Source organism: Arvicola amphibius, chromosome 2 (genome assembly GCF_903992535.2).
Source record: "Arvicola amphibius chromosome 2, mArvAmp1.2, whole genome shotgun sequence".
In the NCBI taxonomy this organism is placed as follows: domain Eukaryota; kingdom Metazoa; phylum Chordata; class Mammalia; order Rodentia; family Cricetidae; genus Arvicola; species Arvicola amphibius.
In genome coordinates this window covers 80,280,245-80,352,333 of record NC_052048.2, presented here as the reverse complement: position 1 = coordinate 80,352,333, position 72,089 = coordinate 80,280,245, and the positions used below count along the sequence as shown (strand labels likewise).

At 39.2% G+C, this 72,089-nt stretch overlaps 2 protein-coding genes across 2 annotated transcripts; one reads left to right on the top strand and one right to left on the bottom strand.

Annotated features, from left to right (window-relative positions):
• The first annotated feature begins 33,675 nt into the window (after positions 1-33,675).
• Mad2l1 (mitotic arrest deficient 2 like 1) lies at positions 33,676-39,545 on the top strand. The gene is made up of 7 exons (XM_038319754.1): positions 33,676-33,739; positions 34,024-34,104; positions 34,477-34,623; positions 36,724-36,844; positions 37,686-37,789; positions 38,485-38,664; positions 38,750-39,545. Exons 2-6 carry the CDS (start codon positions 34,032-34,034, stop codon positions 38,655-38,657), a joined length of 618 nt encoding a protein of 205 aa, XP_038175682.1. The 5' UTR covers positions 33,676-33,739; positions 34,024-34,031; the 3' UTR covers positions 38,658-38,664; positions 38,750-39,545.
• A 12,082-nt stretch (positions 39,546-51,627) lies between these two features.
• Positions 51,628-52,554, bottom strand: LOC119807041 (putative vomeronasal receptor-like protein 4). Its single transcript, XM_038319185.1, has one exon. It carries the CDS (start codon positions 52,552-52,554, stop codon positions 51,628-51,630), a length of 927 nt encoding a protein of 308 aa, XP_038175113.1.
• Between the last annotated feature and the right edge of the window lie 19,535 nt (positions 52,555-72,089).

Below are 72,089 nucleotides of genomic sequence, written 5' to 3'. Positions count from 1 at the left end.
ACAACTGAGCTCAGATTACTGGCACCCACATAAAAAGCAAGGTACGGTGATGCTTGTTTATGATCCCAGTACTGGAAAGGCAGAGACAGAAGGATCCCTGTGGCATACTGACCAGTCACATAGCCAATCAATTAACTCCGGGTTCTGAGAAAGACTCTGTCTCAAAAAATAAGGTGAAGAGAGATTGGCAAAGATACTTGATGCAGACTTTTGCCTTCACATAAATGCAAATAGACATGCAGGCTCATCAGTATATATATATATATATGCACACAAACACACATATAAAAATGAACATGTACATGTATAAATGCACTTCAAAAGTGGCTGCAACAAGGTTTCCAATGATGTTCATTATGTAACTAACACACATCAACAAAATATAGCTGCTAAACTGACTCCAGAAATTCTACCAGGGAACTCCTACAGCTGATAAACACCTTCAGTAATATGGCTGGAAAGAATATTAGCTCAAAAAATTAGTAGATGTCCTACATACAAATTATAAATGAACTGAGAAAGAAATCATAGAAATAATACCCTTTACAATCGCCACAAATAATATAAAATATCTTGGGGGTAACTCTAACAAAACAAATAAAAGACCTATATGACAAGAATTTTAAGTCTTTGAAAAAAGAAATTTGGGAAGAGATCAGAAAATGAAAAGATCTCCCATGTACGTGGACAGGTGCAATTAACATAGAAAAAATAAACAATCTACAAATTCAGGGTAATCCCCATCAAAATCCTAACACAGTTCTTCACAAACCTTGAAAGAACAATACTCAACTTCATATGGAAAAACAAAAAACCCAGATAGTTAAAATGATCTTGTACACAAAAAGGAACTTCTGGAGGTATCACTATCCCTGCCTTCAAGTTCTACTAGAAAGCTATAGTAATAAAAATGTTTGGTATTAGCACAAAAACAGACATGTGGATCAATGGAATCAAATTGAAGACCTTGACATAAATCTACACACTTATGAACACCTGATTTTTGACAAAGAAGCCACAAATATACAATGGAAAAAGGAAAGCATTTTTAATAAATGGTACTGACATAACCTGATGTTGGCATGTAGAAGAATGCAAATAGATCCATACATACATCCATACAAATAGATCCTGCACAAAACTCAAGTCCAAGTTGATCAAACACCTTAAAATAAATCCAGTTACATTGATGCTGATAGAAGATAAAGTGGGAAGTAGCCTTGAATACATTGGTACAGGAGACCACTTCCTGAACATAAAACCAGGACTGGTTTAAACATACAAGGAACTGGTGGACCTGAGTAATCTGAGGCTTTCCTGAGACTGCCTTAACCATGGACAAAATCTATCTGCTTCACGTATACCACATACTTCTCCAACTGAGTTGCAGAGCAGGGACAAACAAGAAATACCCTTTCATTGTGTTTCCTTAGGGCTTACATCTAGGGGAGAGAGATCTCATGCCAAGCATGATGACACGCTTCCCTACAGCAGCCACATGCTTCTGCTTCACATTGACAGTTTGAACATGGTTGAGTCTCCAGTGAAATCAGATCAGAATTTTTATCTCACCCATATTGATTTCACTTTGGTGGCCATGGAAACCATTCAGTACATAGGTGAGAAGATATACACACAGACTGATTACCAAACTTCATATTGAGAGCCTGAGCACCTCTTTTCTCCCCTAACACTGATAAAAAGCCTTCGTCCAAGGGCAGAGGTAAGAAGAGACTGCAAAGCCACAGGACTGAGTCCTTCATCCCAGGGCAGAGATGAGGGGAGACTGCAAAGCTACAGCATTTACTGGGTCATTTATAGAGTCAATATAACCGAGCCCTTCAGCAGGATCCTCACATGCTTCCATTTTCTTAGGCATTTGCAGAATATAGGAAGTGTTTATCTTGGCAGTTTAAATATTTACTTCCATATTCAGAAAAAAGATAGCCTAGACATTTACACAGGCTGACTCATGCTATAAGATTCTAAATCTGGTTCATACTCTGTTCCATGGATCTATTTCTTTCTCTTTTGGAAATTATCCCTAATTGTATCAGTCTATTTTCTTTCTTGATTCCTTCACATAATATTTGAACAAAAACTGTCTTTAGCTCTATAACTGATTATTTCATGAAGCTGCTTAGATAGCAGAGACCACCTAAAAATAAATATTTCACATACTGTAAAAGATGCACATATGGTTGAAAAGGCTTCTGTTTTACAGCTAAGGTTGGACAACTTACAGGTGCCTAGTCAATCTGCCAAATTTTAACTTTAATATTTGAAATAAAATTTCAAATAGGCTTTTCCAGTTATAAAGCAAGGTAGCAGTGAGTGGACATTTTTATAAGCATAAATATTAAACATACATTAAGTCTGAAGTGGCCTAACTTATGTTACTATGTCATAGTACATAGCTCTATTGCATAGATATAAACAAAAATATAAAAACCTGATAATTTGTTAGCTTATAATAGTCTATGGCTTTATATGTGATATTTAATGACAATGAAAACATACAGTTCAAAGGTAAAACTGCTTTGCAATTTCTCCAATACAATGTTTTAATGACTTTTTCCCTATTTTAACCTCTTATTTAAATGAGGTTTTACTTTGCAAGCTGAATGCACAAAGTAACTTCTAACTTCTATTGGTTACCATTTTTTAACCACTTGTGATGAATTTGTTTTTTAAAAGAATTCAATTCTCTCAGCATGAGATTCTACTGTGGGTACCATAGAAGACCATGTCTAATAAGTATTTTTCCAAACTTTATATATTTGAGATTCCTTAGGGAAGGATTCCATAGTCCATCAAATATGTTTTAGCTGCTTGCTTCAGACACACCTCTGTAGTCACTTGTAGTAGTTTCCTACTTGGAGGACACAAGCTAAGCTAAGTCTGTATATCAAGGACTCTTCTGACATAAAGGCTATCTTTTCTGTTCACATTTTTAGATCAAAGTCTGAATTCCCATTAACCCATTAGTACTCCTGGAAAAGAAAAACATTCTACTTCTTAAATGCCACACCTCATTCTATGCTGGAATGGTTGCTGTCCTAGCTAGAGTTTCTATTGCTGTAGTAAAACACCATGACCAAAAGCAACGGAGGGTTTATTTCCCTCGCACTCCCATTTTACAGTTCATCGGTGAAAACAGGTAAAGAAAGATCTCCAAGAGGGCAGGAACCTGAAAGCAGGAGCTAATGCAGAGGCCATGGAGGGGTGCTGCTTACTGACTTTCTCTCCATAGTTTTCTCAGCCTTATTTCTTATAGAATCCAGGACCACAAGCCCAGGGATGATACCATCCACAATGGGCTGGGCCCTCTTCCGTCAATTGCTAATTAAGGGAATGTCCTACAGGGTTGCCTAGAACTTTATCTTATGGGGACACTTTCTCAGTTGAGGTTTCCTCCTCTCAGATAACTCTAGCTTGTGTCAAGTACACATAAAACTAACTAGCCAGCATAGTTGACCAATACCAAATGTGTTCATGTGGCTACAATTTATAGCATTTTCCAAAATCTAGTTTATCCAGACTAGAAGAACCTTAACTATGGGAGGAAAAATAATTCATATTTCACGGTGACACATCCAATCCAAGTCATTTTCTTTCTAAAGTCCTATTTCTAGTATGCCATATGGAAACAAACTCTCCCTATACATCTTTGTTTATAGCAGTGGGATAGTCATATGAGACTGGGATGGCACACATGTTCTCCCAAAAGTGAATCCTTAACAGTGGCTTCAATTCTTGGGTTAATTTTAGTAGGGGAGTTTTTATAAATATTAGTGCTCAGTCTTGGAGGCCTTTGTTATAATTAGATGATTGAGATGAATGAAACAGAAACTGGCCATCCATTCACACTACAGCAGGGCCATGCTACCTCGAGTCTACCAAGCTCAACACAAACATTTCTGTGAGTCACACAGGGAAGGACTAGGCTCTGAGTGCTGCTAGTGGCTGTGGGGTGACTGTTGTGGTCCCTGGGGAAAGTAGAGAAGACAAAGAATGGAAATGCCCTCTTCTGGGTTTCGTGTTCCCTCCTGCCCTCTCCCGCCTCCTTCAGTTTTCCTCTGCACAGTAGCACTGTCATTCAGTAAAACTGCTTGAGAATTTGCAAGCATATGATCTGCTCTCAAAGCTCAAGCATTCATGGCATGAAAACAAGACAAATTTTACTTACAAAAATCACGATTGAGTAAAATACTGTTCAATCTCTCCATGTTTCACTGCTGTCAGCTCTCGGTTTTAAGTCTATGGTGAGATGAGCTTTGTAACAGCAGTGTGGCAGCTCATTCAAGAGCCTAGATCCCTCCACTGCAGCTACGTTTCTGTTTCCTGTCTTCACAGTGGACAGAGTTTGAAAAAAGAGGTTGGGTTCTTGGGGAACTATACAAACACATCTGTGTGTTTGGTGTGATGTACGGTGTTTCATTTTCCTGTTGCATGGTTCAAGAGGAGATGAAGGCAGGCTAGCAGCTCCACTGGGGACTGCATTCTATTTACTCAGTCATTTTCCTTGGTGTCAGCATTGCCTCTGAGGCTTTTGCAGCTTTGCTCTTAATATTTTTTTCATAGCCTCATGACAGGACAAAATGTAATAAAACCTATGCTTTCCTGCAAATAGACTTGTTCTTCACTTTCATTATCACCTGGAGGTTTTTGACATTTTCCTGTGGAAATTTACAGCACCACAGACTACTGAGCTCACATATCGCAACAGTATACAATGGCGCATGTAAGACTTGTATTTCACTGTGTGAATTACACCAAATACTCAGCTGTAGTCCCACACCTAGTGGAGCAAAGCACTCAGCACAGACACAAGGGTCAGAAGCACATCACTCCATAATCTGCCCCTCTATGAGACCCATAGGATTTTATGAGAATAAGCAACACCCCACTCCTATATCAAAGCAAACAGATGAAAGAGCAAACTCCAGAAATTTTATAGTGACAAAAACAGAGTTACTATGTCAAGACAAGTCAAAGAAAAAAAAAAAGCAAAATGTTCAGTATTCAATTTTTTTTTACTTTAATAAATATTTATTTATTATCTTATTTTATTTTTTTTCCTCATTTTTTATTAAAGATTTCCATCTCATTCCCTCCTCCTCCCCCTTCCCTCCCCTCCCTTCCACCCATACCCCCCCTCCACCCCTCTCCAAGACAAAGAGCCATCAGGGTTCCCTTCACTATGTTAAGTCCAAGGTCCTCCTAGCTCCCCCTAAGTCCAGGAAGGTGAGCAACCAAACTGACAAGGCTCACAGTGAGCCCGTCCATGCTGTAGAGTTCAAGTTCATTGCCGTTGTCCTTGGTTTCTCAGTCCTCCTCCACCGTCAGCCACATTCAGAGAGTCCGGTTTGGTCCCCTGTTCCATCAGTCCCATTCCAACTGGACTTGGTGGTCTCCCGTTAGATCTGTCCCACCGTCTCAATGGGTAAACGCACTCCTCACGATCCTGACTTCCTTGCTCATGATCTCCCTCCTTTTGCTCCTCATCGGGACCTTGGGAGCTCAGTCTGGTGCTCCTATGTGGGGCTCTGTCATTTTCTCCATCCAATGCCAGGTGAAGGTTCTATGGTGATATGCAAGATATTCATGAGTATGGCAATAGGATCTGGACATTTCTGGCACCCTCTCCTCAACTGCCCAAGGACCTAGCTGGGGGCGTCTTCCTGGACACCTGGGAACCCCTCTAGAGTCAAGTCTCTGCCAACCCTAGAATGGCTCCCTTAAGTAAGATATATAATTCCCTGCTCCCATATCCACCCTTCCTATATCCCAACCATCCTATTCCCCCAAGCTCTTCCCATCCTCCACTTCACACTTCAATTTTAATTTAGAAAGCAGGGAATAGCTTGTAAAAATGACTTGGATGCCTTGAAGAAGAGCCCTCTTTGAAGTGAGTATCTACAATCAACTTTTCCTTGACTTGGACTATAGACTAAGATCCCAAATGAAAGACTGAAGCTGAAATAGCATGTATACACTATATAGTTTTTTTCTTAATTCAAATATGACATTAAAAATTATAAAAATGAGGAAAAGAAGTAGCAAGACTAAAAAGGTGCTAAGAAATGAAAAGAAATATTTTATTATAATCAGCTAAAGCTTTTTGGTTTGAGATTTAGGACTTTTAATACTAATATTTTGGAGGAAATGATAATGTGCATGTATTAACACCCTCATAACTCATAGATCTATCAAGCGGCTACCTGTAAACACAGGTATGTGCCCTCAGTCATACGCATACACAGCTGTGCTCATACACAATCATGCATGCATAAAGCCATGCATCCAGACACAGCCATGCATGCACACAATGGTACCCACACATAGCAGTGCGTGCACATGCAGCTTATCCTCTGACTATCATCGCGTATAAAGTATACCAGACTTGTGCTCATTCTCTTGTCCTAATGGGTGTGCTAGACCACTGAAAGAGTATTGGAAGGGATCATGGAAGACCTTAAGGCATGAATGAACAACACGCCAGTTCCTCAGTCGTCAGAAAACCTCTAGAGACCATTGAGTGAAAAAATATCCACCATATTTCAATTGTTAAAACAGTCAGACTATTTAGTCCCTGGGCACAAGAAATGGACAGTATTTGGATGTTGAAGTACAGCATAAGGAAGTAATCAGAAATCCAACAAAGAATTATGCACCAACATGCTCACAGGAGTATTATTTAAATTTGCAGAGCATGCAAAAAATCTGGACTCAAACCAGTAACATAAAATAGGACCTGGTCAAGCAAGATGGACTATTAAACAGACATTATGTTTTCAGAATATATTTAATTAAAGGAAAGTACATACAATATACTGCAAAGCTAAAAATGTGTAGCTATATGAATGTTTTAAATCTATTTAAAATAATGCTACACCCCAAAATAGCCAAAAGTCATAAATAACCCTTTTCCGCCATAGTGGAAGGAACAAAGGAAGAAGAGGAAGGAATAACTAAAACTAGAGCATACAATTAAAATATGTAAATTCCAACCCCAGATAGAGAAAAACTAGCCTACAAGTTCCATAAAGACAAAAATCATACTGTTTTTGAAATCACTGTGTATCTAAAATCTAACATGTTTACACATGGTAGTATTTCAGTTTAAATGGTGACAAAAATAAGTATAGACTGAATACACAATAAAGACAGAGTTTTAAATGTATTTTTAGATAGATTTTTGGGGGGTTGTGAAGAATAGACAGAGGTTATCTGATGCAAACTCAATCTTATTTCTATAAAAAGCTTTTAGACAGACATCTACAGAGATCTGTGGGAAAATAATGTGTTGCTTTATGCAAAAATAATTTCACATTCTTTCATCCATGTTACTTACAAGAACTCACTGCGAAGTTATTATAAAACTCACCTTAGGCCCCACTAATGGTTTCCTTTCATTATTTAGTAAAGAATAATGAGAAAGTCAGAAGGAATCTCTAGGATTTCCTGTTGTTTGACTGTGAAGTGTGTCCCCAGGTTTATGGGTGTGGCTGAGCAGTTCAGCTTTCAGAAGACGTGGCTTTACTGAGAAAGTAGGTTAACAGTGTGGGGCTTTGACAGTTACAGTCCCACCCGTGGTGCCTGGACTTTCTTTACTTCCTGGTTCATGGTGACAGAGGGGTAACAACTCCATGTTCCCTCCACTACAGATTGAGCCACCTGTAGTGCCTTGCCACCATGATAAACGTCAATACTCTGAAACTGTAGGCCAAAGTAAACATTTGATTCCTAAGTTGTTTCTGTCAGTTTTTTTTTTTTTGCAACAGAATGATTAATATAGAATTCTGAAACAGGAAATCAAAAAAGTGACAGTCACAGCACTGTTGGGGAGAAGCACTCCATGAGCTGTATGCTGAGTGCTCTGAAAACAAAAGAGGCCAAAGGTTTAGACAGAGACAGCCAGCACAGGCAAGAAGAACCTTCTAAAGAAAAACCTGACAGAAAAGATATAAACCAGACACACAGCCCACAAGTCTCCTGGAAAGAAAGAAATGGAGAAAGCCATTTACTATGCCAAAACTTTGAAGCTGAATGACAGATGTTGGGCACAGATACATTCTGACTAAAAAGAGAAAGGTATGAAGCTGGGTGGTGAGCTGAGAACTCTCACATGATACACTAACATGCAACCACTCCTCTCTGAAGAAATAATCACCTGCTCATCCCTTGCCTAGAATAGGAATCAAAATGGTTCCCTGGCATTGCAGTCAGCTGATCTAGAAGACCAGAAGGAAGTGCTTTTCAAGAAAGGAAGGCTATTTAGTTTTGAGTGCACTTCTTTCTCAGCTGTTGCCAACAACAAACCAAACACCCATTAACAGGTAAAGCAGTTTCTCCCCTGAACTGCTCACAGAAGACTAAAGTTTAACATCTAGTTTTTTGTTTCCATCAACAAAAGGCTGTGTAATAATGATATTCCTGGGGCTGGAGAGATGGGTCCACAGCTAAGAGCACTGGCTGTTCTTCAGAGCACCCGGATTCAATTCCCAGCTTCCACATGGTAGCTCACGACTGTCTGTGACTCCAGTTCTAGAGGATCCAATGCCCTCACATGAACAGTAATATTTCTATTAGAAATAATGAAAAGAAAATTGTAGGTTTGGTCTTTAAGTATCTGCCCTTGAATTATCTGAAATTTATTGATGTTGGAGAAATAGTGTTACCACATTAATATAACAAAGTAAGTTATAGGTTTATACAGACATTGAAATGACTTACAGCTAACTTTGATTTCCTCTAGAAAGGAGAATCAGAGAAGTTCTCTAAAAACTATCAAGTAGAGAAATGGGAAACAATGCAGATGTATCGAGTGTTAGAGCCATTTATTGTGTTCATTATAGACTGGGAATCAATCAATATCACAATCTTAAACATAAACTTGTGAAGTGCTAAATACTCTTCCAAAATAAACTGTGAAGTTCTCAAAGATGCTTGTGTATAATAAAGAAGACAAAGTATTTATGTATGGCCCCAAGAGAGACTTTGAAGTTTGTTTTTATAGAACATATTTGGAGAGCAGTTCTAGAAAGAATGTTATCTATGGTATGAAAATGTAATTCCTTTTACATTCTACTTTTCAGTCCTTCTTAAAAAATGCTTAAATGTCTCCTTTGATAACTTGATACATATCAACCCTTTTAAATATATAGCAACAACAAAAATATCTTTCTATTTCTCAGTTCAGGAATTTTATAAACATACAATCTGTCTATATCAGACTCACCACAGTGGATACAAGGATGCCATTACTCTCTGCAACAGAGGGAAAGTGTTGCTAAACAAACCACAAAAAAAATGCTTTGGGTAACACAGAACTTTTTCCTAAAATTTTTTTATTATTAAAAAATAAAAAACTATCATTTTTTTATTTTACATACCAATCCCAGTTCCCATTCCCTTCCCTCCATCTTCCCCCAACACACACACACACACACACACACACACACACACATTCACTCCTCAGATAAGGCAAGCCACATTGTTTTGAGGCAGGACCAAGGCCCTCCCTCCCTACTATATCTAGGCTGAGCAAGGTATCCATCTAAATGAAATGGGTTCCAAAAAGCCAGTACAAGCAGTAGGGCTAAGTCCTGGTGCCACTACCAGTGGCCCCGCAGTCTGTCCCAGCAATACAACTGTCATCCACATTCAAAGGGCCTAGTTTGAGCCTATGCTGGTACCTTTCCTGTCTAGCCAGAGTTAATGAGCTCCCATTACCTCAGGTGGTATCCTCAGTATGGTCTTGACCTATTTGCTCATATTCTTACTCTTCATATTCTTACTTTGACTGGGCTTTGAGAATTCAGTCCAGTGTTCCAATGCAGGTCTCTGCCTCTTTTCCCATCAGTTGCTAGATGAAGGTTTTATGGTGATATTTAAGATATTCATCAATCTGACTATAGGACAGGGCCTGTTCAGGCACCCTCTCTACTATTGCTTAGGGTCTTAACTAGGGTCATCATTGTGGACTCCTGGGAATTTCTCTAGTGCCAGGTTTCTTGCTAGCTCCATAATGGCTCCCTTAATCAAAAATATCTCTTATTTGTTCTCATCGCTGTCCTTCCTCCATCTTGACTATCCCATTCCCTCAAGTTCTCCTTGCCCCTTCCTTTCTTTCTACCTCCTACCTTCTACCCTTCCTTCTCCCCTGCCCCAACCCTTGCTCCCAATTTTCTTAGGTTTTGTCTTGTTGACAGAGATTTCTGTCCTGCCCAGTCCCACAGCCATTTAATCCAAAAGACACACAGAGGCCTACATTAATTATAAACTGGTTGGCCTATTAGCTCAGGCTTTCTTATTAACACTTATAAATTACATTAACCCATAATTCTTGTCTCTGTTAGCCATGTGACCTTCTCATTTTGCTTCCTCTGTGTCTGGATGACAACTGCAGACTAACCTTTTCCTCTTTCCAGAATTTTCCTATTCTGGTGGCCCCACGATACTTCCTGCCTGGCTACTGGCCAATCAGCATTTTATTAAAACAATACAACTGACAAATCTTTGCAAAGTACAAGACCATTATCCCACAGCAATGTCTATTTCTCCTTCCCAGAGGGATTTATATATGTTTCTCTTAGGGTTATCCTTATTACTTAGCTTCTCTGGGGTCGTGGACTATATGCTCAATAACGCCTTTGCGTTATAGCTGGTATCCACTTATGAGTGAGTACATACCATGTTCATCTCTCTGCGTCTGGGTTACCTCACTCAGGATTTTTTTTCTAGTTCTATTCATTTGCATGCAGATTTCAAGATGTTATTGCTTTTTACCATTGAGTAGTACTCCATTGTGCAAATGTACTACATTTTTTTTCTCATGGTTTATTTTTTTTTATATTTAAAAATTTCCATCTCCTTCCCTCCTCCTGCCCCCTCCCTCCCCTCCTTCTCCCCCTTCCCTCCCCTCCCCTCCACCCATACCTCCCCTCCCTCCCTCTCAAGGCCAAGGAGCCATCAGGGTTCCCCACTCTATGCTAAGACCAAGGTCCTCCCAACTCCCCCCAGGTCCAGGAAGGTGATCGACCAAGCTGAGAAGGCTCCCACAGAGCCCGTCCATGAAGAACAATCAGAGCCCAGAGCCATTGTCCTTTGCTTCTCAGTCAGCCCCCGATGTTGGCCACACTTAGAGAGACGGGTTTGGTCGCATGATCCATCAGTCCCATTCCAACTGGAGTTGGTGATCTCCCATTAGTTCTGTCCCACCGTTTCCATGAGTGAACGCACCCCTCTCGTTCCTGACTTTCTCCCTCATGTTCTCGCTCCTTCTGCTCCTCATCGGGACCTTGGGAGCTCAGTCCAGTGCTCCAATGTGGGGCTCATTTTTTTATCTATTCTTCAGTTGAGGGGCATATAGGTTGTTTCCAGATACTGGCTATTACTGTAGTTGAACAAATGTCTTTGTGGTATGATTAAGCATCCTTTGCTGGGTCCTGAGGGAGGTTGATTCCCCATTTTCTGAGAAACTGTCATACTAATTTTCAAAGTGGTTACACAAGTTTGCACTCCCACCAGAAATGGAGGTGTGTTCCCCTTACTCTGCAACCTCTCCAACATATCATTGGTGTTTTTTATCTTAGCCACTCTGACAGGTGTAAGATGGTATTTCAGAGTTTTTTTTGATATGCATTTCCCTGATAACTAAGGATGTTGAACATTTCCTTAAGTGTTTTTTGGCCATTTGAGATTCTTCAGTTGAGAATTCTTTATTTAGATTTGTACCCCATTTGTATTGGATTATTTGGAATTTTGATGTCTAACTTATTGAGTTCTTTATATATTTTGGAGATCAGTCCTCTGTCTGATGTGGAGTTGGTGAAGATCTTTTCCCATTTAGTAGGCTGCCTTTTTGTCTTATTGACTATGTCCTTTGCTTTACAGAAGCTTCTCTATTTCAAAAGGTCCCATTCATTTATTGTTGTTCTCAGTGTCTGTGCTTCTGGTGTTATATTTAAGAAGTAGTCTCCTGTGCCCATGCATTGAAGGTTACTTCCCACTTCCTCTTCTATCAGGTTCAGTGTGGTTGTATTTATATTGAGGTTCTTAATCTATCTGGACTTGAGTTTTGTGCATGGGGATAGAACTGGATCTATTTTAATTCTTCTACATGTTGTCATTCAGTTATGCCAGCAACATTTGTTGAAAATACATTCTTTTTTCCATTGCATAATTTTAGTTTCTTTGTCAAAACTCAGGTGTTCATAGGTATGTGGATTAATATCCAGGTCTTCAATTTGATTCCATTGGGTAACCTGTCTGTTTTTATGTGAATACCAGGTTGTTTTTATTATTGTAGCTCTATAATAGAGCTTGATGTCAGGCATGGTGATGCCTCTGGAAGTTCCTTTATTGAACAGGATTGTTTTGGATATCCTGGGTTTTTTGTTTTTCATATGAAGTTAAGTATTATTCTTTCAAGGTCTATGAAGAATTGTGTTGGGATTTTAATGGGGATTGCCCTGAGATTACAGATTGCTTTTGGTAGGATTGCCATTTTTATTGTGTTGATTTTAATAATTCAAGAGCATGGGAGATCTTTCCATTTTCTGTTATCTTCTTCAAAGACTTGGCATTTTTGTTAAACAGGTCTTTCACTTCTTTGGTTAGTGTTACCCCCAGATATTTTGTTATTTGAGGCTTGTTGTAGGGAGAGAGCCCACTTGTTCTTCCTGGCCACCTGGCTAGTTTAGCCCCGAAATAACCACATAGAAATTGTATTAATTAAATTACTGCTTGGCCCTAGTTCTAGCCTATTATTGGCTAACTCTCATATCTTGATTTATCCCATTTTTATTAATCTGTATATCTCTATGTGGCAATGGCTTATCGGAAAAGATTCAGCATGTCTGTCTCTGGTGGCTCCATGGTGTTCCTCTTCTACTCTACCTTTCTTCCTCCCAGCATTCAGTTCTGTCTTCCCTACCTACATAAGTTCAGCCCTATCAACTAGGCCAAGGCAGTTTCTTTATTCATTAACCAATGAAAGCAACACACAAACAGAATGAACTTTTAGACCATTTCCCCTTTCGTGTTTAAACAAACAGGAAGGCTTTAACATAGTAAAATTACATATAACAAAACAGTTAACAAGCAAGAATTACAGTTACAATATTTATATCTACTTTATCTTTTATCATAACTAAGGAAAACTATAACTATAAATTTTTAACTCCACCAAAGACTTCAGAACTTTTTGGTTTGGGAGGTTTTTGGTGACTGCTTTTATTTCCTTGTAGGTTATAGTTCTATTTAGATTGTTCACCTTGTCTTGATTTAATTTTGGTATGTGACACCTCTATAGAAAATTACCCATTTCTTTCACTTTTCTAATTTTGTGGAGTTTAGGTTTTTGTAGTATGACCTTATGATTTTCTGGATTTCCTCAGTGTCTGTTGTTATGCCCCCTTTTTTATTTTTGATTTTGTTAATCTGGATGCTCTCTCTCTGCCTTTTGATTAGTTTGGATAAAGGTTTGTCTATCTTGTTGAATTTCTCAAATAACCATCTCTTTGTTTCATTGATTCTTTGTATTGTTTTCTTTGTTTCCATTTTATTGTTTTCAGTCCTCAAATTGATTATTTCTTGTCATCTACCCCTCCTTGGTGAGTCTGCTTCTTTTTGAACTAGAACTTTCTTTATGTGGGCACATATTGCTATGAACTTTCCTCTTATCACTGCTTTCATAGTGTTCCATAGGTCTGGGTATGTTGAGACTTCATTGATTTCTAGGAAGTCTTTAATTTCATTCTTTATTTCTTCCTTGACCCAGGAGTGATTCAATTGAGCACTGTTCAATTTTCATGAGTTTGTTGACTTTCTGCAATTAATGTTGTTGTTGAATTCTAACTTTAAATCATGGTGATCTGATAAGATATAGGAGGTTATTCCAATTTTATGTATCTTTTCGAGGTTTTCTTTATTAATGAATATGTGGTCAATTTTAGAGAAGGTTCCATGAGGTGCTGAGAAGAGGGTATACTCTTTTCTGTTTGGGTCGAATGTTCTATAGATGCCTCTTCAGTTCATTTGATTCATGACATCTGTTCTCTTATTTCTCTGTTAAGTTGCTGTCTGGTTGACCTGTCCATTGGTGAGAGCAGGGTATTGAAGTCTCCTACTAGTAGTGTGTGAGGTTTGATGTGTAATTTAAGTTTTAGTAATGTTTCTTTTACATATATGGATACTGTTGTAGTTTGGGGCATAGATGTTCAGGATTGAGACTTCCATCTTGATGGATTGTTCCTGTTATGAGTATAAAGTGTCCTTCTCCATCTCTTCTGATTGATTTTAGTTTGAAATCTATTTTGTCAGATATTAGGGTAGCTACACTCACTTGTTTCTTAGATCAAAGAAACAAGTAGATCCAAAACCTTTTCCTAACCCTTTACTCTGAGGTAATGTCTGTCTTGAAGTTTGAAGTATGTTTCATGTTTATAACAGAAGGATGGATCTTGCTTTTGTATCCATTCTCTTAGCCTGTGTGTTTTTATAGGTGAATTGAGTTCATTGATATTAAGAGATATTAATGCCCACTGATTCTAAATTCCTGTGATTTTTCAATGGTAATGTTGGTATGTTTCCTTTCTTTGTGATTTGCTGGTGGGAGGTTAACTGTTGGCTGTTTTTATGTGGGTGTAGTTAGCTTCATTGGGTTGGAGTTTTTCTTCTAGTTCTTCCTGTAGGGCTTGATTTGTGGATAGGTATTTTGTAAATCTGTTTTTGTCATGGAATATCTTGTTTTCTCCATTGATGGTGGTTGAAAGCTTTGCTGGGTATAGCAGTCTGTGCTTGTATCCATGATCTCCTAATGTCTGAAGCACATCTGTCCAAGACCTTCTGGATTTCATGGTTTCCATTGAGAAGTCAGGTGTAATTCTAATAGGTCTGCCTTTTTCCTTTGCAATTCTTAATATTCTTTCTTTATTCTGTATGTTTTGCATTTTGACTATTATATGGCAAGGAAACTTTTTATTTTGGTTCAGTCTATTTGGTGTTCTCTAAGCTTTTTGTATCTTCATAGGAATATCCTTCTTTAGGTTGGGAAAGGTTTTTTCTATGATTTTGTTGAATATATTTTCTGTGCCTTTGAGCCAGAGTTCTTCTTCTATCTCTATAATTCTTAAGCTTTATTTATGGTGTCCCAGATTTCTGGGATGTTTTGTGTTAAGAATTTGTTGGATTTAGCATTTTCTTTGACTGATAAATCTATTTCTTCTATAGTATATCAAATTTCTGATCCTCCTGCCTTCACATCCCAGAAGCAGGGATTACAGGTACACACTACTATACCTGTTCGATACAGTGCTGGAAATCAACCATACACATGGTAGGAGATCACTCTAACAATTGAACTATATCCCTGGTCCCAAATATTTCTAAACTAGCAATACTAATAACACAATTTATAAAATAATAAATGAATGTTTGACAATTTCAGAATTTAAAACTTCAGGCCAGAAAAAAATGGCCTTCTCCACCAAACCTGGCAATATAACTTCAATTACTAGGACTCACATGATAGGAGAGAATCAATGGTCACAAGTTGTCTTCTGACTTCTATACACATGCCATGACATAATCATTATATAAGCACATATACAAAAATAAATATATTAAATTACAAAATAAAAACTTACTCTTGAAAAAATGCTGCCAAAACATATTGTAGATCAGCTGTTTCAGAATGTTTAAGGAAGGATTTGTGTCTACAATGCGCTATGGACATTTAAACTCGACAATGAGAAAATAAACTGCAATAAAAGTACAAAAAATTGCCTGGAGATACACAGTGGTAGTGACCTAGTGTGCTTGAAGCCCTGGTTCCATCTTCAGCACTGGAAAACTGTCACTTTGACAAGGAGCCAAAAATAATATACAAAGGAAATAATTATAGTTACCTTTCTTATACAGCTCAGTTCTACCTAACAAAGGATGGCACTACCCACAGTGGATTACATGTTCCTACATCAATTAGCAATCAAGCAAACGTCCCATAGACATGCCTTTGGGTCAGTCTGATGGAAGTTTCCTCTTACCAAGTGTGCCAAGTTAACAACCAAGATTAAGTATTACAAGTCCATCCACCCTTTATCAACTTGACACATAAACATACTTCTAACACCCTTACACCGATACACATAAAAAAGCATGCCACTGTTAAACTATAACTTGTCTTTCCTTTTTGCCCCAAGACTTTTTGTTAATATCATAATATAATAAAATACACTACAATCTTAAAATCTTATAGTCTTTAAAATTTCAATACCTGAAAGTTTATATCTCTTTAAAATCCAAAGTCACCCATAAAATTAAAAAAAAGTAATATATTTTATTATCCTAAAAGGGGGAAGAACCAGAGTTACAATCAGATTAAAGCAAAATGTAAATCTAACAGTGTAAATGGCTTTGGGACAAACTCATGATCTTCTGTCTTCCAAAGGGCTTGCCCATTCCACTTCTCTGGCTGTTCTAGTCACGACACACACAACTTGTATTATAGGCTCAAACCAGCTCCATACCACACTTAGTGTTGTCTTTTATGTTCACTCCACCATCCTGGCATCTCCTAAATGCTGGGAGCTCCACTTCTGCTGAAGGTGTACCTATACCAAGGGCGTCTTGACCTCTGCAGGGACTCCAATCTTGCCACATGGTGTCAAGCCTCACTTCTCTCCATGACCCTTTCAATTCTAGGGTCTCCAATGCAAATAAGGCTCCACCTTCACCAATGGTTTCTCCTGGCATTTGATAATAGCAAGCCTTAACTTCTCTCCATTACCAATACTTCAGCTTCCATGTCACCAAATACCACATTACCACATGGGATATTCTTACACATTACCAAGTTAGGCTGCCAGACTGAGGTGCACCCATCACTCCCTCTGGACCATAGCTTTTGGGTGCTGATCATGGGGAAATATTTCCCAGATTTCACCTCAATGATGCTGGTATCTTATTAATCACAGGTGATTCTTCAGAACTAACTGATTGGCATCTATTGTTCAAGTAAGGCAAAAGTTTCATCTCCCCTGATAATTTAAGTCGGTACATCACATGAATGGGCCTGATAGGAACTCCAAAACTTCCCTCCAAACCAGAAAGAATCATATTGAATGAGGTAACCCAGACCCAGAAAAAAAAAGTCACATGTTCTCTCCCATCTGAAGCTCCTAGCTCCAAATCTTCAGATATGGCTATAAAATCTTGAGTATCTGCAGAAACCAAGAAATTAAAAAAAACCATTGCTGCAGGCAGAGTGAATAAAAAGGAGAATGGCAAGGCACAGTGATCTGAAGCAGGAAATGAGGAAAATGAAAAGCTCTAATTAGGGAGGTGGGAGGAAGATAAATACGGAAGGAGGAGGGAGGGCAAAATAACAGTAAGGATGTCTGAAAAAGTCATAAGAAATCATATTATTAACTATCTACCTAAAATACCTATAATACATGTAAGGCAGTACATAAATCCACATAAATAGTTTCAGTTAAAATTTCCAATCCAGGCTGACAGTGCTTCCTCAAATAAGCATCAACCATCAAACAAAATTCCCAATGGTATACATGAGAAGCCCCTTTTTAGTTGTTGGTCAGGATTGTTCAAGAAACTTCCTAAATATTATAGGCTGTTGCTCTTGCCCTTAGTTGCACCCCAGAGGTGGAATGTAAGATGCTATACTGAAGACTCCATGAACTTCAGACACAGAGCCCAGAGTCCCGGAGCTAGAACTAACCTGTGAGCCTCCTCTCAAAGGACTACTTTTCATGGTACCAAAAGGTGCCATACAAGCTTCCAAAAGTGGGAAACAACTAATAGTCCTACACCCAGCTATAACGCCTATGAACCACAACTTCAACTGTCATAGCACAATAATGTCAAAAGTCAATAGTGGCATTCAGACTTCTACAGTAACCAACATCCCTCTCAACAAGACCCTCTCAACAAGAGGGAAAACCTGCATGCTACACAAAACCTTGCCAAATTCCTAGAACTTCATGAATCTTGGACATTTGAAAACCTACTGTGGCAACTTTACTAAAGCAGAATAATCCCTAACTGCATTCCAAATACACCCATATAAGTGTAGTTCTTGTCCCTTATCAAGGAAACTTCTCTTTGAAACAGATGGAGACCATCACAGAAAACCATAACCAATCAAAATGCAGTTGTGGAGCTCAGTTCCAGTGCATACATGTGTTAGTATAAATGTCACCAGGTGGTACTGGTTTGAAGGCATGAAGTTGTCATGAAGAACAGCTGAGTCTTGGCACTGTGAGAAGCCATGAAAGGCCATGGGTAAAGGTGCAGCCTCAGTGGCAGTTGAAGGTCCAGGACGGAAGCAGTCACACAAAGAAGCTGAAGCTTGGCACCATAAGGAGAGCCTATGAGAGGCTATTGGTAAAAGTGCAGCCTGGTTGTAGCAGAAGTCCCCAGTGTTTTGGAGATTCCTGTACCATGACATGACCACAAAGAACAGCAGCAGCAGTGAGGTGGAGCCAGCTGGAGCCAGATCAGCTTTGTGTACTGCAGAGGGCAGAGCCAGAGAAGTGACACAAGCCCTGTGGAAGAGTCCAGAATATCGCAAGTGGATCCCAGATATTGGATGGCTGGAATTTTTTTAATTACCCAAGATGTTAGAGATGCCAGAGTCATGGGATACCTGCTGAGGAGAGTTGCTAACAGGAAGTGGAATGAGCCCAAGAGAAAGAAGTGTGTTGCAGTCAACAAAGCTGAATGAAATTGGAGATGTGGAGAACGTTTTGACATCAGACATGGAGATGCAGAGTATGGAGTTTGCCCAGCAAGTTTTCGGTCTTGCTTTGCTCAAGCATTTTCTCATTTTGCTCTCATCCCTGTGTTTTGTAACTGTAATGTAAATCCTGTGTCATTTTATGTTGAAAATATGTGATCTGGTTTTTGATTATGATTTTAAAGGGGATTGCAGTTAATAGACTGTGATTGAATGAGTCTCAGAAGAGACTTTGGACTTTGAAACAAGTTTGGGACTGTTATTGATTATGAGTGCTTCTGGAGTCAGAATAAATGTATTGTGCATTATGATATTCTTATAAACTTTTGGTGGCCAGGCAGTGGAATGTGGTAGTTTGAATGTAGTTGGCCCCAAAATCTCACAGGGAGTGGCAGTATTAACAGATGTGGCTTTGTCAGAGTGGGTATGGTCTTGTTGGAGGAAGTGTGTCACTGGGGAGTGGTATCTGAGGTTTCAGATACTCAGGATACTTTCCATTGTGTCAGTCAGCTTCCTGTTGCCTGTGAGATATAGGAAACTCAGCTCTTTTCTAACACCATGCCTTCCTGCATGCCACCATGCTCCTCACCATGATGGAGTGAACCTCTGAACAGTAAGAAAGCACTACAACTAAATGTTTCCTTTGTAAGAGTTGTTGTGGTCATGGTGTCTCTTCACACAATAGTAACCCTAAGACATTACCTATACAATTTCCAGAACCTAAGATCCAGGAAACATTTTGGATCAGAGAATGAGAAGAGTTTAAGAGTCAGAGGAACAGGGAATGGGAGTTTCTGTAAGATTATATGTCCTAGAAATGTCAGAAGCTACATACATATAGTCTCAGCAGTATGACTATCTAAACAAGTACAACACCAACAGATATTCTAACACAGAAGAGGGAACACTCACAAGGCCTCAGCCCTATATAAATAACTACAGGCAACTAAGAAAAGCTGAGAATGGGAGAAATAGTCTTCCCCAGAGAAGAGCACACCAATTGGTTATCCAGTACCAAGAAGTAAGTTAGCCCTGAAAACACACACACAAATAACATTACATAGATTGAGCAGTGTGTGTATATATGTGTGTATGTGTTTGTCTGTGTGTGTATCCCTAAAAATGTAGTTATCATCCTTAAAATGAAAAGTTTATTTTAAAATTTTCCCTCTTAAACTTCCCAAGCTAGGCCTGCACTGTTTGCAAATCTTTCAGCTTCTTTAGCTTCCAAGGTCCCACAGAAAAGCCCATCATGCTCTGAGAGCTGAAGCACCTTTGCAGCCCAAAGCTCCAAATTCCTTCTACAGTTTGCGGCCAAACCAACCTGGCCTTGGTCATCACACCCATGACCATCACACACATCTTGGTACCAACTTCTGTCCCAGCTTACCTCTCTGTTGCTGGGATAAACCCCATAATCCAGAGCAACTCGGGATGGATAAGGCTAGTGTAGCTTACATGTTCGAGTATAACTAAGGCAGGGAAGCCAAGGCAGGAACTCAAGGCAGGAGGGTGAACCAGAAACCACAGACTTGCAGTTTGTTTTTTTATACAGTCCAGGACCATCTGCCCACCGGTGGCAACACTTCCCACATAAATTGCAATCAAGAAACTGACTTTCGGACATGCCTACAAGCCCATCTGAAGGAGGCAGTTCCTCAGTAGAGCGCCCCTCTTACATGTGTGTCAAGTTGTCAACCCATATTAGCCACCTATCATTGCTATTCAATAAAGCTAGACACTGCACTACCCATAAAATATTCCTGACATTCTCTCCCCTGAGTTCCAACTGACATTTTTTCCCTTAGCTATATATAAACAATTACATTTTTCTCCTTATACTAAAACCATGTCCCTATTCTAAGACTAATTTAAATCATGGCTTCTTCACAAAGGGACTGATGACATAAGGACACCCTTATTGGCTGAAGTAGAGCAGAGTAACAGTGATAGAAGATAAAACTGAAAGTTCCACAGAAGAACAAACAGTAGAAGTCTTCAGTCTCTTAAGAGCCAGGCCATGAGGAACACACACCCTTCTTTTACTTCAAAACAATAAGAAAAAAACAAACTAAGAACTTCCAGCCAAGGCGCACTGTTTCTATTACCCTAAATTCCTTTTTTAATTAGTGAGGGAAGATCAGAAGCCTTGCAAATGAAAGGGCACAAAGCAGAGCCTATCACTTTTACAAGTGCGAATGAATGCCCTGTGGGTTGTTTTAATTGCCTGAGGACAGTGAAGGAAACATCTCCATAAACTGTGGCTTCTCAGGGAAAAGTGTTAATGTTATGTAAATTAAAATTGGAAAGTCTATTTAACTGAAATCAGCAACACCAAGCACTATGTGTGCACAACTGCACTTTTCATCAGCCCTGAGGGCAGCATTCAGCCTGCCCTTGGCCAGACCTCTCTCAGGCTAAGTCCTTCCTTAGAACACTCTCGGTTTTTTGGTTGTTAAGGTTTGAATATGAAATTCCCTCCACGGGCCTAGGTGTTGAATGTTTGTCCCCATACAGCGACACTGTTTTGTGAGGTTCTAGAAACAAGTAAGTGCACTCCTAGGAGCATGTTCTTGGGGCCTTATCTAGCCTTGCTATGTTTCTTGTCACCCACAATGTTGCCTTCTCTACCAAGCTTCTCCTACCAGGATGCAATGAGCCTTTTAAGAGGGAGAGCCCAAATAAAACCTTGCTTCTTTTAAGTTATCCTCTTAGTTATTTTGGTCACAGCTTTGAAAAAGTCTCAAATACAAAAGTATCAAATGCAATTAAACAAGGTTTGCTGCTTGGCTTCAAGAAATATTTTCCCTGGCTGGAAAACAGAAGGGATTGTGAAAAAGAAATAAATCTGATTCCTTTCATACAATGTCCAAAGTCATATGGTAAGTGATTTGTAGAAGATATTGTAACCCCAAAAGTTTAAACTCTACACCCAAAACCCATCCACATCCCCAACTCCATCTGCTTCACCCCATCTCCCATGTCATTTATAACGCCACCCTTTTCAGAAAACCATAACGGTCTGCTAGCAGCTTCCTCTCTTGCAAGTTATTAATCCATTAAATCAATTTGTTAAATAAAGCAAAGTGTGTGTGTGTGTGTGTGTGTGCGTGCGTGCGTGTGTGTGTGTGTGTGTGTGTGTGTTTATGAATCACAGCACTAACCTCAAAAGGGATAAGAAAGAGTTTGTGACCATGGTCCAAGAACATAGTTGAGTTATTCCTAATTTCATGTTCCAATGTGGAAACAGTTTGATAGTTTTATAGTAAGTACCAGAACAAAAAGAGTCATAAACCAAGGCCCTTTTCAAATTCATTGGTGGAAACCTTCAGTAAACAGTTAAAGCAAGACGAGGAAAGCTCTGAGATGGGTCTCAGTGGTTAGCTGGTAACTTTCTTAGCTTTTCAGTTGGTAGAGGCAGTAGTGTCTTAATGTAACACATGCCAAAACATTTTACCTGTTAGTCACAAGGGTGTCAGGTTAGATACAAAGATAGTCAAGGAGTGGCCATTAAGAAGGCTAAAGAAGAACAAGATCAATTAAAATTAGACCCTAGACCACTTCACACTCACTTCCTAACACTCAGCCTTACCAAAGAGTCCATAGAAGGTGGAATCTTTCCAGGAACGTTCATTCACAGTATGCATCCTATCTCCAGAGGGGAAAAACTCAAGTAGTTCTATGTCTGTAAATATATTGAATTCTCAATTTAAAAAAAGGTAAAAAAAAAAAAAAAAAAAAAAAAAAAAACTTCTCACAAAGATAACACCTGCCTGGTTCAGATACTTTTACTAGTGAAGTATATCTATCCTTTAATAAGAAACAATGTGAATTCTAAATAGTTACTACCAGAAACTAGAAGAGAATATATTTCCAAGTTCATCTTCTGAAGTCAATATTTTTTTTTTTGGTTTTACCTAAAACAAAGCTGCAAACATTAAAAGAACAAGCCACCATAGCTCATAAACACCTATGCAAGTTTTTCAAGAGCACATAATGAATCCAAGCCAGCATTACAGGAAAGGGTAACACATGCAATCAAGTGGATTGACACAAGGATCTAAGGCAGATGGCAACTACTGGAAGTCAGTGTGATCGCCATTTCCAGTGAACATCAAGTAGTGGGAACTAGACTGATTCTCTTGAAATCATTAAAGAAAAATCAAAATCTTTGAAACCACAACACCAAAATCAGTATATATGATCAAGGTCTTCTCAGGGATTAGACTAGATGTGTTTCTAGTAGGTCACAGATTTAGGGTTTTGTGGGATTGGGAGCCTGGGGCTGAAGTTACTTCTCACTCAGTAACAATTACAGGACATGCAGAAGCATTCCGCTTACCTTGAATCAGGCTTCGGTGTGGAAAAGCATCCAAGGGAGTAGCCATGCTCAACTCTGTCCTGACAACTTGAAGTTGATTTATTTGGCTCTTTAATGTGGGCTACCCTGTTAGTGGCACTATGACTTCAGACTGCTGGTGGAGGATGTTCTAAAGTCAGTTCTTTGTGATGGAGTAAGGAACTTTCCCAGAGGGAGGTTTTTCTTTGTAAGGTAAGAGGGGCTTGCTCAGTGACTGGTACACACTTATTAGGCCATAAGTCTTTTTAAAGTTAGTATTACCTTTTCAATTCAATTTTCTGGGGAATCTTGTATTCATCAATGGTCACTAGTACACACAAATTCATCTCTTCAGCACAATCCAGAATTCCTATTGTGTGTGTGTCACAGTGAGTCAGGTTCTGGACATGTGAGTGGGGCAGCAGGCTCAGACTGTCCCTTCTTGGAGCACACAGCGAAGTGAAGCAGGCAGACACTAATCAACAGCTTGTGTAAACATGCCATTAAAGCCATGGGAAATGTAACGAAGGCAGACACCAAGTTTGGGGGATGACAGAGTGCAAAAAGGAAATGATTTTCTCTGGGACAGGAACAAAAGGCAGAGGATGATTTCTCTGCAATCATGAATATATAAGATAATCACAACCTCTAGCAGGGCTGTTTGATCTGTCAATAAAGAATGGCATCATTATTTTTAATCATCCAAAGAAAAGGAAACCTTACCTTGAAAGAAAAATTTTAAGTTTTGATAAACAGTAGTTGAGACATTTTGTATAAATGTTTACAAAGAAAATGGAGACACCATCAAATGCAATGTGTGGGCACAGTTTAAATAATTATTAATAATGTCTAACATAAGTGTCATGACAGGAAATGTGTATTCTGACGTCAGTTTGGGGTACAAACATTTACGACTGAAACAAACATTTTCTTTTACAATTACTCTAGTCCCCAAACTCAAGCAAAGGTTATGTTTAGATGGCCTCTTCCCTGCCCACAGAGAGCACAGCCTTCCAGAGGAGTGGAAGGCCATGCCAAATACCACTGATGTAACATTTGTTTTCCCTGCTCTTGGTGTATCTACTTAATCCATACATATAGAGTTATCTCCAAAACAATGGATACCAAAGACTTAAAGAAAAAAGACTTGGATCAGAAAAAAGACTCAAAGAAAAAAAGGTGCATAAATAATAAACATGAAAACAAATTTACCTAAGAACTATAAAATCAAGACCAGAGATGTGGGTACATTTTGTCTATTCCCAAAGGTAACTAATGAAAATCAAACTGTAGAATATCTTTGGGCTTGTTTCATCATGATTGAAACTTTACATCTCTTAATTAAAAGTTGGATTCCTTTGGAAACAATTTTGAGAAGCAGTCTAGATTCTAAAGTTTTCAAACCTTATTTGTATAGTTTCAGATTTCCCACAAAACTAATCTTTAAAGGGCTCACTTGTTGAGATGCAGAGTACTAGTAATGAAGAATGGCCACAATAATTTGGAAACGTTAGTAAAGTACACATTTTTAAGCTGCATATTTATGTAGAGCCAAATTTTTCTTCATTGAACCAAAATACCATACTAGAATGAGTTGAATGCAAAGGCAGATAGGAGAATACAGCTGTGTTTTATTAAGCTGCACATAAAAAATATTTAGCAAAAAAAATGCAAAACAGTACTGCTCTTATCACTATGTCGTAAAGAGGCTCTTTCTTTTGTTTCAAAACAACAACAACATGCATTTTCAGGTCTGGGATTTAGTTCAGCATATGCAAAGCCCTCTATTCAATCCCCAGCACTAAAAAGCATCAACAAACATTTTCATTGTTATTTTTTAAATGAAATAGAAAAGATTTTTAAAATTTCTGTTTTAATTTCTTATATGATAAGCATCCATAGGAGTAAGTTGTATATACGAAAATTTTGATGGCCTCCAATAATGTCTAAGAGGGCAAAGGTGCTTACCACTCTGGTTCACTCTAAGATCCTGTAAGTGAGACATAACTCCCTCCAGTTTACAGTTGACACACTGTGATTCCCATCAAATGGCTCTTATCGGCATCATGTTGAAATTAGTAATGCCAGAAAAAAGCCAGCTATCTTCTGCTCTTGCAAATATATACAGGGATTCGTGGAGAAAAGTAGAAAATTAATACCAAACTTTCTAACAAAAATTCTTATTAAACAACACCACTAGTGGTGGAATTATGATTATGTTTGAGGAACAATTAACGGATGAATAAGCTCCTCTGTATGAGCTCTATAGCTAGGAAAGATTTTCATTGGCAAAACTCTCTATAAATCTCTGAAAATCACTCAGCTCTAAGTCCAAAAGTTATTGTAGAAACCTAAGTGTCAGTTCCGCCAAGTCAGCTGTGAACTCCTATTTAGTAAAGTAATTAAATTATGAATCTAAATGTAGTTGAGCAACAGATCTGGAACTAAGTTTTTTTTTTTTTTCCAGTTTAAAAAAAAGTTAAGATTTGTATATTTTGTAGTTTGTTATGTTTGTTTTGTGGTTTGTTTCTTAACTCTTTGGGGTCCACCACCCTGTTACCATATAAATACATGGAGACTTATTCTTACTTACAAATGCCCATCCTTAACTTGGCTTGTTTCTAGTCAGCTTTCCTAACTTAAATTACCCCATTTCTCTTCAACTACATTTTGCCTCTGGGCTTTTCTCCTTTCTTTTTTTTTTTTTTTTTTTTTTTTTTTTGGTTTTTTCGAGACAGGGTTTCTCTGCGGCTTTAGAGCCTGTCCTGGAACTAGCTCTTGTAGACCAGGCTGGTCTCGAACTCACAGAGATCCGCCTGCCTCTGCCTCCCGAGTGCACCACCACCGCCCGGCTCCCTTTCTTTACTCTATAAATCTTTTTCTCCTTCTTACTCCATAACTGACTGTGTAGCTGGGTGGCTGGCCCCTGGCATCCTCCTCTCCTTTACTAGGTCCTCCCTCCTCGCTATTTATTCTCTCTGCACACCGGCCCCACTGTCCTTTCTCCAGCCTGGCTAGTGACCCTTCAGCTCTTTATTAGAACAATCGGGTGTTTTAGGCAGGTAAAGTAACACAGCTTTACAAAGTTACACAAATCTAACATAAAAAAGTGCAACACTTCTTTGCATCATTAAACAAATATTCCAGAACATAAGCAAATGTAACACATCTTAAACTAATATTCCACAACAGACTTGGTAGTAAAATAAGCAGAGTAAATTGTCACAGGCTTTTGGTTAATAATTGGATCAGTAAGAATGTTCATATTTTAAAATCTTGTATAGAAATCTCTTTGGATCTCTTTTCTATCAAAAATCTCTTAAAACACAATGTCATTCTCTATTTTTCCTGATATTTGAGTTGTGTAGGGGAGATGCAATTAACAAAAAATCCTTCTTAAAGATCTGCTTTTCATTTTTTCTTCAGCCTTCTTATAAACCTTCACTGTGGGACATATCACTTTCCACAGACTGGGCTATCACTGTCTACAGACTGGGCTATAACTCTTCACAGACTAGTCTATCACTGGCCACAGACGAGGCTATCACAGGCCACAGACTAGGCTATCACTGGCCACAGACTAGGCTATCACTGGCCACAGACGAGGCTATCACAGGCCACAGACTAGGCTATCACTGGCCACAGACTAGGCTATCACTGTACACAGACTGGGCTATCACTAGGCTATCACTGGCTGGAGACTAAGCTATCACTTTCCACAGACTAGGCTATCACTGTACATAGACCTAGGCTATCACTGGTTACAGATAAGGCTATCACTGGCTACAGACTAGGCTATCACTGGTCACAGACTAGGCTATCACCGGCTACAGACTGGTCTGACTGAGACAGTTTAAGAAGGGACAGAAAGAAGTAGAGCTGCCAGCTACACAGTAAAGTAGAAATATGGAATTCAAAATCAGACAGGGTAATATTCCTCATCTACCTTACACATTTCTGCTTGATGCTTCTGATATATATCCCTGCTCTTCTACAATATAAGAAAATGCCTATGAGACCTTTTAAATTATTTTACATCTTCCTTCAGGTGTCACTGACAAACTTCAGTGATCAGATTTTGAAAAATGATTTCTAAAATAATTTATTTGGATCTTACTTACAGCTTTTTTTATTTGTTGATTGGTTGGTTGGGTTTTTGGTTGTTGTTGCTATACTCATTGAAACTTACTTTATTTGTTTCCAACATATTATTAGTAAAGTCAACTAATAGTTTGGGGCTAATACACATTACACATAAATTTTAATTTAAAATTACTTTTTGATTACAAAATTGTCTCAAATACTATTCACTCACCTGTGATGTGATATGAATTAAAAGGCATCAGATAGCCAGGTGGTGGTGGCACACGCCTTTAATCCCAGCACTCGGGAGGCAGAGGCAGGTGGATCTCTGTGAGTTCGAGGCCAGCCTGGTCTACAAGTTCCAGGACAGGCTCCAAGCCACAGAGAAACCATGTCTCAAAAAAAAAAAAAAAAAAAAAAGGCATCAGAGAGGAAGAAAAGCATTCAAACCAAAGCAAAGGAAATCCACTTAAGAAAAGCCTGTATGGTGCCTAAAGACCATGAGTATAGGAATCAAGCCAACAGGTCACAGTTCAGTTTAAAGAATGCTCACCTAATAATTAAGCTATTAATCAGCACAGTTTTTCTTTATTCTAGTTTTCTTTTAATAAAATATACATTATTGCAGATGTCAGGTTGATAAACATGTATCTCTATGTATCCCTCTTGTATTCCTTTCTGCTGTAACTACCAGGATTGACAAATTACATAGACTGGATTTCAACTAACTACTTATCCTGTAGTCAAAATATCTGTGTAAAATTATGCACAACATTTTAAATTCTATTATTTATGATATTTATTCATATTAACAGTTAATGATTATACAAACTAATGAGCTTTAGTGTGACATTTTCATATATGCATTTATAGTACACACTGAATAAATCCAATCATTCTTTCTTCTGCTTTTATCCTTCAATACCTGGTAATCACTATTCTTTCTAATTGACTGTATTTCCTTTCTACATATGATAGAGAACATGCAATAATCCTCTCTGTCTGTCTGTCTTATTTTACTTAATATAATATCTTTTAGTTCTACCCTTTTTACAGTAAATAACAGGACTTCATTTTCTTTGATACTAAATAATATTTCATGATAAATATGCATATACCACATAGAGTCATAGTTGGTGGAATAATCGGAAACAGTGCAGGTGTTAGGAGGTGGGGCCTAGTTGGAGGAAGTAGGCTGCCGTGGGGTGCCTTTAAAGGATGGACTTGTTTCATGACCTTTCCTGCCTATTGCTGTTTCCTATCCACCATGGGATGAGCTGTTCACACTGTTCTACATAACACATGCTCCTGTCCAAGGTGATCAACTGTAGAAGGAAGTGGCAGGGCTGCGTCCAGCCACCCAGCCGCGGGCTAGCTTTACACCTGAAATAATTACATGGAAACTGTATTCTTTTAAAACACTGCCTGGCCCATAGTTTCAGCCTCTTATTGGCTAATTCTCACATCTTCCTTTAACCCATATTTAGTAATCTGTGTAGCACCACGAGGTGTGGCTTACCAGGAGAGATCTTAACCTGCGTCCATCTCGGAGAGGAGAAGCATGGAGACTCACTATGGCAACTGCCTGAAGCCTCTCCCCACTCCTGCTACCCAGCATTCTGTTCTGTCTACTCCACCTACCTAATTTTCTGTTCTCTTAAAGGGCCAAGGCAGTATCTTTATTAATAATGAAAGTAACACATAGACACTCCTCCATCAATCAACCTTGTCTTACGCTCAAAGAAATAAACTGAAACCTATGACCCAGAGAACCAACGTAAATGCTTCCTGCTTTAAGAGGGTATTTTCGCACCTATTTGTCAGAACGGTGACAGTATGACTAACATAGTTAATTTTAATTTTATATTTTGTCATTAAAGGTTTTTAAAAAGACAGAAATATACAAAGACCCATTGGGGAAAAAGTTCATGGTTGATTTTATTATTATTATAATATATTACAATTATCTGAAGAGTCATTTCCAAATATATCCATATCAACTCTAATATAGAAATAGCACATGGTATGTAGCATTTGTATATTCATGACTTGTGTGGTGAATATTCTTCATTGTATTCTTCATTATTAAATCTTGGTTTAATTAATTTTTGGAGAATGATATAAAGTCTGATGGCTATTTTCCTAGTTGGCATTGTGATTTGGATATTAATGGTCTTGAAGACTCATGTGTTGCAGGCTTGCTCTCCAGCTGGTGGCACTACCAAATGTGCGTCATGAGGACTCTGACTTTATCAACACACCCACCATATTTTTGGAAATAACTTTTTCAGTTTTCCTTCATGTTGATAACAATGTGGCATAAATTAGGAAAAGTATATTTTGGCTCAATTTAAAGAATACCTTAAAACAGAGAATCACCATCTATTTGGAAGCAAAAGGATGGCATCTAAACTGACAATTATATTAGCATCAGATAATTACCATCATATTTTTAACCTACTTTATCTCCAATTTTTAACAAAACCATATAGTGAGCATTTATTTTTTTTGGTAGCTGGGGTTAAAGAAATCACTACCATACTCAATTTATATGTGAAACATTCTATCATAAATAACGGAATTCATGTACATGATTAAGAACTAGCCTGAAACGTTAAAAGGAGGGGGGGTACTTTTCTCAGTTGTGACCAAACACACAACAAACACCTTAGGTAAGAAAAGACTCCCTGCTGACCATAGCTGAGGGTACAGCCATGATGGTGGGGAATGCTCACAACTAGAACAGCTCAGCTGGCAGCAGGTACACCAAGAAGCAGAGAAGGCAGTGGCTGCACTCGGCCAGCTTCCTCCTTTGCCCCTTTTGTCAGTCCAGGACCCAGCACATTCAAGGACTATCTCTGTTTATTCTCTCCAGCAATGACTTCAAGACATGCCCAGAAGTATGTCTCCTCGGCATCTCTATCCAGCTAAGTCGAAAATGAAGGCCAACCAGCATAACCACTGTGGTATTTGAATGAACTATAATCAGAAGGAAAATTAAGAAAACTCTTCTAGAAAAATATATTTTTTTTAAACTTGAAGTGTTTAAGCATTTTCTTTCCACAATATTTAGTATTGACAAATATTTGAGAAAGACCCAAATTATGGTCTAATAATTTTATATGTGGTACTCTTTCAAAAGTAATTTTCTGTTTGACTTAACAATAGAATTCTATTATTAGGTAGTATATGTAACAGCACTTAATCTATATTTACATACTAGGTAACAAGACAATCCTATACTTGATATATTTATAAATAAATAAGATTATAAGCATAAAATATCTAAGTTAAATAACTCAGTGTTATTTTGCTGAGAAGGGACACCATGACCATGGTAATGAAAATCATTTAATTGGAGCCTGCTTACAGTTTAGGGGTTTAGTCCATTTCATCATGGCAGTGGGGGGGGGTGAGTGCCTACAGGCAGACATGAAGAGTAGCTGAGAGTTCTGCATCCAGGTCTACAGGCAGCAGAAAGAGAGACACTGGGTCTTCCTGGTTTGGGCTTTTGAAAACCCAAAGGCTACCCCAAGCAACACACTTCCTCCACCAAGAACAAACCTACTTCAACAAGGCCACAGCAAGGCCCCATACCCAGAATCCACATGGTAGAAAAATAAAACTGACTCCTGCCAATTGTCTTCTGATATCCACACATACACACAACCTCTCCTCCCACAAAACAAATAAATGTAAAAAATAAAGTGGAACTATCACCAACATGATAACATTGCAATAAATTCCATTTAAATAACAAATAGGTAAATAACAAAACATGGCAGTGCCTTTTTATAATAAGCCACCCAGTTTTATTATAAGAATTCATATTAGTGCCAGGCGGTGGTGGCGCACGCCTTTAATCCCAGCACTCGGGAGGCAGAGGCAGGCGGATCTCTGTGAGTTCGAGGCCAGCCTGGTCTACAAGAGCTAGTTTCAGGACAGGCTCTAAAAAAGCTGCAGAGAAACCCTGTCTCGAAAAATCAAAAAAAAAAAAAGAAAAAAAAAGAATTCATATTAGTTTTCAATATTTCATACTTAATTTTTACTAAAAATTTACCATGTGTACAATCATATCATTAAAATAATAAACTCTACCATTATGAAAATATATCTTTTGATTATTTTAAAACAATTTAGACCTGGAGAAATGGCTCAGCAGTGACCAGTGCTTGCTGCTCTTCCAGAAGACCCAAGTCTGGACTCCAACAACCAAGTTCCATGACTCACAATGGCCGGTAACTCCAGTTCCAAAGGATATGCCACCCTCCTCTGGCCTACACTAGATACTGCACTCACATGCATAAACCCACAATCAGACATATACATAAATAATAACACAAATAATAGAAAAATAAGAGGTGAAAATGCAGCTCAGTCAATAGGGGACTTTTATAAAGTCCTGGTTTAGATTCCCACCACTGAATAAACTGGGCATGGGGATGCACACCTGTGACTCTAGCAGTCCTGGTGGAGGCAGGAAGATAAGAAGTTCTGGTCATTCTTGGCTACATAGTTTTAGGTCAGCCTGGGATACATGAGAGTTTGTCTCAAGAACAACACAAAAAAGAAACCAAGTAACACTAAGTTTTGTGACTAAAAGAAAAAAGAATTTTAAAAAACCCCAATACTTCCAATCCATACAATAAAATCACTAGTGCATAAAAATACTATTTGGCAGATTAAAGTTGCACAAAAATATGATACACATATTCAGTTTTATGAGATTTAAATAAACTGCTGAGTTTCAAGAACCCATTGACAAATGTTTGCAATATGTACTGTGCACATATATTAAACTCTTAAAAAAAATGTAAGTTCTGTGTTGTGTTTCAGTTCAACAGTTCTGAAGTTTGCAGTCCTCACACACGCCTAAGAACCGTTAACAAGCATTCCGCTGTGGTGTCAAAGGTGTTTTTTTTCGGGTAAACACTGCCCTCTTCTGGCAACTGGAAATAGTTGTGGAGCTACACAAAATTCTTTATGGGTCATTACTGCAAACCACTCAACAAATTATGTACACTAGCTAATCAGTAAACGTTCTTAGCTCAAACCGTCACATCTCCCTCACCCCCAGAAAACTCCTCAGGGCAATGAAGAAACATCAGAATGTTCAAACAGGGATGCTTTAAAAAGAAAATAAATTAGACAGTCTAAATTCTCCAGTAAACCAGCCACTAACAAGACACTGGATCTTGAACTAACTCTATAACCACTCTAGATCTGAGTTCCTATCTATAAGATTACTTAACTAAGTCATTAATGGAGTTCTTCAGCCTTTATGTGCTTCTAGATTTAGAAGAAAAAAAACAAATACTTTTTAATACCCTAGTAAAAATATAGGCCTATTTAAGACAATCTCCATATTTATTTGTTTTAATAAAAATGGACTGTTTATTGTTTGAATTCTCTTTAGAAAAAAAGGCTCGTTTTATTCCTCCCTATTCACACATTTTTTTCTAAACAATACACAGCAAGAGTCCACTGAATTATGAGGAAAAGTAAACTCAAGAAACTGAGAAGTTTCTAAGAAGCATTTTATAGTATTTCTTTTCATAAGCTCTGTGTGTGTGTGGGGGGGTGGATTAAACCAAGTGCCCAAAAGTTAATAGGAAAGAAAGAAAACTTCAACGATTCCAGAATCTTAAATGTTGCCATGATAAATAGTTAGAAATCCGTTTGGGGGAAAAGAGCACAGTACCTAGGCTTTATCTATGCCACCATTTCATTCTTCTTCCTCATCTGTCATAAATTCTTGTTCCACAATTTCTTTCGCTGATATATCCCTTCTTATTCAACTTCTCTGGCAACTAATTAGTATAGGCTCTAAGTTCCTAAAGCATTCATATTATACTGTCTAGTCGATTGGTTTCAAAGTGTGGTCTGAGTACCAGCACTGCCAACACTTGGAACACTTAGAAGACGTGACATCAATATAAAAAGTGTAACATGAATACCATGTGTGATCCTATATGGTGTGGTGCAGGCTTTAAATACTCAAAAAGGAAGAGCATATGACCAAAGAACTTAAAAGCAAGCTAACTGTAAAGAGGTTTCTCTAAGTGTGTGTGTGTGTGTGTGTGTGTGTGTGTGTGTGTGTGTGTGTGTGTGTGTAAAAGCTGCAGAGGGGGGTCAACTCTCTCCAACTCTCTCCTCCCAGGGTGCGGCAGACCTTCGCTCGAACCCAGTCCCCTTCATCTTATTTCTCCAGAAAAGTCGCGTTCGCACACAAAACACGGGTTCTCCCCAACTTGAAAGTACCCAGGAAGCGTCTCAGCCTCAGAAGTACGCCGACCACTGGGTCGGCAGGCGAGTTCCCTGTCACCACGCCTCTGCCTTCCCCACACCACCTGACCAGAAGCCCCACCCACCAGCGACCCACCGGGCTGTGAGGCCGGCGAACGCCGGCGCGAAGCCCATCCTGCGCCTGCGCGAGCAGGCTACCAGGGAGGGCGGAGCCAGCGCCGGATGCAAGTCGCTCTGGGCGGGGCTTAGAGGCAGTTCGCTGGTCTTGGGACTGGGTTTCACAGCGGAAGCCGCGGTTTAGGACGGTATCTTGAAGCACAGAGACTGACCAAAGCGGGTTCTGTAATGTAGGAGGAGCTTATGGCGGAAGCCGGAAGCAAGGGGCGGATTTAGGGAGAGATTACTGTTTATAGGACGGGGCTGGCTGGGCCGGAAAGCGGCGGTGTAGGTGGGGCTTAGGCACGTTGCGCTTGCGCACGGCGCACCCCGCGGGCTGCGTAGTTACTTTTGAACCGGGTGGCGGGGAAAAGCTGAAGGAGTTGAGGCTTAAGGCGGCCGTGTGCGTGAAGCTGACAACGTTCTCCGTTAGGCCTAGCGATGGCACAGCAGCTCGCCCGGGAGCAAGGCATCACCCTGCGCGGGAGCGCGGAGATCGTGGCCGAATTTTTCTGTGAGTTTTGAATGAGGCTCCCGCGGCCTGGCCCGGGTCCTTGGACGCGCACTGGGGCAGAACCTCTGCTTGGTCTTCCGCTCATTTCACCTGCGGAGGGGGGAACGCTGCGCTGCACTGCGCAGACTTCGGCCTCCTGGAACGGAAAGGGCTTACCCGGAGCATCACCCCATTCGCTCTTGAAAGCTGAGGTCTATGTTGCCAGCCTCTGACAACATAGTCTGTATTTACACTTAGATTGCGATACTGTACTGGTTGGCATTGTTGGGTTAAAGGTTTTCCGTGTCGTTTTGTGCCTATTCTGCTTTCTGGAAGACTTTACAAACGTGAGTAGATGTCTATAGCTTTATTTTTTTTTCTTTTCGCTTTCAGCATTTGGCATCAACAGCATTTTGTATCAGCGTGGCATATATCCGTCGGAAACCTTTACTCGAGTGCAGAAGTATGGACTCACCCTACTTGTAACTACTGACCCCGAGCTCATAAAGTATCTCAATAATGTGGTGGAGCAGCTAAAAGGTAATCACGCTTGGAGTTTTACATCTTCTAGGGTTACATTTGTATGGGTTACATAAAGCAGTATAATATGCCTTCTCAAATATAGTGCTTCTGAATTCGGAGGAAGCAGATAAGAGAGAAATCCCACCCTTCCTTTCTCCCACTGATTTTAAGTATGCTGAATGTCTGGACACTGTTTATTCATTGGTAGCTCGGTGATGTCCTGCCTGTTTGTCCAGTACTTATTCCCACCTATTTTTATTCCTTCTAGAATTCTTAATTCTTGAGTTGTGCATCACTTAGGATTTCTGTGTTTAACCTTGTATCTCCAAACATAATCTTATGAAATACTAATTCTAAAAGCATTCCAAGTGTCTTTTATCTCTTTGAGTTTTTATTTTATGTGTTTGGATGTTTTGCCTGGGTTATATCTGTATGTACCAGGTACATGCATGGTTCCTGAAGAGGCCAGAAAAGGATGTCAGTTCTCAGGAAGAGCAGCCAATGGTCCTAAACATTGAGACATTGTTCTGGCTCCCAGAACCTTTTTTGTTAAGAGTGTTTTAGTTTGTTTCAGCTGTAGTTTTATTATAGTGTTCATTGCATTTTTGTTAGCTTCACCATTAAAATGGCCTTCTTTTGGTGACCATCTGAATGTATTTAGCTTGACATCTCTTTAAGGCCATATTCTTTTTTTGTTTTGCTTTTGACAGGGTCTCTCATAGCTCTGGCTTTTCTGAAACTTGCTATGTAGACAGGCTAACCTTGATAGAGATCAGCCTCCTAAGTTGTGGGACTAAAGGCGTTCACCAGTATTCCCAGCTTAAGGCCATGCTCCAAAACATTCTTTGCTATTCCTATCCACAGAAGAGTATTCATCAACACTTGGGGCAGGTTAAGTATGAATTCACAAGCAAAAATGGTAGGGTATACTCTCTACAAATTTTCTCAGTCTCACATTACTGACATTTTAATCTGATATTTAGTGGGGAGCTTTCCTGTATATCTAAGATAATGTGGCAACATCCTGTCTCCTGCTCACCAGATGTCAACCTTCCTGGCTATGACCATCAGATACCTCTGTATATTGCCATGGGAGCCTGGTAGACAAAGTTGCCTTTGGTTTAGAATTTCTTTGGTAGATTAGACAGCTAGACTAGGAAAGATAAAGCACTTGGTAAATATGTGGAGATAGACTTCTATTCTGAAGTGCAAAGATAAACATACCTGGAGGAGCGGCTCATCTCTCATCATTCTCGGAAACATGCTTCATATTCTGCAGAATAAAACCTAAATGTAGGATGCTCTTCCAAATTGTGTATCAGGGACTAGGTCAACAATCCAACCAGAAAGGAAATCAGAAATCTGAAAACTACTTCAGTGATTCTTACTCAAAGCTAATCAAGTCTGAACAGTCATAAGCATGAAATCTGCTTTGTTGCATCTCTACCAGTGTATCCCTATAGATTTGCATCCTAGTGTCTGTAGAACCCTCTCCCTTTTTACCCCTTCCAACTAACTTACTGCCAAGACAGATAGGTTGAAAACACAAGGTTAATTGATCACTCTGCTTAAAACATAGACCTGGTATTCCAGATTCTTAGAAGCAGTTTCTTTATTCAGTGCATAAGATTTTATGTGATATAGCATCTTGATTTTTCATAATAATGTATATTGTCCCTTTATTTGCAATTATAGTATCCTGCAAAATTGTATATGCTCTTCTCTTTTGAGTATTTAAAGTCTGGACTTCCCTCTCCTTTGTACATTTAGTGCAAAAACTAATCCTTCCTTCACCCACCAGAATGGATCAGAATTTTTTTTTAATGCTCAGTGCTGTCTTTCTGTTCCTAACAGCCACCACAGATGTGACATGGCAGATGTTTTCACAGTGGTTAGATGAAAGCCTATGCCTTGTTCTTACTGTGGATTACAGGGAAAGTACAGGTTTCACTATGATGTCCATGGTCGCACCTATTAATAATATGGAGAATTTAAAAACTGACTAAATTGTTAATGGGGGAAATTTTTCCGTTATGTGTGAAAGGATGCCTGAAATAGTGGTCTTTAGAAGAGAGTTGTGTTCTGGTTAGAACATAAGAGATGCCGTGTGTGTTGCAGATTGGCTCTACAAGTGCTCAGTCCAGAAACTGGTGGTGGTCATCTCCAATATTGAAAGTGGAGAGGTCCTTGAAAGATGGCAGTTTGATATTGAGTGTGACAAAACTGCAAAAGAAGATGGGTAAGTATGGATTAAATTATTCCTACTTTAATTGTTTTTTTTTACAACTTCTATTGTTATGAGTTCAAATTGTTCTGAATTGATTTCTTAACTGATCTATGGTATTTTTTTAAAATATTGACTTGTGAGGGACTTCTGAGTTCCTCTTAGTCCCTTAGTAGTTGTGTAGATAAGATGCTTTTTTAACATCCTGCCTTTGGCTAACTCAGTGAAATTTGACCTTCATGTTTCTGGTTATTCCAGAACTATGATATAATATGTGGGCCATTTAATCAGGTGCTTTCAGGGACTGTTAACTTCAAGAGATGAGCCTAGACCTATCCCTAACTTAGATTGTAGCTCTGCTTCATCTAATGCCGTGAACTTTGAAGATGGCAATCACTCTACATCAGAAATGCCTGTTATGCTGAACATTGTTTTCTGTAATTCCTGTAATGAAGAGCATTTTGTTCTTTAATCTGTAGGAAATTTCTAGCTGATAAAAATGTTTATGTGTAATTTATTTTACTTATTAAGGAATTAGGTATTTGGATGTTAAAAATGCCCAAATTCTACCACGTTTATATGTTAGAATCGATTTCCCTTTATCTTAGAGTTTCTGGTTATATCCTTATTGGGAATGGTTGAGAAACTTACTGACCATCATGCACTATACGGATACTAAGATCAGCACTGTTGGGCAGATGCAGTAGCCCTAGAATACAGTTAGCCGTTAATCTTTAGTCTCCTAATGTATTGGTTCTGTGTTATTGGAAGCATTTTGCTCAGATGAATGGTCACCAGTGTATGATAATTAACTTAATGAAACCTAGCATGAATCATTTGTTTGGTTCCTTTGTAGTGTTTGTAGAGAAAAGTCACAGAAAGCCATCCAGGATGAAATCCGTTCAGTCATCAGGCAGATCACAGCTACTGTGACTTTTCTGCCACTGCTGGAAGTTTCTTGTAAGTATTGTACAACCTTAAATTTTCTGCGGGAAATGTATGCTACTGTTGGGAGGATACCCATTTATTAAATCTCTTGATTTATCACTGCCTTGTAATATAAGTGGGATATGGGAAGCAGAATGCAGCACGAACCACACAGGTGTTCCAGAAAAGGTGAGGGCAAAGACTGAAGAGATGGCTCAGTGGATAAAGTACTTGCTTATTGCTTAGCAAGCATGAGGTCCTGACTTAGGATCCCCAGCACCAGGACCCTCCAGGTGGTTATGGAGGCCCACCCATATATAACTCCAGCCCAGAACGGCAGGATGGGATCACCAGACCAACCTGGCTAGCAAAACTAGCCATCTTGGCAAGCTCCACCTTGGCTTGAAAAATTCTTCCTCAGTGAATAAAGTGGAGGAGCAATCATTAGCTTGGGAACTCCACATGTGTGCTCCCCACACACACTCAGGAAAATGAGAAAAAAATGAAAACACTGAGAAAAGTGAAGATATCAACAGTACCTTCTGAGAGTTTCTTACAACTCCTTTTCCTATCACTTTCTGCTACAAAGTATATTCGTTTCTAGGAAAATAATGAGAGCAAGCTAAGCTAGCTCTTAATAGCAAGGCGGTTTCAAATGAGTTCCAGTGAGACCAGCAGGGAGGACAGCTTCAAATCTTAAGAAATATTTAATCTTGTTTCCAACTTAGGTTCATTTGATCTGCTGATTTACACCGACAAAGATTTAGTTGTACCTGAAAAATGGGAGGAATCAGGACCCCAGTTCATTACAAATTCTGAAGAAGTCCGTCTACGCTCATTCACTACCACAATCCACAAAGTGAACAGTATGGTGGCCTACAAAATCCCTGCCACTGACTGAAGAGAAGGTGAGGAAACAATGAAATTAGTGTGTTTTCCCAGAAATTAAATCAAATATACTTGATACATTCTCTTCTTTTGTTTCATTTTCAGGTAAAGAAAGCCAGGATCCTTGTTTGATAAACGTTCCTCATTGTTCTGTTTCTTGGGTTCCTCCTGGACTTGCCATAAAGTCAGCATAACAAGACTGCTGCACATTAAGGCGAACCGACCGATCTTTGTCAACATTGAGGAGTGGAGTCCTTTAAAAGTGGTCATTGTAGATAGGAATTCTTTTGTTAGAAAGCTAAATGAATCCTTAACGTTTAGCTCAGGAATCTTGACCAGGATATAGAGAAGCATATAATGTAAATACAGCAGAAGGAACTGAAGCTTTGGTTAGTTCTGAGAGTCATGAATACTGCCTTACTGGGTCCTTTTGTCATTTCTCTTTGTATATAGACCCCATATTGAAATACATGCTAATTCATTGATTTTAGTGTATATACCATGAACTCACAAAGCAGTTCATACTGATTAGTTTCTGTAATAAAGAACTCTTGTTTTTAATGTTTTATAAAATCAAGTTTTAAATGACAGTGATACAAAAAATTGTTAACTTGTGTTTTACATTTGTGTTATAGTGTCCATATAAATAGTGTGGTGTTATGGTCAGATATTGCGGTAAATTGAGTGAGTGGGTTGTTCACTTTGGTCATGTGCTACCTTTTTCTCACAACAGTGCAGGTAATGTGAAGAGGCAATGTCCTTTGAAATTAGTTCGAATACTAGGCTACAGTATCCTGGGTTTTGGGTTTTTCCTGTCATATACATTTATTCATAAGTTGTCATATCAACATTTTAATGACATTTCAAGTAAAAACTGAAGTGGATAAAAGTTGTTACCAAACATTGTCTGCGCTCTCAATTCAGTTATTAGACAGGGACTCCAGTGGCATTGCTATTTAGAGAGGTAAATTGGGGTGTGAATAGTAAGGACAGTAGTTTTTATAAGTTCTAAGTTTTTTTTTCTGTCAATACACTTGGTTTCCCTTTGATTAACATATAACAATAGCATACAAGTTTAGAGTATTTGTCAGGCAACAAGACTTTTGTGAATATACTTACAGATTTAACTATCCTGGACAACAGACTTCAAGACACATGCTATCGTTAATTCCCCATCACAGGAAGCATGCCAGGCCAAGGGCTCAGGTCCAGAACCACATAACTCAGATTGAGCATCAAGGAAGCTTAAGCCTAGACAGGTACAGGATGCTGTTCTGTTTCTCTAGCACAGCCAAGTACTGCAGTATCAGGAGGGAATGGGTAAGAGGAACAGCAAACACAGTTACTATGTTAAGGGTGCAGACACCATGGTAATGAGCCGTGTGCTCATTTGTTACGTTCTTTCCTCAAAATCACTTAAAGTAGGATCAAAACAAAACACTACTGATTAAAATGATTCTAAGTAATTGTATTTTAGAACAGAAATATAGTTGTGCCATCCAATACGTATTCCCCCTTTAAATTGAACCTGATAAACTAAAATCTTTATTGTAGCAACTCTAGAATGTTCTCCAAATCTGGTATCATGTATGCACACATTGCTTGTGATTGTATACATTATATCACATATATACATACATGGTGGTGGCTCACTCTGCTGATAGATTTTATCTAGAATAATTACCAAAATACTTTAAGATAAAAAGGGCAGACAGTGTTAAGAGCTCAACTATATTAAAGTGAAAGTAAATAGTAAATTTGCGTAAAATAATAATGAGTTGGCATTCTAAATATTTGAACTTAAATTCCATAGATGAGTCTGAGTTCCTTCCCTCAACCACCAAACTGTTTATTTCTACTCCTCTTCCTTATTCAGTTATAAATATGGGTGGTAATTTCCTTTATACAAGCTCCATCCTATTTTCTGGATTATGGCACCCTCAGACAGGATGGTCGAAGAATGCAGCATATCTTTGAGCTACCCAGACAAGTCCTGCCTTCGTTAACAGCTCATTGTAAGGGCTTTCCACAGTCTCTTCATTTTCTTTTTTTGTATTTTTTTCTCATTTTTTATTAAAAATTTCCATCTCCTCCCCTCCTTCCCCTTCCCTTCCCTCCCCTCCACCCATACCCCCACTCCCTCTCCAGGCCAAAGAGCCATCAGGGTTCCCTACACTATGTTAAGTCCAAGGTCCTCCCAACTCCCCCCAGGTTCAGGAAGGTGAGCAACCAAACTGACAAAGCTCACACAGAGCCCGTCCATGCTGTAGAATCAAAGCCCATCGCCATTGTCCTTGGCTTCTCAGTCAGCCTCATTCAGAGAGTCCGGTTTGATCGCATGTTCCATCAGTCCCATTCCAACTGGTCTTGGTGATCTCCCGTTAGTTCTGTCCCACCATCTCAGTGGATGAACGCACCCCTCACGGTACTGACTTTCTTGCTCATGTTCTCCCTCCTGCTCCTCATCAGGACCTTGGGAGCTTAGTCCAGTGCTCCAATATGGGGCTCTGTCTCTATCTCCATCCATCGCCAGGTGAAGGTTCTATGGTGATATGCAAGATATTCATCAGTATGGCTATAGGATCTGGCCTTTTCAGGCTCCCTCTCCTCAGCTGCCCAAGGAAGTAGCTGGGGGTATCTCCCTGGATACCTGGGAACCCCTCTAGAGTCAAGTCTCTTGACAACCCTAAAATGGCTCCCTTAATTAAGATATATGCTTTCTTGCTCCCATATCCACCCTTCCTATATCCCAACCATCCCCTTCCCCCAAGCTCTCCCCATCCTCCCCTTCATACTTTTCTCTCCCCATCTCCCCTTGTCCCCATCCCACCCCACCCCCAAGTTCCCAATTTACTGCAGAGTTCGGAGCTCTACTAAAGTGTGCATTGGCACATTGTTGTTCACTGTGGCTTGTTCTACTTATTATTTTTACTTTTTAATATTTTTCCAAAAATGTCACCTTGATTACTTTTATGATGCATCTTCAAATTCTGTGCTCGTAGCTTTATTCTCCTCCTGGCCAAGGCCTGGTACAGCAACTCTGATTTCCAGCTTTTGTCAGAAGAGGGCAGCCAAGACTCTTGTCAGGGTCACCTTCATGTTGTGGCGGCAAAGGCTGCCCCAGAGTGACAGTAAACTAAGGTGGAGGCTGGATGGAGTACTGATTAGAAAGTCAACAGGGAAGATTCACCCTCTCTCATAGACAGAACTAACAGACCTCCCCGGCACCTTCAGTTTTCAGGGCTCAGTTCCAAGGTATGGGGGCTTTAAAGAAGCAGGAGTCCACTTCAATCAAGGGAGCTGCTGTGATCTCAGGCCCCAAGAGTTGAAAACATACTGCCAACAGTGGTCAAAGGTTCACAGCCAGTAGAGAGGAGGGGGTTGAGCACCAAGACAAGCTTGCTTCCTATGTAGATATTTTGTTATTCCAGAAGAAAATAAGGAACTAGATAAGATGATTGTAGGCCAGTGAAGGCAACTTTAAATGTTTAATATTTGATACAAAACCAAAATTATTTACTTAATTTTACCCTAGAGTGAAACACGTTTCAACAACAAACATCTAGTGATCTATTTGTCTTGAGGATTACAATTCCTAAACCCTGTTTTAGATCACAGGGGACTGAATGCCAGATATTTACAGCCCTTCTGAGCTGAGGGTCTTATTTCGTAATTGTTAAATTCACATGTTATCATTTGTTACCTCCTTGAGCTTCCCTGTTGGGGTCTCTCCTGATTGTGTATAGACTCCATTTTCTCTGCAGCATAGCTAGTTGTTCCCTGAGGTTCTATCTACGAGCCCACAGGGGATTGAAAAAAAAAGACATCTATGCTATGTTCTCTCAAACTCCTTTGTCCCTGTGTTAATATCTGTCTTCCTCCCACTGTGAAAAAACATTAAGAAGATGACTATTACAAACTAGAGAGAGGCCCTCACCAGAACCCAGACATGGGGCTGCTTCTAGCTTCCACAATGTAAGAAACAGTATCTATTCTGTTATCAGAGCATGGCATTTTGTTATTGTGGATAGAGCTAACCAAGAATAAAAGCCTGTCAGTCATCCAGGAAAAGCCATTCATAAAAGAAATAACAATTGGAGGCTGGAGAGATGGCTCAGTAAGAGCATGGGCTGTACTTACAGAAGCCCCAGGTTCAATTCCCAGCACCTACATGCTGGCTCAAAACTCTCTGTAAGTCCTATTCTGATGTGGGATTTCCCTCTGCATGCTATACATATATTTTAATGCCATTGGTTATTAAAGAAGCTGCTTTCGGCCAATGGTTTAACAGAGTAAAACTAGGCAGGAAAATGAAACTGAATGCTGGGAGAAAGAATGCAAAATCAGAAGGAAACCATGTAGCCGCCACAGGAGATAGATGCCTCTGACTGAGACCACCGAAGATTTGCTGGTAGGCACGACCTTGTGCTGATGGTAATGGATATGGATAGGATATAAGAGCTAGCTAGAAATATGCTTAAAATATTGACCAAACAATAAAAGTTTAAATAATATCTTGGATTGTAAGGATGATGAGATTCAATGAGCAGGTGCACAATGCTGTGGTCACAATGCTGCCAGTGAAAGTATAAAAATCATCAAACTCTGTCAAACGCCAGTGGATATTTCACTGTCTAATTTCTAAATATAACATATATCATACCAACATTAGCTGATTTTCTCAATTCCATAACACTACATAACTACCACATAATACTACAGAATATAACAATTTCATAACCAATGCTACTATTTACTTCTCAACTATGTATTCACTAGGTAGGTAGGTAGGTACATAGATAGACAGACAGACAGACAGACAGACAGACAGATGATAGATAGATAGATAGATAGATAGATAGATAGATAGATGATAGATAGATAGATGATAGATAGATAGATGATAGATGATAGATAGATAGATAGATGATAGATAGATGATAGATAGATAGATAGATAGATATAACAAGATACAGAATTACAGTTACAATATTTAATCTATTTTATCTTTTACCATAACAAAGGAAAACAACAATAACTATCTATCTATTCTTTAACTCCATCAAAGACTCCAGAAGGATATAATATTACCTAAGTAAATGAGAAGTAAGCAACTTACAAAACTCTAGAAATCACAGAGACATCTCGCTGCCTGGACAGTCACCCAAAGTTCTTCTGTACCATTGGGGCATCCATCTTTGGCCTACAGGCCCATAGTATCCAGCAGACTTTTCCGTAAAGCAGGAAATTTCAAAGGCAGTTCAGTCAGTATCTGCTGTGTCCTACAGAATGTCTTGCAGACTCATGAATAAGGAACCCCGAAAGATCATCTCATCTTTAGGCAAGTTCAGCAGTCCTCTCCCTGAGGGTTCTCTGTGTCCAGTTTATGCAATAGTCCAGGCAAGAGCAGTTTCTTGCCCAAATGGCTAACAAACTCCATAAGATGCCCATCTTCCTCTTGAAGTAGATTGGTGCTGCCAGGAGCAGACATGTCTCATTGTCATGAAAAACCCTAAGTTATTGAAACATTTTAAATGCCATATTCTGCAGTCTTTAAAAGATATGAAGAATGCCTCTCTAGCTGAAATATATCTCTATATATCTAGAAAATCTAACTAACATGACTACGAGCTTTACTATTATCGATGATTATCCATTAGCAATATTTCCTAATTATACATTACATTTTTATATGAACTACACAATCACAATACCTTAATCAAGATCAGAAATACATATACATATAACAAAATTGACCTTAAATTTATATTAATAGAGTAAAATTTATACCAATGTAAATTATCATATCTATATCATTTCCCCCTTTAAATGTAAAAGAACATGTATAAACAATATTTGAGTACATGGGCTTAGTTATTTGTCTCCAAACTGCTTCCTGCTGAATGGGGGCGCTGTTAATCAGATCTTTCATGGTGTAACTTGTGTGCTAGGTTCCTTTCAGTCGGCAGTTGTGCAAAGTTTTTGAGGGTGTTCACAGCAACCTTTCAGGAGGGCGTGGTCTATCATACCATATTGGGATAGAAGCAATCCACAGGGTCTCATCCTCTGTGAAAACAAAAGAAGAATCTCTTTTCCAAAGTATCACATCCTTAGATCCAAATTCTGAAGTCAAAGTATTTTCAAAATATCTATGTTGGATTAGTTCAGCAGCATGTATAAACGAATATGTTTTAGCAGCTGTTGCTCCTTCCTCAGCATTTGAACAATTCAAAGAAAGCATAATAGTATACAGTATCAAGATTCTCTGTGTATTTTCCATCTTTGTGTGGTATTACTTAACCTCTATTTCTTTTATTTTTACTTTTATTTTTTGAGACAGGTTCTCTGTATATCTTTGTCCTGGAATAACTCTGTTGACCAGGCTGTCCTTGAACTCAAAAAGATCTGTCTCCCTCTGCCTCACCAGTGCTGGGATTAAAGGTGTGTACCACCACACCCAACTTCTCTCTTTTTTCTTTTTTTACTTTTAAGAAACCTTTAGCCTGCATATATTTTTAATACACTGTGAAACATTTAGACGTTTTCTTCGACTTTGAATCTTTCTTTTCTTTTTGTGACCACATGAGTCTTTAATTTACCAAACAATATCGGTAGAACTAAAGCTGTGACTTTGGCAGCTGGATTCAGCCCATTCCTTAGCTTTCCAGCCTCATGGCAGAGGTACCGGCTGTAGCCATTTTTATTGCCACAACTCTATGGCATTTCAAGGTCCCTGCCAGCAAGCAAGCTGCAGCATTCTGCTCACAGACCACAGCCAGTTGGGCCGTCTGCCTGAAAGAGTCAGAGTTTGCCCTGGCAGGACGGCCCAGAAAGCCAGCATTTTAAAATGGCACAGCTTGCCTTTTGTCCGGGCAGCGTCCCTGGGCTGCCAGGAATACCTGATCCTGTGCAGTGGAGTTCCATCTGGACTGGAGAGTGAGTGAGACCCTGAAGCAACCTGCCCTGGAAGAGAGCACAGACCCCCTCCCCCAGCTCCTGCTGCAGGCTTGTCTTTGTTTTCACATCCCTGCCTCTCCCAAGCCTTCCCTAGTGTTTTCAGGTGTCCTGCTCCTGTACTAAGGCCATCCACCCAAAGGGGTCAGACTCTGGCCTCCAGGCAGGTCTGAGGATTCCTGCAAGGGAGTGCAGGCTTCTTCAGATTGTGCCACAAGGAATAGCTCCTGCTCTGGCACTGAGGAGATCCAACCAGATTCAGTCACAGCAAAGATTGGTCTAGGACACCAAGCACCTCCCGGCTCCATTTGAAGGAAGAGATGGGCAGGCGCCAATGCAAGAACTCCTCCAACAACATGAAAAGCAACATGACATCACCAGAATCCAGACATCCCGAAACAACAAGAATTGAACACCCTACTCCAGAAGATTTAGAAGAAACCGACCTTAAACAGTACTTTATGAAAATAATAGAGGACCTTAAACAGGAGGTAAAAAACTGCCATAAAGAAATGGAGATGACAAACAAAAAGGTAGAAGAAGTAAATAAATCTCTCAAAGATACCCAAGAAAAACAAGAAAAAGCAATCAAACAGGTAAGGGAAACAGTACAAGACCTGATAAATGAAATGGAGGTAATGAAGAAAACACAATCTGAGGGAAGACTGGAAATGGAAATTCTGAGTAAATGAACAGAAACTTCAGAAGCAAGTATTTCCAACCGAATATAAGAGATGGAAGAAAGAATCTCGGACTCTGAAGATACTATAGAGGAAATAAATTCACAGATTAAAGAACAAAACAAATCTAACAAATTCTTAACACAAAACATCCAGGAAACCTGGGACACCATGAAAAGACCAAACCTAAGAATAATTGGGGTAGAAGAAGGAGAAGAATTACAACTCAAAGGCCCAGAAAACATAACTTTTGTTATTTGCAGGTGATATGATAGTGTACATACACTACCCCAAAAACTCCACCAAAGAACTCCTAAAGCTGATAAACTCCTTCAGTAACATGGCAGGATACAAGCTCAACTCCAAAAAATCAGTTGCCCTCCTATACACAAAGGATAAGGAAGCAGAGAGGGAAATTAGAAAAGTATCACCTTTCATGATAGCCACAAATAGCATAAAATATCTTGGGGTATCTCTAACCAAGGAAGTGAAAGACCTATTTGACAAGAACTTTAAGTCAATGAAGAAAGAAATTGAAGAGGATACTAGAAAATGGAAGGATCTCCCTTGCTCTTGGATTGGGAGGATCAACATAGTAAAAATGGCAATTCTACCAAAAGCAATCTATAGATTCAATGCAATTCCCATCAAGGTCCCATCAAAATTCTTCACAGATATTGAGAGGACAATAATCAACTTTATATGTTAGAACAAGAAACCCAGGATAGCCAAAAAAAAATCTTAAACAATAAAGGTTCTTCTGGAGGCATTACCATCCCTGACTTCAAACTCTATTACGAGCTACAGTATTGAAAACAGCTTGGTATTGGCATAAAAACAGAGAAGTCAACCAATGGAATCATATAGAAGACCCAGATCTAAACCACAAACCTATGAACACCTGATTTTTAATAAAGGAGCCAAAAGTACACAATGGAAGAAAGAGGGCATCTTCAACAAATGGTGCTGGCATAACTGGATGTCAACCTGTAGAAGAATGAAAGTAGATCCATATCTATTACCATGCACAAAACACAAGTCCAAATGGATTAAAGACATCAATATTAATCTGAACACACTGAGCTTCATAGAGGACAAAGTGGGAAGTACTCTACAACAAATGGGCCCAGGAGACCTTTTCCTACGTATAACCCCAGCTGCACAGACATTAAGGGCAACATTGAATAAATGGGACCTCCTGAAGCTGAGCAGCTTCTGTAAAGCAAAGGACACTGTCACTTAGACACGAAAGCAGCTTACTGACTGGGAAAAGATCTTCACCAACCCCGCAACAGACAAAGGTCTGATCTCTAAAATATATAAGGAACTCAAGAGACTAGACTTTAAAATGCTAATGAACCCAATTAAAAAATGGGGCTCTGAACTGAACAGAGAATTCTCAACAGAAGAAGTCCAAATGGCCAAAAGACACTTAAGGTCATGCTCAACCTCCTTAGCTATCAGGGAAATGCAAATCAAAACAACTTTGAGATATCATCTTACACCTGTCAGATTGGCTAAAATTAAAAACACCAATAATAACCTTTGCTGGAGAGGTTGTGGGGTAAGGGGTACACTCATCCATTGCTGGTGGGAATGCAAACTTGCGCAACCACTTGGAAAGCTGTGTGGCGGTTTCTCAGGAAATCAGGGATCAATCTATCTCAGGACCCAGCAATACCACTCTTGGGAATATACCCAAGAGACGCCCTATCATATTACAAAAGCATTTGTTCAACTATGTTCATAGCAGCATTATTTGTAATAGCCAGAACCTGGAAACAACCTAGATGCCCTTCAATTGAAGAATGGATGAAGAAAGTGTAGAATATATACATGTTAGAATACTACTCGGTGGTAAAAAAAAACAATGACATGTTGAATTTTGCATGCAAATGGATGGAAATAGAAAACACTATTCTGAGTGAGGTAACCCAGACCCAAAATGATGAACATGGGATGTACTCACTCATAATCGGTTTCTAGCCATAATTAAAGGACATCGAGCCTATAATTCGGGATCCTAGAGAGGCTAATTAAGAAGATGAACCCAAAGAAAATCATATAGTTATCCTCCTGGATATTGGAAGTAGACAAGATTGCCAGGCAAAAAATGGGAACTTGGGGGCGGGGCGAGACAGGGCCAAAGGAAGATGGGGAGAGAAAAGTGAGAAGGGGAAGATGGGAAGAGCTTGGGGGAATGAGATGGTTGGGATACAGGAAGGGTGGATATAGGAGCAGGGAAGCATATATCTTAATTAAGGGAGCCATCTGAGGGTTGTCAAGAGACTTGACTCTAGAGGGGTTCCCGGGTTTCCAGGGAGACGCCCCCAGCTAGTTCCTTGGGCAGCTGAGGAGAGGAAACCTGAAATGGCCCGATCCAATAGCCATTCTGATGAATATCTTGCATATCACCATAGAACCTCCACCTGGCGATAGATGGAGATAGAGACAGAGCCCCACATTGGAGCACTGGACTGAGCTCCCAAGGTCTTAATGAGGAGCAGAAGGAAGGAGAACATGAGCAAGGAAGTCAGCACCTGGAGTGGTGCGTTCACCCATGGATATGATGGGGCTGATCTAACAGGAGCTCACCAAGGCCTGTTGAACTGGGTCTGAAAAAGCATGGGATAAAACCGCACTCCCTGAACAAGGCGGACAATGAGGGCTGCTGAGAAGCCAAGGACAGTGGCACTGGGTTTTGATTCTACTGCATGTACTGGCTTTGTGGGAGCCTAGTCTGTTTGGATGCTCATCTTCCTAGACCTGGATGGAGGGGGTTAGACCCTGGAATCCCAACAGGGCAGGGAACCATGACTGCTCTTTGGACTGTAGATGGAGGGGGAAGGAAGTGGGGAGAAGGGGAGGGAAATGGGAGGCAGGGAGGAGGCAGAAATTTTTTAATAAAATAAAATAAAATAAAATAAAATGAATTTTAAAAAGAACCTGACATTACATAGGCCAGAAGCCCAGGGGAAAACCAAATTCAGTAGAATTTCTACACTCTGCTATAAAAACATAGCAATAAAATGACTCCTAATGGCATTCTGCTATACTCATTGATTAGTGTTTTTCTCAGCCATCATCAGAGAAGCTTCCTCTGGGAGCAGATGGGAACAAATATGGAGACTCACATACAGACAATATCAGAGTGAGACCTAAAACACTCAGTCCTAATTGGGATATCCCCCTCAAATATTTCCCCTCAGGACTCAGGGAACTCTGTGGAAAAGGAGATAGAAAGAATGTAAGAGCAAGAGATATTGAGGAAACAAAGAAAACAAGGTTTATTTGTTGGAGACTGATGGTAACTGGGTAGGGGTGCCAAGGATTAAGGAAATGTCTGTTTGAAATAAATTGAGACTGAAAACACAGAATAGATTCGGGGGACTGCCATCTTACTCTGCACAGCCCCAAGTTTATTTCAGATCCTGCTTATATACAAAAGCAGAATAAAGCACAGCGTAGACAGTATCTAACAACAAGATCATTCCTGTCCTGGTGTAAGCAGCTTCTTCTGTCTGGATTTTTTTGTCAGCTTAATCAGACCTTTCTCACAACCCTCAAGGATACGGGAGCAAGCAGAGCTGGCAAGCTTGAACTCAAATGGCATTTTAAGTCAGAATTGACTCCAGACGTGGGCTCCACACCTTCTAAACACAGCACATCAACAGACATATAAATTCAGAGACTGTGGTAGCATGCACAGGCACCGCACAGGTCTGCACTACATGGGATCCTAGAGCTAAGAGAAGTGGACACAGGATCGCAATCCTAACCTGGAAGCTGTCTTCTTTTCATAGCCTCTTGCAAATGAAAGATTAGTTTTCTTCAAGGGAGCCTCACTAGGGAAATAAACCACTCTTAAGGTTAGTTCCCATGCTCTGTAGTAGATAATCAGCACAAAATAATCTAAATGGAATATTTGCAGATCCTTTACATCTATAATATGACTTTTGTTTTTTTGTGTTTTTATAAGATTTCTGTGTGTTTTTCCATGTCTGTATGTGTCTCTTATGCTTTCTCTTTGGCTCTTTTTCTTCTTCTTTTTTCTATTCTTATCTACTTGTTTTTGTCTTATTTTAGTGTTGTTTATTGTAGGGGATGTGGGGAAGAACTGAGAAGAGTAGGAGGAGATGAACTTTAATCAGAATACATTGTGAGAAACAAACCTCTTTTCAATAACAGAGAATAATGTTTTAAAAGGCTGGAGCATGGTGGCAAATACTTCTATCCCAGAGTTGTAGCAGCAAAGACCAAAGAATGCCTGGGGCTACCATATTGGCATATCTGGTAAGCCCCTTGTCACAGTGAGAGATGTTTTCTCAAAGCTCAAGGAGAATGACATATGAAGAACAACAGCCAAGGTTGTCTCCTGGCCTCAATGGGCACATTCACATACATTCTTAAGATGTGTGTGTGTGTGCGCGCGCACACACACACACACACATACGATACATTGTAGAGCATGTATGTAGATATAAACTAGTTTTATCTGACAATAATTTTTCAGGAAGCATAGATGGAATGAAGTGCAAATACAGAGGTACATGCAAACTTCATGTTAGAGTGTTTAAGTAACTGAAGGGAAAAATGGAAAATTGAAACTCACATTTTTTTATGGATTCAGAGAAACTATAATTGGGAAACAGAATTAAAACTACAATCAGATATTTAAGCTATTCTTGATAACTGAGAGTAGACTAAAATATTTTCAAAAGAAAAAATTAAAAAGTCAGTACCAGTGCCAGGTGGTGGTGGCACATACCTTTAATCCCAGCATTTGGGAGGCAGTGACAGGTGGAGTTTGTGGCCTGCCTGATCTAGAGAAGCTAGTTTCAGCACAAGATCCAAAGCTCCAGAAACCCTGACTTGAAAAAACAATGAACAAACAAACAAACAAGTATCAGCAAAGGGCTTCCTTGAGTTACCTCAGCATCAAGGGAACATTTATGATATAAAGTAAAAAGGAGAGAATAAGAAAATTCCTGTAGAAATTTCAACTTATGGTGTACAATGGACTTAAAGGACTCTATAGTATTTAGCAGCAGAAATATCACAAAAATGTGTATGTGTTATACCATAAATTATATTTAAATATGTGAAGAATCTTGATTTGCTACAAGGACTATCAAACAGTTAATGACAAGTCTGTTTTTAAGAAAAAGAAATTGTTGAGGCTGCCCCAGTCTCACTCCTTACGACCATCTGTCTCTCCAGTTCCCCGAGACACAGTGACCTCTTCTGACCTCCCTGGGCACCAGAAATTCACAAGTGCACACAAGCTGGCACAACACTCTCCATATACATTAAAATAAATACATTTTAAAGAAAAAAATACATTTTTTTTTACAAAATCTGGTGGTATTTTGACTGAATGTTTTTCAGCATATTGATTATTCTGTTATCAGAACTGATTTGTACCAAAGGAGTAATTGTGGGATAGACATTCATCACAATCTTCTGAACACTCAGGATGACTGGGTTGTACATCCATAACAGGACTGCAGTGGATGAGATGATGAAGTCCACCCAGTACATGACCACAAAGAAAGTCACCAGCAGCAAGATGGTCTGGGTGGCCCTTTTCTCAGGGGATGATCTCGGGCAGCTGAGGCTGTGAAGATGTAGGCATTGCCTCTGATGTCGGAACAAGATTATTACCATGTATGTACTTGTGGTCAGCATAACTCCTACAAGAAATACATCTCTGGAGGTTGTCACTGTTAAAACCAGTACCCGGATGATGTAGTTCATGGGGAAGAGTGAGCAGGATTTAGTGACCTTCATCTGATTGGTCTCACTCACATTGGTAAAACCACCAACATAGATGATCAGGTTGCTATTGAATGACAAATTGAGAGACCAAATATAGACGGAAGCATAGATTATGTACTTCTTTAGCTTAAGTTTAAAGTTTGCCAAGAAAGAGGTACTGGGACTGATAGTGACAGCCTGGAACACACTCAGGAGGCAGGTGATGCAGATGGAGAGGCCTCTCATCACCCTGCTTATGTAAAACGTTGCCTTGCATTTGAAGTTATTCTCAATGTTCAGTGACTCAAATATGTCTGCAATCCAAACAACCCCTCCAGTGAGGAGCAGCATTGTGTGGATGAAGGTCAGCTGACAAGAGATCAGGTCCATGGGCTTAGGTCTGTGAAATAGGATTATGAAAGTGTAGAAAACAAGGAGAAATATATTGGCGAGGACCCCAAGTACAGCTTGGAAATAAAGGACATTGTTTAATGAGGACAAAGTGGGAAATGCATTCATCTTAAAAGCATAGTGGAAGCATATTTCATATACCTAGAAAAATGATAGAGTATACATCAAACTTGTGACTCACTGGTCAATATGTCTATATTATCACTCTATTTTACCTACCTATTCTTGATTTATCTGTCACTTTATTATTATTGTTCCAGACTGGACATGGCCTATATCTCTATATGAACTCCATGTAATTTCTGTGCATATACCATATTGTGCATAGTAAATGCATTTTCAGACACATCCTATACATAATTCACATTTTGTGTGCCTGTATTTCATTGTGGACCTCATATCTTAGAAAGTCAATCCTACTGATTTATATTGCCTTATTTTATACTTAACACCTAAAATGATAGTGATGAACACAGTACTAATCACACTTGTAGAACTGAACAAAAATTATTCTGATTTGGGAATGATCAGAAATCCAAAAAATCAGGTGAGTTAGCCTCATAGTCCATAGTTTTAACGAGCTCTATTTTGCAACTATCCAGGTTTAGAATCATAATTTTAATGGAATCACAGTAATAAACGCATGATAACCCCACTATTTTAAGAGTAAAAAGTCTATCTCAATTCATCTGGTTTTATATTTCTTGTTTATGAAATCTTACATCCCTTAGGTCTGGAACTGAATACGTAGCTACAAGTGGAGACCATTAGTGCACTTTCCATACCCTGTGAATTGTATAACCATTATGCTCATAAATGGTCCTACATGTCCCTCTGTTTACTTCCAATCTCATTTAAACCTTTTGTGAACTTGACTTCAGGTTCTAACTCCCAGCCACTGATACAAACACTATTTTTCTTTTATTTTTTTGAGGGTATGGAGGAGATAAAGTGTTAACAATGTGTATCCTTGTGACTTCTTCAGCCATTCATATTGTTATTTTACCTACCTACATCCTCCTGTATTTATCCCCCTTCTCCTTCCCTAAGGAGCCTCCCCACCTGCTTTTCCATTCCCCTTATCAGATCAATTGTATTCTGCTATTCCCCTTTACCTACTTTCACCTTCTCTGGATTTGCGTCCCTCCTCTTCCCTAAGGAGCCCCCTTTCCCTCTTTCCCTGATCAGATGTTACCCTTCTATTACTTGTCCCCTCTCCATTCTTCCCTAACACCACCCCCATCCTGGCCATGGTACCATTTTGCTTTCCTGGTATCTGTAGTTACTACAGGCTACACACTTAAATCTGCAGAAGTGGAGCCAAGAGCCTCTAACAAGAGAGAACTTGCCACACTAAACAAACACTATTTTCAGCACATTGTGACAAGCATGAACTTGCCACAGATGACCATATAGTGATCCTGTTTTAGAATTTCTGTTTTAAAAGAGATTCTTTCCCATGCAGTGCAAATCAAGGTCCTCAGTATTATCACACATCATCAACACACAGACAGTTTTTATAATTTTAATCAACATTCTTACCTTTGGTACCTATGTTAGTTATTTTGTTCGGGAAACGGTGTCATTATTTTATCAAATTAATTTAATTAGGTAGTTTAAAATTGGCTTTGTGATAGAAATAGAAAACAATTACCTAAAGATTCTTGTGAGAAAAAAGTGACCAATTGTATTTTTAAGTTGACTACCATATTCTACATACACTAATTAATGCCTGCATGTATAAAAATAATGCAGAAGTTAGTGGATATGAGACCAAAAATCATACACTTTATATTTACATGATTTTTACTCCTAAAAAGCATAATCTAATAAATGAATAGATTCATCCCAATTGCAAGAGCCAAGTATCTGTTTCTCCCACCAACATACATCTACAGAAGCTTCACCGTGGTGTTCTCTGTTTTAAAATCTCCAGGACAGGAACTGGAGAGATGGCTCATGTTAAGAGCACTTTTTGTTTTTGTGGAAGACCTGGGTTTGATTCTCCAGTGTCGACATGGTGTCTCATGACCATCTGTAACTTGTTCCAGGGGATCCATTGTCTTCTTCTGACTCAGGCAAGCAAGTGGTTCACAGCATGCATGCAGGCAAAACACATATGTATATAAAATGAAATAAATAAATATTAATAAATAAAAGTTCCAGAATAAAATAGCATTCAAGTGTCGATCTCCAAACTGTAAAAACTGTAGCCCAATTCCAACTTTAAAATTTCAAGTGATCAAATCATATACTCATAAACATTTATTATTAACTATAGATCTACAACTTATTAATATAGCACATGTATTATAAACCACAAAAGAAGATAATAATATAAAGATAGTAATCTAAAAATGTTTTCTTTCTTTTTTAAAGATTTATTTATTTATTATGTATACAACATACCTTCCCTGTATGCTTGCATGCCAGAAGAGGGCACCAGATCTCATTACAGATGGTTGTGAGCCACCATGTGGTTGCTGGGAATTAAACTCAAGACCTCTGAAAGAGCAGTCAGTGCTCTTATCCTCTGAGCCATCTCTCTAGCCCTAAAAATGTTTTCTTATCCCAAAGGTATGCACTTCAATTTCTCTACTTCATATTCATTGCTTTGCAAATGTTTATCTCATACAGAAAAATGACATACCTTCTAGTTGATCAAGTGGCATCTTTCTCTTGGGCTCACTGGAGCTAAAACTGGACGAGAAAAGTCCAAAGCTACCATGGCTACAAACTGAGGTGTTAATGTATATATTCACTGAGAAAAGTAATTTGTTATATATAAGTTTTTCATGCAGTGATGAGGTCAATCTAAGTATTCTGCACAATTTAGAAAAACATGCTAAAACTAAGGCACACATATCCTTGACCTCTAAGGTTTTGTTTGTTTGTGCTTGTTTTTAAGACAAGATTTCAGTCTATAGTAGATGCTAGCATTGACCTTGCTATGAACCCACGGATGTTCTCAATTTTATGCTCCTTCTTATCCTGCCTCCTGAATTTTGGAGTTACTGGTGTGCACACCACTCAGAGATGTTTATTTTAACTTAATTTTAAAATATTTATCAGGATTTTTTTTTCTCATGGTTTATTTTTTTTATATTTAAAAATTTCCATCTCCTTCCCTCCTCCTCCCCCCTCCCTCCCCTCCTTCTCCCCCTTCTCTCCCCTCCTTCTCCCCCTTCCCTCCCCTCCCCTCCACCCATACCTCCCCTCCCTCCCTCTCAAGGCCAAGGAGCCATCAGGGTTCCCCACTCCTGATGAGGAGCAGAAGGAGAGAGAACATGAGAAAGAAAGTCAGGACCGTGAGGGAACCTCCAGCTGGCGACAGATGGGGAAGGTGACTGAGCCCCACATTGGAGCACTGGACTGAGCTCCCAAGGTCCCGATGAGGAGCAGAAGGAGCGAGAACATGAGGGAGAAAGTCAGGAACGAGAGGGGTGCGTTCACTCATGGAAACGGTGGGACAGAACTAATGGGAGATCACCAACTCCAGTTGGAATGGGACCGATGGATCATGCGACCAAACCCGTCTCTCTGAGTGTGGCCAACAGCGGGGGCTGACTGAGAAGCAAAGGACAATGGCTCTGGGCTCTGATTGTTCTTCATGGACGGGCTCTGTGGGAGCCTTCTCAGCTTGGTCGATCACCTTCCTGGACCTGGGGGGAGTTGGGAGGACCTTGGTCTTATCAGGAATTTTTATTTGCTGCCTCTGACAGTTCCATAACAGAACAAAAAGAATTATCCTAAGCTAATGCAACAAGAAAGCCATAGAAGAAGAAACACCAGAGATAAAATCCACAAAGCACTGCAGTGCCAAGAAGATATGGACCCTCTACGACACACTGTATACACCTCAAAGTCTGCAGGAGTGTGAAAACTGGGATTGCTCAGGCTGATATGAAAGCACTGGAGCACATCCAGAGCAGACACTGAAGGTGGCTGTTGGGTATTGCTGTTTCTGGAATTCTCTATAGTTTAAATTGTAATATTTAGTTGCAAGTACTGAAACACATGGTGTGCCCATAAATATTCACAAGAGTGGAGAAGCCATCAAATTGACCCAGACCAAAAGACTAAGCAGTCTGCAAGCAGCTGTTGGAAGAAATGTGCAATAAAAGAAGTCAAGAGTTGTTTCTTGCATGATTCCATGTTCTTCCATGAAAAATCACTTTACCCCCTCATTATAACAGTATTTGATTTTTAGAACAGTCTTGTTTTATGAATTATTCTGGTCTTTTTATTTTGTTTTGAGAATATATTATAATGAACATACAAATATATTAGATCAAGAATCACTTTCATTTTGTTTTACCAAAATTAGTAAGTAATGCACAAATTCAGTGTGTCTGCTCAGAGAGAACATGGAGTGATTGTGACTTCAGGTGACAAGATACATGGTTTTGCTGATGCACTGTCCACTGTCAGCAACATTAATAAGTCTTAGGGAATCTCAGAAAGATGAAGACCTTGGCCACCCAAACTAGTTCCACAAGGAGATCTTTATGAAATACATAATGCCAGCAAGAACAAATAGTGACTAGTTATTAATAAGGTATTAATTCTTAGCTATTACCCAGTACTCTTATTAATTTAAATATGTAAGTTATAGTTGGGAAGTTGAATTTAGCACAGGTAAACTGGAAGCACAAAGGCACAGATAGATTGTAACGATCTCACACTCACCAGCCAGGTCCCCTGCAAGGAAGCAGCAGGAGCAGTGTCACTGCAGAGCCTGTGGGGAAGCAGTCAGAGCCAGAGATTGATCACAACTCCCATGACTACAGCCTGGGAAAGATAGGAGAATGTTCACAGAAAGTGTGTGTGTGTGTGTGTGTGTGTGTGTGTGTGTGTGTGTGTGTGACATTACTGGACTACTGAGACTAAGAACAGAGTAATACCATAGTGCGCACTAGGAGTACTAACATGAACACCTGGGCAGCCCTTGAGTGAAAACCTGTGAGTTATATCAAATATGTTTGTGTAATAAAATGAACTTTAAGGAAAATGGAGAGTGCATCCACCCTCTGTTTTCCGGTTGACTTGATCATAGTTTGGGCCCTGTTTAGTCCACCCATGCAGACTTCTAAAGTAAATTTCTCAAAACAAATGAAAGTTCCATAATGTTTGCAATTGTTAACTTATATTTCTAACAATTTGTTTTTGTGTTGTTGCTACTCTGTGCCCATAAACTTAATGATAGTTGTTGGCATCATTTTGTTCCATTTTAATGACAATGATTTCATAATTCTACATTATCTATTTTCTACTTTAATTTTGTTGTATTTTCTTTTTGTGAGAGTGAGGATCTTGCTCTGTAGATCAAACTGACTTCAAACTCACAATGCTCCTGCCTTAGCCTTCAAAGTGTTGCAATCACAGGCAGGTAGCACTGCACCTGCCTTCACTTACAGTTAATCGCCTCTATACGTTAGTGACAGTCAAGCAAGATAAAATGGACTTCTGATATTCAGCATCTAAACTTAATTTACATGACATTTTGTGAATGTGTATTTTGTAACTGTTAGATGAGAAACCGATGATTTTGGCTTCAGTAAATTTTATACTATTTGAGAATTGCAGAGACTTTTCTCACTGTTAATTACATCAGTATCAATGCACAAAGTTTAATTTGGAAAACTTAAAATATTAACATGAATTTATTTTAATTGAAACACTCAAGACTCTTACTGAAATTTCTTGTTTTACATTTCTGTAAAAATAACTTTTAAAAGATTCAATAAATGAGTGAGGTGAAATTTCCCAATACTTTAAAAATACCTAGAAAAGATCTGCTTTATTAGAAATCATTGAATACAATCGACAAATCTACATTAAAATTTTGAAATTTATTATACAACGTTAAGAACATCTTATGTTTTACTAGGTCATGAGTTGAAACTTTCATAAACATTCTTAAGTATATGCAAACTTAATATAATACAAAATTACTGATAAACACTAACTTAGTTAATATTTCTTCTAAATTCCTGGCTTAAGTTTCATATAAATGCATATAGTTAGTTAATTTGAGAAAATGTTTGAAATGAGAAAATACCAAGCACAATTCAAACAAATCAATATTGTAAATGTACCCAAGCAAAATAATAAATGAGTGTTCTTTGGTTTTTGCCTTCTACGTTATTTCAGGTGTTTTCTTACAGGGATGGAAACCTAAAACGACTGCCATTAGCTAGGTGGAATCATGATTTTAGAATTATTAGAGTATACACTCAGGAGAATCTATAGTCAGATATGCTGCTTAATACATTTCATTTGGGGTCATGTGTTACATATTTATTAGTATACATTCATTGTAAAAAGTGATAGTTTCATGAAATTTTCATTCAGTACATAATATCCATCAGTCATCTTTCACCCTGTTAGCCTTTCCTGTCTCTATCCACGCTTAGTTTTGGCCCTGTACTATTCCCAATATTCCCCTTCTACCATCACATACATTATATTCAGAGATCATGATAAGTGATCACAGTATATTTTTTTTATAAATCATTACACTCATGTTTTTATGTTAACAAGCATCAGTTGTGCTTGCTTATGATACAATGTGGCTCAAAGTAAAAAAGCAGAGAATTCTCTAATCATTTTATTGCAGAAAACCCTAACTCATTTCACCACCTACTTAGAGCTTACTATTAATGAATAGAAAAAGCACTCACCTGGATGAGCCTTTGATAAACATCCACATAAAATGAGGCTCTAAGAAGCAGTTATAAGGAAGAGATGTCATCAGCTCTTCTCCCTCTAGACTCATAATTTTCATGTCATCTGCAAAAGGGCAGTACTGACCTTGAATTGTTAGAAAGTACAACCATCAAATGGGAAAGTGAACTTTTCTAATTCCAGGAAAACCGTGGAGCAGATACAGCTGAGCTCTGGGTTTCCTATGTGTGAATTATTCTCTGCAGGCCTTACATGTCTGTGCAGATTAGCTGCTGTCAGGCCTTGTGAACAAAACAAAATTAGTAGCATTACTTTTAACAGAAGCACACAAACATTTCACATTCCCCCAAGATATCCTTCCTGTTTCCAAAACTTTCCTGGTAGTCTTCATACTTCCTTCAGGGACTCATCTAGAAAGTAATAACACTTTTGCTAAAATTAAGAGACTGTCACCTCCTCCGAACACACTTAGGAAAAGTAAACTTTCTTATAGTGAGCATAGGCAGGAGGTGATGTAACAGTAGTATCAGCAAAAGTAGACTGTGGGGCTAGGGACATGCATGATAGAGTGCATGCCTAGAAAGTCTGAATCCCTTTGTTTGAAGCCCAGTGCCACATAATCTAACACCATAATGGACATATATATATATATATATATATATATTACTACATATATATATATATTTACTACACATATATATTTACTATATATATATACATATATATATACATATATATATTTACTACACTCAGGAAGCAAAGGTGGAAGATCAGAAATTCAAAGTTGTCTGCCTCATGGCCAGTTCAAAGCTAGTGGGAGATCATGCTGCATTTCCCTGCCAGAACACTTCCTTCCTCTACAGTTTAGGCATGAACCTCCAGGCTCCAGTTGTGGACTGTTCTTCTATTCCTACTCCTTAATGTCCTCCTATGAGTGTACTCAAAGGATTGTTTATATCATACACTCAAAAGAAGAAACCAATAGTCTCTTGTTTTTGACACATAACTGCCAATGACCCCTTCTTATAATTTATCATAAAGTTTATTTCAGCCCTATTATGACTGTCACCTTGGTTGTTCTCTTAATTCAAATCGATCTGATTTTTAAATGGTGACATTGGGGTGGACAAGATGGATCTGTGGATAAAAGCATCTTCTCCCAAGTCTCATCACTAGAATTTAATCCCAAGGACCCACATGGTAGGAGACAACTTCCACAAGTGGATCTCTGACCTCCACATACACAGTATGGCATCAATGTGCACACTTAGTAAATAAATAAACAGTAAAAAATGGTGATATTTATTTTATAAACCTACATGTCTTCAAATAGGCTATCTGCTCTTAGAACAAAGTGGAGAGAGGCTGAGGAAAGGGAAAGACTGTATCAGGCATCCTTGTTGAAATATTTTTGGATCACCAGTCCCCAAATGATTACATGGAGACTTCTTATTAATTATAAAAGCTTGGCCCTTAGGTTAGTCTTGTCCTTAACTAGCTCTTTTAGCTTAAATTAACCTAATTTTGATAATCTACACACTGTCACATGGATTTGTACCTTTCCTAAGTATGGCACGTCCAACTTTCTCCAAGCTTGCTGACAAAATCACAAAATCTGCCTAATTTTTCCTTCTTTTTCTGGAATTCCTGCCTATTCTCTCCTGCCGAGCTATTGTCCATTTAGTTCCTTATTAAACCAGTCAGAAGGTGCCCAAGGCAAAGACACATTTTTATAGTGTAAACAAGTACTCCACAACAAAAGACATGATTAACATTATGGCAGAAATCTATGATTTTTTTAAATTTAAATTTCTTCATGTGTCCCATACTTACAAAATTTATTCTATAAGAGTACATTTATTTGAATGATGATGAGGGGGGCTCAGGAGAAGTTGGAATGAACAGAGTGTTGGTGCTTTAAAAAGATAATCAACTCTAAAAAGCCCTTAGCCAAACTGAAATAAAGATAAGACCCAAATTAAGAAAATTAGAGATGAAAGGGGAGTTATTACAACAGACACTGATGAAATTTAGAAAACCATAAAAATACATATTCCACTACTTTGAAAAGTATGAGACCAACAACACAACTAATCTCTAGGCTTTCTCCATAACCTGCCTACCTGCATCTACCTAGAGAATCATTTGTGTCACCCCCAGTACTCCACTCCATATCCAGAGTTCCCATACATATCTTTCACCAGGTTATCTTGGTGAGCACCCAAGCCTCCTTATCCACACCTTTTCTATAACCTAACATATTTAGACTGAGTCCTATAACTAGTGTATCAGCCTAGTCTGACCTGCCCTGCCTTCACTCCAAAGCAGCTCTAGGCTTGGACCTGAGCTTACCTTACCATCTTCCTGCCAAATCCCAGCACTCTGCAATATCATATCCAGGCTTTCCATTCAGAGCAATTATTGGAGAAATATGTAAAACCTTGAAATTTTTGTTTAAGTTAAAACTTTTTTTTGGTTTTTCGATACAGGGTTTCCCTGTAGTTTCTAGAGCCTGTCCTGGAACTAGCTCTTGTAGACCAGGCTGGCCTTGAACTCAGAGACCCACCTGCCTCTGCCTCCCGAGTGCTGGGATTAAAGGCATGCGCCACCACCGCCTGGCTCTTAAGTTAAAACTTTAAGTAGACCTTAATGAGCCATGCTCTTAGAATCAAATTCAGCACTGAGGCAACATACAGAATCAACCTGCAAAAATCAATAGCTTTTTAATATACCAAAACTAAAATATAGAGAGGAGATTAAGTAGTTATGCTTGCATTCATAATAACTTCAAAGAAAAAAAATATGTAGGAATAAGCCTAACCATCAAAGCAAATGACCTCTATAATGAAAACTTTAACCCCCTAAAGAAAGATACAAAGAAAGATACTAGTAAATGGAAAGACAGCCAATCCTTGTGGATTGCTAGAATTAACACTGTGAAAATGATCTTTCTGCAAAAAAGTCAGTACAATCTCAGTCAAAATTTCAATCTTAGTCTTTACAGAAATAGAAAAATTATCCTAATTTTTTTATGGAACCATGAAAGATCCTAAGCAAAAAGGATAGTGCTAAAGAAATCACCATTCCAGTTGTTTGGTTTTGGGTTTTTTTTTTGTTGTTGTTGCTCTTTGTTTGGTGGTGGTGGTGGTTTGTCAAGACAGGGTTTCTCTGTAGCCTGTTCTGGAACTAGCTCTTGTAGACCATGCTGGCCTCAAACTCACAAAGATCTGCCTGCCTCTACCTCCTGAGTGCTGGGATTAAAGGTGTGTGTCACCACCACCCAGCCACAATTCCAGTTTTTAAGACATATTCCAGACCATGGTAATAAAAACAAGATGGTACTGGCACCAAAACAGACACATAGTCTAATGGAACAAAATGAAAGACTCACACATGAACACATGGAACTTCAGCAACTTAATATTTGATAAAGTAGCCAAAACATACACTGGAACAAAAGAAATTATCTTTAACAAGTGGTTTTGGGAAAACTGGATGTCCATATGCAAAAGAATGAAATTAGACATATATTTATTGTCTTGCACAAAAAGTAACTCCTAGTGGATCAAAGACCTAAACTTGAATCTCTGAAAATGCTATACTGAAACATGGGGGTCCCTTACAATTTATGGGTGTAGGAAAGGACTTCGTGAATAGGAAACAATCAGTTGGGTGAAGAGCTTTGAACAGAATATTCTCCATGAAGCTTTGGAGCCTGTGTTGGTACTAACTCTGTAGCCCAGACTGGCCTCAAACTCACAAAGATACACCTGCTTTGGCCTCTCAAGTTGTTAAGTCCTTTTGGTGTATGATGTTTGTTAATTCTGATGTTATTCTGTTTGTTTTTCTCCAAGATGGCATGTCTATTAAACAAACTGGGGTGTTAAAATCACCTGCTCTTAATGATGTTAATCTGTGTGTGTGTGTGTGTGTGTGTGTGTGTGTGTGTGTGTGTGTGTGAAATTGGGTGCCCAAGGGTTTAGTGGCTATACATTAAGTATAGTAATGTCTACTTGGCTAACTGTTCCTTTCATTATATTGAAGTGTTCTTTATCCCTTCTAATTAGTTTTAGTCAAAGTCTATTTTATCAGATGTTAGGATAATGACATCAGATTTATTCCTGAACCCATTTGATTGAAGTACTTTAGTCCATTCTTTTACTCTAAGGCAGTTCCTATAGACAAGATCACTTGGCAAAACTGGGGACATAGGGGTGGTGGGAGAAGTTGGGGTTAGAAGAGGAAGAGGAGGGGAGAAGCAGAGGGGTGAGGAGAACTTGAGGGAATGGGATAGTCGAGATGGAGGAAGGCCAGAGATGAGAGAGCAAGGAAAAGATATTTTGATTGAGGGAGCCATTATGGGGTTAGCAAAAAACCTGACTTTATGGAAATTCCCAGGAATTCACAAGGATGACCGCAACTAAGACCCTAAGCAATAGAGGAGAAGGGATCCAAATTGGCCTTGCCTTGTAGTCAAACTGATGAATATCTTAAATATCACCATAGAACCTTCATTTAGCAACTGATAAAAACAGAAGCACAGACCAGCATTGGAACACTGGACTGAGCTCGCAAAGTCAAGATGAAGAGTGGGAGGAGTGAGAATGTGGGCAAAGAGGTCAAGACCATGATGGGGACACCCACTGAGACAGTCTACCTGAGATAATGGGAGTTCATCAACACCAGACAGACTGGAAAGGAGCAAGCATACAACAAAACTAGTCCCTCTGAATGTGGTTGACAGTTGCTTGGCTGGGGCAGATTGAGGGGCCACTAGAATTGGCACCAGGATTTATCTCTACTGCTTGGACTGGCTTTTTGTGAACCTACTCTCTTTGGATGGATACCTTGCTTAACCTAGGTATAGTAGGGAGTGCCTTGGACCTTCTGCAAAGCAATGTGACTTAGCCTCTCTATAGAGTGGATGGGGGATGAGGTGAGAGGGAAGTGAAGGAAGTGGGAGGAAGGGAGAGAGTGGGAACTTGGACTGGAATGTATAGTGAAAAAAAGATAGTTTGTTTTATGTTTTAAAAAAATTAAATAAAATAAATAAATAGTGGCTGATCTGCATGAAGATAAATATGTTATATACTCATAAGTGGGTTCTGCCATAAACAAAGAACATTGAGCCTATAATTCGTGATCCTAGAGAAGCTAAATAAAAAGGTGAACCCAAAGAAAAACATATATTTATCCTCCTGAATATTGGAAGTAGACAAGATCGCAGGGCAAAAGTTGGGAGCACAGGGGTGGAGGTGGGGTGGGAGGATGGGGAGAGGGGGAGAGAGAAGGGAGAAGGGGAGGATTGGGGAGAGCTTGGGGGAATGGGATGGTTGAGATGGAGGAAGGGTGGATATGGGAGCAGGAAAGAAGATATCTTAATTAAGGGAGCCATTTTAGGGTTGGCAAGAGACTTGGCTCTAGAGGGGTTCCCAGGTGTCCAAGGAGATGTCCCCAGCTAGGTCCATGGGCTTCAGAGGAGAAGGTGCCTGAACTGGCCTTATCCCATAGCCACACTGATGAATATCTTGCACATCAACATAGAACCTTCATGTGGCGATTGATGGAGATAGAGAAAGAGACCCACATTGGAGCACTGGACTGATCTCCCAAGATCCACATGAAGAGCAGAAGGAGGGAGAAGATGAGCAAGGAAGTCAGGACCGCGAGGGTTACATCCACCCATGGAGATGGTGGGACTTATCTATTGGGAGCTCACCAAGGCCAGCTGGACTGGGACTGAAAGAGCATGTGATCAGACCGGAATCTTTTAATGTGGCTGACAATGAGGACTGACTGAGAAGCCAAAGATAATGGCACTGGGTTTTGATTCTACTTCATGTACTGGCTTTGTGGGAGCCTAGTCTGTTTGGATGCACACCTTCCTAGACCTGGATGGAGGAGGGAGGGCCTTGGACTTCCCACAGGGCAGGGACCCTGACTTCTCTTAGGACTGGAGAGAGGGGGAGAGGGAAGGGGGAGTGAGAGGGAAATGGGAGGAGGGGAGGAGGTGGAAATTTTTAATAAATAAATAAATTAAAAAGTAGAAAAGAAAGAAAAAGAAAAAGCAGAATGCAGGCTTCCTGGATTTGATAAATTACTAGACCAGTGGGGTGGAAGATAAGGGTCTGTGAAAATTCCTCCAAGGGACTTTTACTGCCTAGCAGGATTTACTAGTAGTTAAGAGATTCTAGAAGTGCAGAGTTCCCTAGCTTCTCTGAAGTCAGGGAATGTGAGAGTGGGCTTGCCACAATCTGGAAATGGGAAAGGTTCAGAGATGAGCCTGCTAGCATTTCTGACCTTAAATTGATCCTAGGAGGCTTGATGTATGTATGGGCAGTGTTACTCCATGAGCTTGTCCCTTTACGGGTTGTTATTACTGTACAAAATCTGCCTGAGATAATTGGATACCAAATGTTCAAACATAAAACTTCACAATCGCTAACAGAAAACAAAGTGGAAGCACTTATGGTATTGATATGGACATCAGCTTTTGGACATGACTCCAGGGCACAGGAAATAACAGGAAAGGCTGGAAAAGAGCATTACATCAACTAAAAAGCACAGCAGAGGGAACAACCACCACTATGGAAAAAATACTACAGTATAAAAGAAATATTTATCAGTGTTTATTTGGGTAGAAGTCATGATGATTGTGTTAAAGATTTTAATTAATATGGAATGACTTGCCCAAATGTGGCTAGCATCTTTTGGTAACCATCTATATATAAAGTGTGAAAGAAAGGAAAATAGTGATTAGCAGATGTTGGAAAGGGTGTTGGGGAAGGCTACAGAAGAATGAGAAGAGCTTATCTGACTAATGCACTTAAGTATGGAAGTATTTTAATGTGTTAATATGTTTCAAAAGCTATTAAATATCTCTTAAGGTGCACATCCCATTTATCCGATCCTTTGGTTTTAATATAAACATCTATAAAGACCAAGCCCCTCTCTGCCTTTGCTGCATCATTTCACTGTCTGCACCCTTTGTCAGTGCCCCATGTGTGGCTATGGCTGAGTGCAAGTGTCCCAGGAGACCCCGGGTCTGGAGTTTACAGGTGGCTAGTGATTGAACACTACTCCTCTACAAGGGCAGATATGCTCTGAATCACTGAACTATCTCTCCAGACTGGCAATAAGTTTTTGGTAGCAACCTATATCCTTCTGGGAAGACTTTTCTTGAACTGAAAACAAGGGCACAATTCTATGTCTGGTCCAAAACAAGTTTATACTTAGGAAGAACGTCTCTTAACTTCTGGGTCATTTTTGAAAAATTGTTATTTGTTGTTCTAAGAAATGTTACACCTTTGATTTCAAGTCCCTTGCCCTGATTTGATGGAAGTAGTACATGATAGTCAAGGCAGCTGCAGCTGTTTTGAATGATGTCAGATTTGGGGATCTTCAATCCTTCTTCCACTAGTCATCTTCCCTCCTTCACTATGATGAGAGCTCTATGAACATGGCAGATGTCTGGAATCTTAGCTAGGTCCTTCATACTCCACTCTAATAGAGTCTTTACAGATTCCAGGTACCACTTATGTTACTCTGGGAAGAGTTTGCTAATGGCATCCTCCTGGGTTCTAGTGAAAGCCATAACTTATTTCAGGCCCACTGAGAGCCCAGCTTAAAGCCCTGGTAAAGGAATGGCCCTCCTGAAGCTTTTTTAAAGGACTGGACTATACAATTGAGCTGCACTCTGGTGTCATCCATTTTCCTGAGAAAGCACTTGAACATTTTTACTAAGTCTGTCCAGGGTGGCAGTAGAGCCATGCTCAAAGTCAGAAAGCAGTAGCTGCCCACCATCAGGTCATTCTAGGCCTCTGCTTGCCCTCTTCCAGGTAGGACAGGAAGTTCTCGAAGCAGTCACACATCAGTGACATTGGTGGATGGCTCTGTGTTTCTCCCATGAGAGATGTGAGAATTAGCCAATAATGGGCTAAAACTATGGGCCAGACATAGTTTTATGTACCTGGAAGATCATGCGTGGAACTGGGGAATTCACAGGGATTGTATCATATATATCTAGCACCCTGAAAAACCACATACCAACTTTTATACTCATTTTCAATTAGAGAATTAATTATTAGCCTCTCTGTCTGTCTGTCTGTCTGTCTGTCTGTCTATTTTTCCATTTTCTTATCACCAGGTTGAGCAACAAAAATGTGTACCTTAAGTCCAGCATTACTATGCATTTGAAACCTGTGCATCAATAATTTAGCACCATTTTGGGGCCACTCACCCTGTGTCCAGCTCCATGTTTGGATTGGTAATATATTGCTTTTTGAAAGTGACATTTTTCAAATAATTTAGTGGCTTTTGAGATATGGCCTGGACAGTTTCATAGGTGTTCTTAAAGTGAACGTGAAGATTTGAAACTATTAATTTTTCTTATTTTGAATGACCTTTTGGGTCAAGAGAATAGTGAACCATGTTCACAGGTCACCTCAAATCACATATAGGAAGAACAGTGATAACCAGTTTGGTTACTATCCCTAACCTGGTGGTAGGGACATATTGCTAAGGAAAACACTTAAATATGTCATCATGAAAAAGTTTAATGTGTTCTTAACCTAAACTTCACCACTAATGGACAGTGTTCAGAGTACTGGAAAATACTCTGTACACTTCTATATATAAAAGGTATTCATCAATATCTCCAGTTACCAACCCTATGATCTACTACAGCAAACTGATCGAAAGAAATACTGGTGCAACAGGGGCAACAATGTCATGAAAGTAACCAACCAATCTGATTAGATTTAAGACCCACTTTATGAGCTGGAACCCATAAATGGCATTGCTAAAGTAGCCAAGATTCTGAGACTGGATAATCTATGGATCTAGGGGGAAATAATTTACTATAATTCTCCTAAAGGTCATAGCAATATAATGATTCCTAATAACCCACACTATATCCATAGGTCAGTTCCTCTGTCAGCCATCATCAGAAAATCTCCTTTTCACAGTAGATGGGAACTAACACCTCAACAATGTGCAAAGAATGTGACACTTTGGAGCACTCAGTCTCAAATGGCACAACCAATATACACAAGGCCTACACAGATTTGAGTCAGACAGGGTCCCAACAATGAAAGGGAAAAGTGGCTATGGATCCTGTGCTGGCTAATCTAATGTGTCAACTTGATACAAGTTAGAGTCATCTCAGAGAAGGTAACCCCAAATGAGAAAATGCCTCTATTACTTGGGCTGTAGGCAAGCCCTAAGAGCATTTTCTTTCTTTTTTTTTTTTATTAAAGATTTCCATCTCCTTCCCTCCTCCTCCCCCTTCCCTCCCCTCCCCTCCACCCATACCCCCATTCCACCCCTCTCCAAGACAAAGAGCCATCAGGGTTCCCTTCACTATGTTAAGTCCAAGGTCCTCCCAGCTCCCCCAAGTCCAGGAAGGTGAGCAACCAAACTGACAAGGCTCACAGTGAGCCCGTCCATGCTGTAGAGTTCATGTTCATTGCCATTGTCCTTGGTTTCTCAGTCCTCCTCCACTGTCAGCCACATTCAGAGAGTCCGGTTTGGTCCCCTGTTCCATCAGTCCCATTCCAACTGGACTTGGTGGTCTCCCATTGGGGTGGGATGGGGGAGGGGGGATGGGGAGAGAAAAGTGTGAAGTGGAGGATGGGAAGAGCCTGGGGGAATAGGATGGTGGGGATATAGGAAGGGTGGATATGGGAACAAAGAATTATATATCTTACTTAAGGGAGCCATTCTAGGGTTGGCAGAGACTTGACTCTAGAGGGGTTCCCAGGTGTCCAGGAAGACGCCCCCAGCTAAGAGCCTTTTCTTAATTAGTGATTGATGTGGAAGGCTCATCCATTGTAGATGGTACTATCCAAGGCTGGTTTGATGATCTTGGGTTTTATAAGAAAACAGTCTGAACAAGCCTTGTAGAAGCAAGCTATTAAGTACCACATCTCCATGGCCTCTGTATCAGTCCCTGCCTTCAGATCACTTCCTGTTTAAGATCCTGTCTGGACTTTTTTCAATGATAGAAATAATGTGGAACTGGAAGTTCAGATAAACACTTTCCTCTCCAACTTGCTTTTTGATCATGGTGTTTCATCATAGCAATATTAACCCAAACTAAGTCAGGCCTCCATCCCCAACAAAGTATCTATCTTAAATTGATACCCACTGGTAAAGAAAAACCTAGTTTTATAAAATAGAGTATCACAGGATGTATTAAACACACTTCCGGGCAGGCCCCATACTCAGGAGTAGTGGGCTACCACAAAATAAAATTAATGGTGTTTTTGCAGACATTGTTACTCACTTTGCGTTATTTAAAATTTCTTTTATTATTGATATTTTGTTCATATATTTTGTTTCCTTTCGCTAGAGTTGTTTCTTGTTTTTGTTTGTTTTTAAAAGAAAATGGGAAGCTAGGTGATTGTGGCACACGCCTTTAGTCCCAGGACTCAGAAGGCAGGATCTCTGTGAGTTAGAGGCCAGCCTTGTCTAAAAGAGCTAGTTCCAGGACAGGCAGGACTACTACACAGAGAAACCCTGTCTCAAAAAGAAAGAAAGAAAGAAAGGAAGAAAGAAAGAAAGAAAGAAAGAAAGAAAGAAAGAAAGAAAGAAAGAAAGAAAGAAAATGGAAAAGGACATAAAGTTAAAGAGGTGGGGAAGGTCTGAGAGAAATTGGAGGAAGTGGGAAACATGAACAAAGTATATTGTATGAAATTATATTTTTTCTCTTTTATCTTTAGGAGAAGGGAAAAGGGGAGAAGAGCAGAGAGAGAGAGAAGAGGAGAGAGACAGAGAGAGAGAGAGAGAGAGAGAGAGAGAGAGAGAGAGAGAGAGAGAGAGAGAGAGAGAGAGGAGAGACAGAAGTGGGGGAAGAGAAGAAGTAGGGAGAGGCAGAAGCTGTCTCTTTGTGAAGGAGTTGGGAAAGCTAGAATTATTTTAATTAAAAAACAAAGTTGAAAAAATAGAAAGAAAAATAGTTCTCTCTCACTGTCATTAAGAACATAAAAATGAAAGGATGTTGTTAAAATCTTGGCTTGAATATTTTATAGTTTAAGTTTTTCCCACTTGTTTGTTTGATTTTGTTTGTTTGTTTGGTTGGTTTTTGAGACAGGGTTTCTCTGTATAATAGTCCTGGCTTTCTGGAAGGTTGCTTTGCAGACCAAGCTAGCCTTGAATTCACAGAGGTCCACCTGCCTCACCACCGCCCAACTCTTAATTTTTATTACATTTTTGGAACAAATGGAACAATGGCACTTTTCCCTTCAGCCAAATGAAAAAGAATATACCTTCTTCTCAGCATCACATGGAACCTTCTCAAAAATTGATCACATAATTGGCAACAAAGCAAACATCCATAAATACAAAGAAATTGTAGTATCCACCTGTGTACTATCAGATCACCATGGAATAAAGCTAGAATTCAACAACAATTCTAACCCCCAGAAAGCCTACAAACTCATGGAAACTAAACAGTCAACTACTGAACCACCCCTGGGTCAAGGAAGAAATAAAGAAAGAAATTAAAGTTTTCCTTGAATTCAACGAAAATAAAGACACAACATACCCAAACCTATGGGACGCTATGAAAGCAGGAAAAGTTCATAGCACTAAGTGCCCACATAAGGAAAATCGAGAAAGCACACATTAGAGACTTAACAGCACAGCTGAAAGCTCTAGAGAAAAAAAAAAGAAGCAGATTCACGCAGGAGGAGTAGAAGACTGGAAATAATCAAACTGAGGGCAGAACTCAACAAAATAGAAACACAGAAAACAACCAAAAGAATCAATGAAACAAAAAGCTGATTCCTGGAGAAAATCAACAAGATTGACAAACCCCTAGCCAAACTAATCAAACGGCAGAGAGAATATGCAAATTAACAAGATCAGAAATGAAAAGGGGGACATAACCACAGACACAGAGGAGATTCAGAGAATAATTAGGTCTTACTACAAAAGCCTGTATGCCACAAAATTGGAAAATGTGAAAGAAATGGACACATTTTTAGATAAGTACCATATACCAAAATTAAATCAAGACCAGGTGAACAGTTTAAATAGACCTGTGAGTTTTGAGGAAATAGAAACCGTCATCAGAAAACTCCCTACTAAAGAAAGCCCTGGACCAGATGGTTTCAATGCAGAATTCTACCAGAACTTCCAAGGGGAGCTAATACCTATACTCCTTAATGTGTTTCATAAAATAGAAACAGAAGAGTCATTGCCAAACTCCTTTTATGAAGCTACAATCACACTGCTACCAAAACGATACAAAGACTTAACCAAGAAAGAGAATTACAGACCAATCTCACTCATGAAGATCGATGCAAAAATTCTCAAAAAATACTGGCAAACTGAATCCAAGAACACATCCAAAAAATCATACATTATGATCAAGTAGGCTTCAACCCAGAGAGGCAGGGCTGGTTCAACATATGAAAATCTATCAATGTAATCCATCATATAAATAAACTGAAGGAAAAAGCCGTATAATCATTTCATTAGATGCTTTAAAATCATTTGACAAAATTCAAAACCCCTTTATGATAACAGTCTTGTAGAGATTAAGGATACAAGGTTCATTCCTAAATATAATAAAAACAACATACAGCAAGCTGACAGCTAACATTAAATTAAATGGAGAGAAACTCAAAGCTATACCACTAAAATCAGAAACAAGACAAGGCTGTCCACACTCTCCATACCTCTTCAATATAGTGCTTGAAGTTCTAGAAATAGTAATAAGACAGCATAAGGAGATCAAGGGGATTTGAATTGGAAAGGAAGAAGTCAAACTTTCATTATTTGCAGATGATATGATAGTGTACATAAGTGACCCCAAAAACTCTACCAAAGAACTCCTACAGCTGATAAACACCTTTAGTAATGTGGCAGGATACAAGATCAACTCCAAAAAATCAGTTGCCCTCCTATACACAAAGGATAAAGAAGCAGAGAGGGAAATCAGAGAAGCATCA

Excerpts from the sequence above, each read along its gene's own strand:
- Mad2l1 (XM_038319754.1), top strand. The coding sequence starts at position 34,032 with ATGGCACAGCAGCTCGCCCGGGAGCAAGGCATCACCCTGCGCGGGAGC. Across the intron at positions 34,105-34,476 it reads GATCGTGGCCGAATTTTTCT|CATTTGGCATCAACAGCATT; the intron begins GTGAGTTTTGAA and ends TTTCGCTTTCAG. Across the intron at positions 34,624-36,723 it reads TGTGGTGGAGCAGCTAAAAG|ATTGGCTCTACAAGTGCTCA; the intron begins GTAATCACGCTT and ends TGTGTGTTGCAG.
- LOC119807041 (XM_038319185.1), bottom strand. The coding sequence starts at position 52,554 with ATGAATGCATTTCCCACTTTGTCCTCATTAAACAATGTCCTTTATTTC.